At 35.6% G+C, this 72,089-nt stretch overlaps 1 protein-coding gene and 2 long non-coding RNA genes across 3 annotated transcripts; all 3 read right to left on the bottom strand.

Annotated features, from left to right (window-relative positions):
• Nucleotides 1–26,767: 26,767 nt before the first annotated feature.
• Nucleotides 26,768–27,892, bottom strand: LOC149176934 (uncharacterized). Its single transcript, XR_016258689.1, has 2 exons — nt 27,803–27,892; nt 26,768–27,541 (listed from the first exon to the last, which is right to left on the bottom strand). It is a non-coding gene; the product is annotated as an uncharacterized LOC149176934 (long non-coding RNA).
• A 2,521-nt stretch (nt 27,893–30,413) lies between these two features.
• LOC149176935 (uncharacterized) lies at nt 30,414–31,732 on the bottom strand. Its single transcript, XM_089420019.1, has 2 exons — nt 30,895–31,732; nt 30,414–30,763 (listed from the first exon to the last, which is right to left on the bottom strand). The coding sequence occupies exons 1-2, from the start codon at nt 31,031–31,033 to the stop codon at nt 30,570–30,572; spliced, it is 333 nt and encodes a 110-aa protein (XP_089276145.1). The 5' UTR covers nt 31,034–31,732; the 3' UTR covers nt 30,414–30,569.
• Nucleotides 31,733–37,116: 5,384 nt separating this feature from the next.
• On the bottom strand, nt 37,117–37,767 carry LOC149176936 (uncharacterized). Its single transcript, XR_016258081.1, has 2 exons — nt 37,598–37,767; nt 37,117–37,464 (listed from the first exon to the last, which is right to left on the bottom strand). It is a non-coding gene; the product is annotated as an uncharacterized LOC149176936 (long non-coding RNA).
• Between the last annotated feature and the right edge of the window lie 34,322 nt (nt 37,768–72,089).

Raw genomic sequence — 72,089 nt, forward strand, 5'->3', positions numbered from 1 at the left:
AAAATTTTTCTCCCTGGCATTGGAGAAAAAATGATTTCCAATGTATGGTATGTACCAATTTTTAAGAAAAATTTTCTCTCTTTAGTCACGATTCGACAAGCAGGACATCAGGTGATTATGGAAGATGGTGTAGTCAAGATTAATTCAGTCAAACAGAGCTTGAAAACTGTCATGATAGGTTATGAAGATGGAAAATTGTTACGGATGAAAGGGACGGTTATTCCAAGGCATTTTGATTTTGCAAGGGCAGTGACTACAGGTATTTCACCTATAAGTCTATGGCATGTAAGATATGGACATTTAAATTTTGAGAGTCTTTCTTAATTGCATAAACAAGGAATGGTTAAAGGACTTCCCACTTTCAAAAGGAAAAATACAAAATGTGAAGCTTGCATCTATGGCAAACAAAGTCGAGAAAGTTTTCCAACAAGTTCATGGCGTGCAAATAGGCGGCTACAACTAGTTCACAATGATGTTTTTGGACCACTACAAACTTCATTTGGTGGTTGCAAATATTTCTTACTATTCATTGATGATTTCAGTAGAATGACTTGGGTTTACTTCTTGAACAACAAGTCAAAATTATTTAAGAAGTTTAAAATTTTTCACCAACTTGTTGAAAATGAAGTCAAAGAAAAGATAGCTACTCTCAAGACAGATAATGGGGGAGAATTCACTTCAAATGAATTCAAAACTTATTGCAGTGAAAATGGCATAAGGCTACATCTTACTAATGTTTACACTCCACAGCAAAATGGAGTAGTCGAAAGAATGAATCGCACCTTGTTAGGAATGGCAAGATCCATGTTAACTTTCAATAGGTTAAGTCCAACATATTGGGCAGAAACAATACATACAGTTGTCTACTTAAGAAACAGATCTCCAACTGCTTCTTTAGACGAAATCACACCTTATGAAGCTTGGTTTGGTTTCAAACCTCGAGTTAAACATCTTCGAGTTTTTGGATCAGTATGTTATGCCTTAGTTCCGAAAGAAAAATGAACTAAGCTTGACTCAAGAAGTTTGAAATGCACAATGATTGGATATTCTGATGAGAAGAAAGGGTATCGTCTTTTGACCAATGGAAAATTCATTGTTAGCAGGGATGTCATTTTTGATGAAACAGAGAGTAAGAGTGTTGAAGAAATCGAAAGTCTTCTTATAAAGTTAGAAACTAAGGGCAGTAAAAGAAGGAAAAATGCAAAGTCAACAAACTTCACCAAATTGGTATGAACTTGATTTTCCTTCCTCTGAAGATGAGTCATCCAGTCCATCTACTTCAACAACATCATCTGGGTCTTCTGGCAATTCATCCGCATCTTCGAGCAGCAGTAGTTCTTCTGATAGTGATTCTCGAGACTCTTCACCTGAACGAAGAACATCAATTTATATTAATCCTATTTACAATGATGGAGACTTTTCAGAATCATAAACAAGTGAACACCAACTACCGAAATGGGCAATTCAACTTTTGAAAGATGTAAAGCCTAATGAGCAGAATAAAACGGGCAACAGAAGGGCACATAGAAGTGAAGACAATTTTGCCTTGTTAGCGAATGATTTTACTGAATCTTCCACATACAAAGAAGCAGTAAAACATAAAGAATGGCAACAGGATATGGTTGAAGAATATCAAGCAGTAATTGATAACAACACTTGGAAACTTGTTGATTGTCCACAAAATGTTAAACCCATAGGATGCAAATGGGTTTACAGAATTAAGTATAATCAAAAGGGAGAACTTGAAAAGTATAAAGCACGACTTGTCGCAAAAGGTTTTGCGCAACAGGAAGGCATTGATTATGAGGAAACTTTTACTCCTACAGCTAAATGGAACACCATCCAATTAACACTTGCATTGGCCGCTCAGAAAGGATGGAAAGTTCATCAAATGGATGTGAAAAGTGCTTTTCTCAACGGGGATTTACAGGGAGAAATGTATATGTCACAACCACCAGGTTTTGAAATTGAAGGGCAAAAACATAAAGTATGCAAATTGATAAAGGCTTTATATGGATTAAAACAAGCTCCCCAAGCTTGGTATGCAAAGATGGATGAATACCTTAAGAAAGTTGGTTTTCAACGAAGTGAATTTGATGATACTTTGTATGTGCGACAACAGGGAAAATATCTGGTAATTCTTGTTATGTATGTAGATGATTTGATCATTACTGACAACCATGATGATCATATTGCACAGGTGAAAAAGGAGTTACATGCAGGTTTTAAGATGACAGATTTGGGATTACTTCAGTACTATCTTGGAGTTGAAGTCTTCCAACGTCCACATCATATTTTCATTTCTCAAAGTAAGTACGCAGCAGAGGTTCTTCAACGATTTGGCATGCAGGATTGCAAGCCCATTCTTACCCCCATGGAACAAAACTTGAAACTTTCAAAATTTGAAGGGGGGGAAAGGTGGACAGTACGACTTACGGACAGTTGATTGGCAGCTTGATTTATTTGACAAATACTCGCCCTAATCTATCATATGCAGTCAATATTATTTCACGTTTTATGCAGGAACCATGAGACAACCACTGGAATGCAGCTAAAAGAGTTATTCGATATATCCAAGGGACAAAAGATTTTGGTCTTATTTACACCAAGACTAAAAACTTTGTACTTGGTGGATATTTCGATGCTGACTTTGCTAGAAGTATTGATGATCGAGCATCAACATCAGGTTATTTAACGAACATGGGGTCAGCAGCAGTATCTTGGAGCTGTAAGAAACAAGCTACAGTGGCCACTTCTTCAGTAGAAGCAGAGTACATTTCAGCACGGGAAGCAGCATGTGAAATTGTTTGGTTGCGCAGAATTTTGCAGGACTTGGGCATTTCTCAGGCCGAAGCTACATCATTATTCATTGACAGCCAGTTAGCCATCAAACTTGCCAAGAACCCAGTTTTTCATTCAAAGACAAAGCATGTGGACACCAAGTATCATCATATCAGATCTCTCATTGCCAAAGATGTCCTCAAGCCAATTTATTGTCCTTCCGAAGATCAGATCTCCGACATTTTCACGAAACCGCTTGGCAGAATAAAATTTACTAAGTTTAGGGATGAACTTGGTATCTGTTGTAATGTATCTTTGGATCATAGGGGGAATGTTAGATGATCCAAAAATAAAATAATATCATAGGTTGGAATAAAATAATTATTAATTTAAGATATTAAATTAATAATTATTATTCTAGAATATTTAATTATTTAATGGAGACATTTAGAATTAATATATTGTTATAACAAGATATGACTCTCCAAATGTGTCGTATTTTAGGCTCTATTTTAGGAGATTTGTTAGCTAGTTTTTTTGAATATAATTTATTGTAAATGGACACTTGTTATTTAATAAGTGATCCATAATTAGAGGTAATTAGGACATTGAGCTTATAAATAGCTCATTGCAAGATTGTTTGGTTGTTTGAGTGTAAACTCTTGCAAAATCAAATATGTAATTATTTTTTTCTGATTAATAAAATTAAGTGTCTGAGGACACTTCTGCCATTATTTTTGCAAGTATTTTTCTCTGTAGGATTTCCAAATTTCGACATCTAGTTGTACTCAGAATTTCTCATTGTTGCTTAATAAAAAAACCCTCAGTTGCTGCATCGGTTTCCCCAAGTTGGGTAATTTTGGGGACTTTTGTTCAAAACTAACTGTGTTGAATATTGTGTGTAGGTGCCAACATTTTCTCAGTTTCTAGCGCTTTTATTTTCCACAAAATTTAATTATGAATTTTGTACTATGATTAATTGTTGTTGTCGTAGCAATAAACTGCATGATTAATTTACAGTTAGAAGAATTAATTCCAGTTGTTGCAATAAAATTCCAGGGTTGAAATTTTCACATTTTGCTTGTTAATTGGCTCTTGTAATCATGAATGTTTTTTGTATTCTATGATATCATCTTATGTGTCAATTACTTTTTGAATTGTGGTAGTGACCTGAAAAGGTTTTTTATTGTTCCATGTGCATAACAATGTACTTTAATTTAAGTTGAAATAAATATATTTTTTTCTATGAAAAAATTATAAATATAAATGCTCATTATTAAAAACTTTGAAATGAGCTTAGTAATTTGAAATTGATTCAAATAAGTGAATGTTTGTAAAACTTGATATTGGAAAATGTAAGTTAGATAAACTATTAAAGACCATGAAAATATATAAGTAAATGAGATAAAAGAGAGGAAAACAAAAATTAAATAAAATAGAAAATAAAAAAAAGTTTTTTATGGGAAAAATTTATAAATATCAATATTCATTATTAAAAACTTTGAGATGGTCTTAGTAATTTAAAATTCATCCAAATAAGTGAATGGATGTAAGACTCCATACCCGCAAATGTTAGCTGGATAAACTATTAAATACAATGAAAATGTAAAAGTAAATGAGATAAAAAAGAGGAAAAACAAAAATAAAATAAAATAGAAAAAATAAAATAAGAGAGGATGAACCTTTGAACCCATACATACCCTTGGTGGTAGTTCACCTTTGGTTGGGATTTATGCTTAGATGTTAATGGTGGGGCTTTTCTAGGGAGAAAATATTTTATTTAGGTGGTACAACACTAAATGGCACCTTTATTTGATATACATATTTCTCATTTTTTAATCTATTGGTGACTAAATGGAGGGGAACTATGATTATATTTGATCATAAACCTTTATGAACACATAGTGAGATTATGAAATTGTTCAAATCATTAAATTAATATAATTTATCTAAATTAATTCTAATAGCTTAAGCGCCCTATTTTATTTGGAATATTTTCATTCTTGGAGGGTGTACCCATGTCCAGTCGGTTGGAGATTAGTTAATTTATTATTGTGGACTCCTTTGCACAAGTATTGATGAGTTGTAATTATCTTGGATTTTTTTTTGGTTGAGGTGGTTAAACATTATAGAAAGAGCTCATGGAGAATATTTATATTTTGAAAAAGTTGTTGGAGACTACCCATACCTTTCTCATGAAGCACTCCATATAATGGGTATCTTGAACACTCTTCATGGACCACTCATTATTTTGAGATGGTGATTATGAAGTACTCTCCTATATCAAGAGTATTTTTTTTGCATGCATCTTTGGGTTGCACTATTGAAACTATTTTACTATTTGATGAAGCACTTCACATGGTAAACTATTCATTTTAGAGAAGATGTTATCACTTAAAAAGTAATTATCTAGCCATTTTCTACTAGGCTAATCAAAATACGCCATATACTATCTTACACCTAAAAACCCACTTTCACCGTAGGAAATAATTTAGAGAACCATTTTTCTTAAATTATTTCAATTTATCCACTTGAAAATAATCCAAAAATTCATTTAATTCATTTCATATTTATCCATTTAGTGAACATAATTAAAAAAGAAATTGCTCATCCATAGAAATAATTAACTAAATAATTATTTATTATTATTCATTAACTATTTACCTTCTCTACCTTGAAATAATTATTTACTGATTATTTCTACTTTCTTGACTGTATCACCCAGGAATAATTAAATAAATCATTATTTATATATTATTCCTTAATTATTTAAATTATCTCTCCCGAGATAATTATTAAATAAATCAAAATTTAATAATTATCCCTAAATCACTTGATGCTATTTCTTAAAAGTAATTAATAACTCATTATCTATTTATTAATTACTTTAACTATTTTTTTTTATTAACTCAATAAATCATTATCTTTTAAGTTAGTCCACTAAATAAGGATTTTTTAACCATTTGAAGAATCTTTTCCTCTCTTAAATATGATAAAATATTTTTAATGGATAGATATTCAATTAGTTTAATAATTTTTTATTATTTCTCTAGATCTAGATCTATCCTAGAATTTTATTATAAATAGAGATGTTTCTCTTCACTCACTACCCATGGCCATTTTATCATCATCACTATTGTCCTAAATCATTCGAGCTCACATTATGAGTTCATCCATTCAATCTCCATTATGTCTATTGCAACCAAAGAGAGGGAGACCATGTATAGAAGCATAGGAAATAAAACAACTCATCCCACTTAGGGGGATGCTCTAGACTCAAGTCTACATTCTTCTCCAATATGTGTATCCCTCCATTCTAATAAAAATCATTTTAATTTCCATTGTTTTTTTATTGTCTTATGAGTTGTTATATATTTCTTAGTATGCGTAGATCATATTTTGGAGAGTTTCTAATAGTATTTTTATAGATTTGAAGACCATTAGCAACTTTTTCTTTTATCTTTGTTGTTGTTAGGCAGATCGTCACCAACCAAAATTCTTCTTCTTATTCAGTTGTAAAGAAAAGAAAAGGTTACTAATGGTCTTCACATCTGCAAAAATATACTAAAATCTCTACAAAATATGATCTGCAAATACTAAAAAACATATCACAGTTGATAAGACAATAAAAACCCAATGGAACTTAAAATGATTTTTATTATAATGGAGGGATACACCTATTCTCTAAAGCATCACCCTCTGTAGGATGGGTTCTTTTAGTCCCTATGCTTCTGTAGTTAGTCTCTCTCTCTCGCTGCTTACAATGGGCAAAATGAAGAGTGAATAGATGAACTCAAAGTGGGAGCTTGAAAGATTTAGGATGATAGTGACAATGATGAAATGGTACTGTGCATAGAGAGGAGAAACATCTATATTTACAATAAACTGCTAGGATAGATATAGATCTAGATAAATAATTAAAAATTATTAGACTAAATGAAGATCTAGTTGTTAGAAATATTTTACTATATTTAAGAGAGAAAACAAATCTTGAAATGGTCAACAAAAATATTTATTTAGTGGACTAGCTCAAAGAAATAATAATTTATTAAATTTTAAAAGAAAAATGGTTAAAATAATTAATAAATAAAAAATTATTTATTAATTATTTTAAGGAGACATGGTCAAAGTGATTTAGAGATCATTATAAATATATGATTTAATAATTATCTCGTGGGAGAGAATTTAAATAAATAATTAAAAAAAATAATAATAATTTATTAAATTTTCATGAGTAATACAGTCAAAAGGAGTTAGAAATAATTAGTAATAGTGGTTTAATAATTATTTCAAGGGAAAGAATCTAACACCCTCATCCCACAACTACCTAAGTAGTTCGCCAACTAGGTAAATATGTGACGAGAGGCCACTATAATGGGATTCAACCTCCTAATTCACCTTAAGGAAGTGGAATTAACGGAAACACACCACACAGACCTTCCACATCAGTAACAGAACTCCTAGGAGTCATCCCAACTACTCAGGTAGCCAATTCCTGAGACCAACTTAAGTTTTAGTGCATCAAACCCTTGGATGCTCCCTTGATATGGACAAGGGTGGGTCTAGGAGGCTCTAGAAGATCCCACAACAAGGGAAAGGGAGCTTCTGGAGAATGTTTTCCCCAATGTTGTGCATGCAACTCTAGGATTTGTGCCACTTTTCCAGGGCCAGAGCCGAGGTCACTGCTGAGAACTCAATGACACTTTCATAAATGAAATTTAACAGTGGGACAATGATATGTTTGCAAAAACATCAACAAGGATGAGACTGGACCCCTACTAGCCATGACGAACATTTCGTCAAACATGTCACAAACATGAAAGCTACAGGTATTAAGAGCATAACTTAGCATAGGGGTCTCATACTTATTTGAGAATCGCTAAGAAGCATTGATGGCAAAACACATTCGCTGCAATTTCATCTATTTAAGTTCATAAACACATTTTTCATTCATTTACAAGTAAAAACATGATAAGAGCCATAAATAGCCACTGTCATAATACATGTTCATAATAACAACAAAGAAACAACAACCATATAATCCACATATAAATCAGTGTAATACTCATGAATTAACATGGAGAAATAACCTCGTATTAATGAATGCAATGACCAACCAGGTTTGAGACTTCCACGAACCACCCAACCATAGATTGGTTGAACCGAATCTTTTTTTTAGCCAATCACCCTTGTGCCATATTCTAAGAATGAATGTGGGACTTAAAACAAAACTCAATCATGGCTTCCCGAGGCTATGCCACCTCACCCTCATCAATAGAACCATACTTTACCACAACCCATCTCGGATCACTAGGCCATAAAACAAGCATGGATGCCACCAGATTTCTCTACCTACACTGTGAGGAATTTTCTTATCTCCCATTCTCTAGGCTTTACCGCAATCCACACCGATTCACTAGGCCAAAACAAGCATGGATGCCACCGGATTTCTCCACCTACACCGTGAGGAATTTTCCTGTCTCCTAGTCTCTAGGATTTACCACAATCCATAGTCTGATCCAAGGATCACTAGGCCATAACCGAGACACCAGTCTCTAGGCTTTACCACAATCCACATCAGATCACTAGGCCCTAACCAAAACTCCACACTCTAGACTTTACTGTATATCCCATCATTCACTGATAGGGATTCCTAAGCCTAATAAATGGAAACCACTTCTAGGCTTTACCGTATATCTCACCATTAAACGGTTGAGGATTCCTAGGCCCATTGAGAAACACAATACTTGGCTTTACCACAACCCACAATCTGGTTCAGGGGTCACTAGGCCAGTGGCTTTACCACAATCCACAATCTAGTTCAGGGATCACTAGGTCATGTGTTCTTTATTTCGGAGATCCACCTCACTCAACTTTGAATCCATCTGGCAATCCAGCTCAACCAAAACATGAGAACCCCATCACACCATGGCTATTTGGAAATGGCGATGCTAGTTTGAAAAATTGTCACACCTGGCAAAACCCATGGCATGACATCAAAGAACCGCATGCAATACCGTACATGCCAAATATAGCAAGGAAATAACACATGCAAATCAATACCTATAAAGAATCTTGTTGTAGTTGTTTGATCTTTCCCTTCCTTCCTTGCTCCATCCTTCCTCTTTCCTTCTTTTCTATTCTTGATCCAATGCCAAAGTGCTCCAAGTAAACTCTAAGTGTCCAAGAGTGAGAGAGAGAGAGAGAGAGAGTAATGAGAGAGCTCCAAAACTGAATTGACAAAATGTTACACTGACCAAGCTTGCCCACTGATCCTCAGAAGCCTTTTTATCAATGAGGCCTCTATTTTCTTCATTTTCCTAATTATTTTCTCATTTTCTACCTCACATGCAACCTGTGACCTTTCACCTTCATTTTCTCTCAATTTCCATTATTTTGATAAATACATGTGCTAAAAATGTCATTTTTCCTTTCCAAAGCCTTTTCCATTGTCTTTGCCAATTTCCTTTAGCCATAATAAACCAAAGAACACTCACACTAGGATGTTTTTCCTACCATTTGGGTTGGAATATGTGTCCCATGACCTTGGTCATATATTATTTTACATGAATTTTTAACCAATACTTGTTGTAGATTAGTATATCATCAAAAAATACTAACACAAATTTTCTAAGGGTTTGAAAATGGAATTCATCAAACCTTGAAATGTAGAAGGTGCATTGGTAAGGCCAAAAGGCACGACCAAAAATTCATAATGACCATCATGAGTTCTAAATGTTGTTTTAGGAATGTCTTCAGTCTTCATTCTGATTTAATGATATCCTGAACAAAGATCCGACTTACTGAAGTAAATTGATCCATGCAATTCATCCAATAATTCATTAATGACATGAATATGAAATTTATCTTTAATAGTGAGCTTGTTGAGCTCCATATAATCCGGACACATGTGCCATGATCCATCCTTCTTGTGCACCAATACTACTGGAGCAAAGAAAGAACTTTGGCTAGGTTGAATTATACCAGCCTCTAGCATTTCTGCAACCATACGTTCAATTTCACTCTTTTGAGCATAGGGATATCTGTACGGTTTGATGTTTGGAGGAACACTTCTTGGAATCAAATGAATAGCATGATCATGATCATGAATAGGTGGGAGACTTTTGGGAGTCTCAAATACCTTGGAATGATTGTCCAAGACATTTTTGAGATCTGGAGAAATAGATGATTTCGATGTGGGAACCTCTAGTAAACATAATTGTGCAATTACACCTCGTTGTTCCTTCTTTAGAAGTTTTGTTATACTGTTAGAGTTGATTATCTTTCCTGGTTTCCCTGCAATACCCCTTAATTCAATTTCCTTTCCTTCCGCACAAAATTTCATGAAAAGTTCTTGAAAATTAAAAGCTATTATACCCAAGTATTGTAGCCATTGGACTCCTAGTACAACATCAGCACCACCCATTGGAATGGAAAGCATTGGGCTATTCAATACATATTCTCCCGTGGATAGCTTGATATTATGGCATTTTTCCGAGCAATTTATGGTTCCTCCACTTGCAACCATAACTGGACACTCTGGTGCTGGATATAGGAAGCAATTCAAGTCCTTTGCTATCTTACAATGAATAAAATTATGGGTACTTCCCAAATCAATCAACACTATTATCATTTTTTTCTTGATATGTCCTTCTATCTTGATAGTTTGAGGAGTGATAATTCCAGCCAATGCATTACAAAATATGGTCGGATTCATTTCTTCTTTATCTAGGGTTTGTTCTTAGAGTATATCCTCTTCTTTTGACATTTCTTGTTCATTTTCTTTCTCCTCTTCACAATCTATGTAGAATAAATTCTTCTCAGCACACTTATGACCTTTAGTGTATTTGCTATCACAACTGTAACAAAGCCCTTTTGCTCTTTTTTCTTCCAATTATTGTGGTGTCAACATTGTAGGTTGTGGAAGGCTAGGGGCAACAACACTTCCATCTTTATAGTTGAGTGGTAGGCTTCCTAGTTGCCATAATTTTGCTTTCCATTTTTCTTGCTAACTTGAATGCCTTCTCCAATGAATCAAATTCCCAAAGGCGAACATCATGTTTGATATTATCCTTTAAAGTTCCTATGAACACATCAATCCTATGCTCCTCTGGAATATCTTTTACCCTTATGTTCAATTTTTGGAAGTCCTCAATGTGCTCCATCATTGAACCCTTTTGTTTGAGATTTATCAATTGGCTAAAAAAGGTGTTGTTTTTTGTATCCTCATAATGTGCTATCATTTCTTCTGTAAAAATTTCCCAAGTGACAATTTGTTTACGAGAGCAAAGCCATCGATATCATACAAACTGATTTGGTTCCAAATATAAAGTTGCAATATGTACCTTTTGTGTGTTTTTCACATTATGGAGATCGAAAAATTGCTCCATCTGTAGTATCCATGTTCTAGGATCCTTGCCATCAAACTTCCTCATATCGATTTTTGGAACATGGTGGGTCTTCAATCCAACATTAGAGTCTATGAAATCATGATTAACATTTATTTTGTTCTCATCGTGAGTTTTCTTTACTACCATTTCACCATTAGTGACCATTTCTTGTAGCAACTTATTCAAAATTATCTTCAATTCTTCCATCTTATCGTCCATGCTATTCATCTTAGAGTCAATGCCATTCATCTTAGCTTCCATGCCATCCATTTTAACTTGCATGCCATTCATATTAGCTTCCACGCCATTCATCTTAGCTTCATTTACCTTTAGTGAGAGTGAATTTTTTTGTACTTGGTCTTGTAATTTTGATATATCATATTGCATTTCTTCCTCTTCTTCACGAGTCATGCTATAGCTTTCAAGTTGTTTACTAGGTGTTTCCATTTTATTTCTTCAGGGAATTAATTAATGCTAATAATTCTTCACTATTCCCTTTGAATACTTTCAACTAACTTTTCAAACCAATCTTATGCAAAATTTTAAAAAAAACTACACACCTTTTTTTTACTTTGTAAGAGCTTGATATTGAATCTGTTGTATCTTTGTAACTGTGAATCTCGAATATCTGAAATATCGTCCTGCAGTAGCCCTTTGAGTCCTCTTTCTAACCCCGCAAGTCTGATCAATATTGAATTCTCCAAGGAAGAGTTATGCCAAATCTCCCACGGTGACCTGATTATAGACTAGTTCAGTAGAGTGAACTTGTACGACGTGCCACGTGTCACTGTTTCGACCTTAGTACCTGAAACTGATACACAAAAAACTACAGGTTGTCCTATTTCTGAAACTTCTTACGAAATTTAAATCTGATGCTCAAAACAAAAGTTATGATGATTTTCCCGAGGTCACCTATTTGGAATGTAATTCGTGAGTCTGCAAAAACCCTATCATCCTCAAATCATATCTCCACAAATATAGTGAGACAAGATTTGAAATTTGGACCCGAACTTCAAAAAAATTTCGAATCAAATGGGTTTTTCTTGTAGCTTCTGAAACATCGCAGAAACAAAGTTAAAGCAAAAATTCCACGATGACCTATTTGGAGCAGCGAAACCATAGAATCCAAAGCTCTGATACCAAATGTTAGGAAATCAACTCACAAAAAGATAGAAAAGATAAATCAACACCTTATAATTCAACCTCTTCAAGGGGGAAACCTCCTTTACATTACACAAATAAACCATTCTTGGATGATACAAATGACTAAACCTCGCTTCTATATATAGGAGTCTAAGGAGTCACAATGTAATCAAGCCAACATAACAGTAATAACATAAGGGCACAAAAATAACAATAGTGGGTTTCTATGGGGCATACTAATAACAATATGGGGACAATAAGGGCACAATAATAACAATAAGGGATACAATGACAATAGTAATGGGGGAATCACTAGTATTATAGGGGCCTAACAGTTCACCCAATAAACATCTGACCCCCAGATATAAGTATAGAATTCTACCAAGACTTGCATGAATGGAAATTTTAAGGATTTATACTAGAATTTTCTTGAGACAAAGCATTTCCCAGAACACCAAATTTACCAAGAATAAAATCCATTAATGAACATGAATCCTCAAAGGGATTCTACCAAGACATTAACAAGGTAAATGGTGTTACCATACCTAGCATATATCAGATGTGGAATAAAGCTTAAGAAATGGCTTCAAAACCCGGATTTCACACGAATTTCACATGCCACACTTCCTCTCTAAAGTCCAACCTCATAACATCACATAGAAGTACATAACCATTGAATTTTCACCGTGTGATTAAACAAATATTTAGTAAATTTAATTCCCTTTCATGCGTCACATAGTATCTTATTACATTCCCCATAATAGGAGGTAGTATACAACCTTCAACAAATCATGGGATCCTGATGTTCATAACATGTCAAATAATAGAAATCACATATTGTAACATATTAACTAAGACACATCAACAACCATGCATATTCATATAAGTAACTTTGTAGATCTTGGGAATAATAATGAACATAGAAGTTCAAAAGTTTCACATACCCATGAAATCATGTAAGCAAACATTCATCATAAACATGCAGAAATATTAACATTCCTCCATCAGTAGTGTCAATCCATATACTTTCATCACATATTAGACAATGTTCATCATCCATAACACAATGGATACAAGTAACTATACTTATATGTACCACCTTGAATGGTAGGCAACTTAAGGAGGGAATTCCAAAAGCTAGCTACACTACAATTTTTCATGTAGCTAACCACCATTGAATTAGATTTATATTCTAAGGAGTTAATTGTTCAATGGAATTTCACATTGATATCAATTCAACCAGACAAGAGGGAGTGCATTGTCTAGGTGTTTTGTTAACTGATTCACGTAGTAAGCACCACATTGACTCTTGTACCTCTTTCAAATTGATCATAGGGATTCAGCCAAGGCTCAATCAAGTTCTGCTCAATTCCAAAAGAATGACCTCACTCTAATGGTGGTTTATTAGCTTGATTTTCAAGAATAGTGTTGCAGGAGTCCATATGCCACTATCTAAGTGGTTTATTAGGTTACTTGGAAATCATCTAAGTGGTTTATCAACCCTAAGGCAAGCACTTAGTGGTTTGTTAGCCCTTTTCAGTAAGCAGCTGAGTGTCGCAACCTGCTAAGTGGTTTATCAACCTTCCAAGAAGCACCACAATGGTTTAGCAGACCATTCAACAAGCTCTAAGTGGTTTATCAGCCCCAAGGCAAGCACTTAGAGGTTTATCAATTGAGACATCAAGCACTAGTGAGTCAATATCACCACTAAGTCCTCACTAGCCATTCCAACACTAATAAACAACGTTGACCACACCTAAGTTACAGGGAAATATGTCCCATTACAAGCATTGGCTCGTAGACATCTTCTCTTCTCTTATATGTGATGTTTTCCTCGTCACTCTTCTATGTGCTCTTGCACATCCCAGTCTTCCCCTCTCTTCACATAGTGGTGCTACTCGCTACATCTTTCATGAACTTCTCTCCCCTTGCATTTTGAATTTCCCAACATGTCCCATGGGGATAGGGACAACATATGCCTCGTCCTTCACTTCAAAATTTCCATACACAACTTCAATTATTGCACCAACAGACCATTAATTCGTCAGGGAGATTGATGGGGAAAATAAATGAAGTGGGTGTGGGTTTTGGGCTTAAACACAACACAAGTAAATTCCCCCTCCTCGGATCTCTAAATTTGTGTCCACTCCTCTAGTTCAACCATAATTTGCATCTTTACATGAATTTACATAAATATAAATAAATAAATAAATAAATATATATATATATATATATATATATATATATATATATATATATTGTGATTGTGATTTATACATAGGGGGGAGGCAGCAAAAAAGGGATGTTATAGACCCCACCCCCTTAAAGTAACACCATCCTCGAGGTTTTATAGAAAGAACAAAAAACACATTCCTGAGATTTATATATATACACAACCCTTTACATTCATTTACAAAGTAAAAGAAAATGGGTAAGATACCCTCATTTGAATAGCCATTTCCCAACCGGCTTCATCTCACCAAAGTGATTCCATTACACCTTGCCCTGCTCCATTTCTCAATTCCATAACATGATCTACCTCCATTCCAGAATGCATTGTGGGTTTAGCTAGAATTCTCCCTTGGATTCCACTTGTATGATAGACCAATAAAAAATTTGATTAGCATCATGTACATGCTTTTTAAGCAAAGAAATGTGGTAAACATCATGTGCTTTCATTATGTGTAGCAAATTCAATCTATATGCCATTGGCCCCAATCTTTCCAAAATATGAATTGGTTCACAAAATCTTGATGTTAGCTTAACATAAAACCTTATTCTCAGTGAACTCTTTTTAGGTCTAATGAAGAGATACACATGCTCTCCCACTTGGAATTCCTTTTGCATTCTCTGCTGATTTTCATAATTTTTTCACCTATCTTGGGTTGCTTTTAATTTCTACCTAAGAGTAATTACTTCATACTCTAATTCCTTCAGCATATAAGGCCCAAGAACCACGCTACTCACTGGATCATCCCAGATGATGGGTGTGCTTATCTACAATGACTCTTGAGCCTCAAAAGGACTCATATTCGGTGACTCTTTGATGCCCGTTTTTGTAGGGAATTTCAGCCAAGGGTAGGAACTCTTCCCACCACTTTGGTTGCTACATGACATACATTCTCAACATGTCTTCTAGAAATGATCTTCTTGATTATACCATGCAATCTAAAAATTTCTTCATGGAAACCTGAGCTATGTCAATTTCCTTTTGGGTGGACTTGAAAATCATGTTGCATGGACATTTTTGGAAGTCCTGTGATAAAATCCATAGATATGGCTTCCCACTTCCACTTGGAAATGAGGATTGGCTACAATAATCCCACTAGGTGTTTGCATTCCACTTTAACTTGCTAGCATTTGAGATGCCTAAAAATATAATCAACGACCTCCTTTTTCATTCCCGACAAATAGTACAATTTCTTCATAACTATTATCATTTTTTGATAACCTGAATATATTTTGTGAAAATTATCCATGATGAGCTTCTTCAAGTCGCCCATGCAAGGCACATACCATCAATCCTTGAATTTCAACATACCATAATTAGTCAGTGAGTAATTCTTACTCAATTATCCTTTTGGCTCTTGCCAAAGTGTTCCTTCACACCTTGATATTGCTCATCTTGATGCATTGCGGCTTTGATCATTTCTTTAATATCAAATTCACAAGTTCTTATAGTTGCCAAATGTGCCACTTGTAGACTTCTATTAAGTGCATATACTAATTTGTTCTCTTTCCCCTTGATGTATTCTATTTCAAAATCAAACTCACTAATCAAAGCTAGTCAACTTGTTTCTCTTAAATTTAACTTGGGTCAATTAAACAAATATCTCAACCCTCCATGATGTGACATTAAAACAAACTTTCTTCCAAATAGGTAATGTCTCCACATTTTCAATGCATGCACTATTGTTGCAAGCTCCAAGCCATGAGTTACATAATTTGTCTCATACTCACTTAATTTTCTTGATTCATAACAAACCACATGTGATTCTTGCATTAGGACTCTATTGATTGCCTCCTTGTTAGAATTTGGGCAAACCATGAAATATTTTTCTAGATAAGTTATTCCCAGTATTGGGACATGTGTGAGTAGGTGTTTTAATTGTTCAAAACTGGTTGCACACTCTGATGTCCATAGGAACTTAACTCCCTTCCTTTGTAAAACTATGATTAGATGCTCAACAGTTGAAATTTTTTTTATGAACCTCTAGTAATATCCAGTTAACCCCATGAAGGATCTACTTTATACAACATTTTGAGAAGAAGACCACTCCACAATGGCCTTGATCTTCTCAGGATCTGCTATCATTCCTTCCTTGGAGACAATATGTCCCAAATAATGAACTTGTGATTGGAAGAAATCTCATTTGATGAACTTGGCAAAGAGCTCGTGCTCTCTCAGCAATTGCAACACTACTTTCAAATGATCTTCATGTTATTATTTGGTTTTGGAGTAAACCATGATATTATCTACAAAGACCAACATAAACTTGTCTAGATATGCGCTGAGGACATTGCTCATTAAGCATATAAATGTGGCTAGATCATTTGTAAGCCCAAATGGAACCCCCACAAACACATAATGTCCATATATGGTTTTAAAAAACTGTCTTGTGGATATTCTTATCTTTAATCTAAACTTTGTGATACCCAGACCTCAAGTCTATTTTCGAGAATACTACGAACCCTCTCAACTAGTCGAACAAGTCATCAATCCTAGGCAGAGGATGCTTGTTCTTTACTGTGGATTTATTTATATTCATGTGGTCAACACACAACCACAGTGTCCTGTCTTTTTTCTTTACAAATAACGTTATGGGTTCCCAAGGCGACACACTGGGTCTAATATACCCCTTGTCCAATTGTTTCTTAAATGGTAATTTCAACTCCACCAACTTTGGCATGCTTAGAGGATATGGAGCTTTTGACACAGGTGTTAATCTCGACAATAATTTGATTAAGAATATGGTTTCTCTTATTAATGGAAATCATGGTTTTTCCTCAGGAAATACATCACTAAACTACCATAATATCATATGCTCTTCCATTTTGTCGCTACCATTATCTAGTTCACTAGCCTCCTGAACCGCATATAAAGAACATCATTTTCAACTACATCTTTTCATTTTTAGCGTTGATATCTTCCCAACATTCATCAACTTTCTTATCCCCTCAAATGTCACTCTTTCCTCTTCATTGCCAAGACATTTTTTCGACTCGTTGTAGCAATCAAATTTTGTGTTGTGGGTTGTTATCTTGTCCATGTCGACTAGCATATCATATGAGTCCAACAACAATGGATTCAAGTTGACCAACGTGGGCATGTCATTAATTACCACTAAGCATTATTCCACCATGTTAGCAACTCACCTTTTGGTTCCTGTTGCTCATTGAACTAACCATGATCTTTCATTGGCTTTCTTCTATGGCTCACACTTTTCCACGACCTTCAAACTAACATAGGTGAAATTAGAATCTGGATCAATCAAAATCGAAACAGGTTGGTTAACAACCATAACTTCTATCTTAATCACCGAAGCTTAATGGTCGACTTGCCTATTGTCCCACATGGCATCGATTTGTGGCATGTTTTAAGACACATCATTCACCATCTCTACTTCTTGCACATTATACATCCTTGGGTCGTATTGTTGTCGCTGAGGAAAATCTTTCCACATGTGGTTTTTTCCACAAGTCCAACACTATATGGGTCCTCTTCTAAACCCCTTGGCATACTCCCTTGTTGTCTTAGAGGACTTATCTCTACTGGCAGTAGTATTGTTTTGCTAAAACTCACCCTTGGCATGAGTTATGAACTTCACATTCGTTCCTCCTGACTATTGTCCTAAAACATTTTGACCTTTTCCTTCAACGCTCAGCCTACCTCTTGCTTTCCAATCCTCTTAGAACTCTATTTTATGCTTGGAATTTTCATTGCAGTACTTCGCCTTTTAGATGGTGTCCTCCAATGTTTTTGGCTCTTTAAACTCAATTATATCCTTGTAATCTTGTGGCAACCCATTGAGGTACATCTAAATCTTTACTTTCTCATCCTTGATCTATGGTACATGCCTCAATAGTTTGAGAATCTATTAGTGTACTCACCAATTGTAAGTTTCCCCAATCTGTGCACATGAAATACCTCTCAAACAAGTACTTCTCACATAAATATCTCTCAAATATTCTCTAGGAAATCTCTTTCTCTCTAATGTCCTTGACATTCCTCAAGTCTTCCCACCAAATGTCAACTTTGCCTTTCAAGCTAAAAATGGCCACTCTAGCCTTCATGTTCTTAGAGAAGTCATGTATTATGAAGTACTTCTTCATTCCTAATAACCATGCTTCTACCTCTTCAGCCTTCTTGACCTACCCATTAAAGGTAGGAGTTTTTTCCTTCCTAAATTCCTCTAGCATCATTTTTTTTCTCATTCCTCCTCTGCTAGTGATGTCTCTTATCGAAAAACTAGATACTTGCTCATGAAAACCTATTATTCTCTCTAGAGTAATGAGTGGACTTTCTCCTCTCACTATATATTGACTTGCCTATCTATGTATTTTCCTTGACTTACTTCTTTTGCTCCATTGGCCCCTAACTCATGCTTCCATAATCTTGATGGACATTGCTTGGATTTATGTTTTCTTATGTAGTTGGAACCTAGTTCGTGTTGCTTTTATCTTTGCATATATGATAAGCTTTGAAATATCACTACAATTACTTCTTCTTGCTTCTCCTGAGCTCTGGAAATCATTTCATTATTTTCCTAACAACTTCTCAACCCAACCCTTAAGCTTCTAAGGGTTTCCAACTAGTCAGGGAAATTTTCCTCCTTCCTTTTCCCAACTAAGTCTTCTTCCTGAAAATGTTGGGATCAATCAGTGTAGTACTGCACAATTTTGTTGCTCATTATTTTTATTTTCTTTTTGTACCTTGGTGTCTTCTTACGCTTTGTTACACACACAAGATTGTTAGTGAAATCAAAACGATTAGAGTCATTCACTCATCACTTGTAATCTTGGCATGCTTGTAACAAGCATGATGATGTAAAGCTAGATGAAACATAAAAAATAAGGTTAATAGGTACGTTTAGAAAAAAAAACCAGAATATATCATGTGAACCATCTTATCAGTCAAAGTTATGAAATCAACATATATATGCATAAAATAATCAACTATCAAAACAAACATAACTTTTTGTGATTCTTCATAAAGCTCCTAATCATTATTTTTCTAGGCCCATTCAGTCCAAGTGTTGAACTTGGGAAATTTGATACCACTCTCTATCGGAGCTCTAAATTTTATCTTCAAAGGTCTAGTGTTAAACTTTCACTTTGATACCACACTATAGTGCTCCCTCTCATCCCATTGTACATTCTCAAGCCGTGGGAGGTGTTACTAATGAATTAACCCAACCTCCAAGATTTGTTATGAAGATGGGGTTACAAAAATCCTCCTTGTACAAAGTTTGTAGAATTAATTTCAAATATCACCATCATGTTTGTGTCATCAAAAGCTTTCGAGTGGTATAAATTTTCACAATATGACTCCTAGATTAAAAGTTCTACCCATTTAAAAATTGACCAATTAAACTCTTGCCGCATCAATAAGACATTGCCACATGGAACCCATATGTGACCCACATGGCTCTACCATGTCACCCGAATAATGTCACATCACCCTTGTAACCAACATGGCAGGATTTCCACCTCATCCCATGTTGGAAAGTCCACACTAAGTCAACCCCACCATGCAATTCAACTCCTTCGAGTTATATCCAGTTCTAAGGGAAATCCGAATACACACAATATGCCATATTGGCGCACTCCTTGAACCTTGAGATCACATGAAACTCCACGTAGATCCAATCCTAACCCCCATATGGGATTTTTGTGAACGTATAATTAAACTTCTCTAGATATTCCAAACCTTCGAACTTTTGTTGCCGCTTTTGCAAAGTGCCCGACTTAGCAGACATATGGGAGTTCCACCAAGGTGCACACTACATGCAACCCCAGATTCTAAATGCCTCATATACATACTCTGCGTGTGATGTTATTTGGTCTCGCACTTATAGTTCACCTAAAGTGACCCTTCCCCCAGATAAACTAAATTACACTACCACCAAAATCCAGATTGTTTCATAATTGGTGTTGTTTGATTGTGCATAAGTGATGGCTCACCGAATGCCTGAATCTCTAGATACATCTTCCAGCCTTACAAATAGTTATCCCTCTGTATATATGGGTATAACTAATCTTATTGAAATACAAATATATCCAACAAGGATATAGGGCTCACACAAGAACTATCCGACCCCTGGATACAAGTGTAGAATTCTACCAGAACTTGCATGAAGGAAAATTCGAAGGATTTAAACCAAAATTTTCTTAAGGCAAAGCATTGCCTAGAACATCGAATTTATTAGGAACAAAATCCATATGTGAACATTAATCCTCCAAGGGATTCTACCAAGACCATGAAAAGGTAAATGGTTTTATCAGACCTATCATATATCAAATGTAGAATAAAGGTTAAGAAAAGGCTACAAAACCCATATCTCACCGGAATTTCATGCCAAACTTCCTTCATGAAGTCCAACCTCATAAAATCACATAGAAATACAAAACCACATAATTCTCACCTTGATCTTAAACAAGTATTTAGTCACCTAATTGAATCTTTCATGCATCAGGTAGTATTCGATTACCTTCCCCATCATAGAAGGTAGTATACAACCTTTAACAAACCATGGATTGTAATATTCATAACATGTCAAAGAATAGAAATCACATACCATAATAAGTTAACTAAGAGAAATCCAAAACCATGCTTATTCATGTAAATAACTATGTAGTTCACGACAATAATAGTGAACACAAAGGTTCAAATGTTTCACATAACCATGAAATCATGTAAATAAATATTCATAATAAACATGTAGATATATCAACATTCCTCCATTGGTAGTGTTGATCCATATACTTTCATATCACATATTATAAAATGTTCATCATCCATAACATAATGGATACAAGTAACTATATTTATCTATTCAACTTGAATGACTACATACTGAAGAAGGGACTTCAACTCTCCACCCAACCATAGGCCAACTACACTACAATCTTTCTTGTAGTCGACCACCCCTAAGCCAGATTCAAAGTCTAAGGAGTTATTTGCTCAAAGGAATTTCACATTGATATCAAGTCCACCAAGCAAGAGAGGGAGTGCATTGTATAGGTGGTTTATAAACTGCCTCATGCAGTAAGCATCACAGTGACTCTTTTGCCTCTCCAAAATAGATCACAGGGATTCACTAAAGTCTCAATGAAGTTCTGCTTAGTTTCAATAGAATGACCATTCTCACTCTAAGGGTGGTTTATCAACTCAATTTTCAAGGAAAGCACTGCAAAAGTCCAAATCCAACTATCCAGGTGGTTTATCAGCATACTCAACAAGCACTTAAGTGGTTTATCAACCCCAAGGAAAGCATTTAGAGGTTCATCACCCCTTTTTAGCAAGCACTTGAGTGTCTTATCCTACCAAGTGGTTTATTATCCTTCCAACAAGCACCCCAATAGTCTATCATCTTATTCAAGAAGCTATATGTGGTTTATCAGCCCCAAGGAAAGCACTTAGATGTTTTTTCACTGAGAAAAAAAACAATAGTGAGTCAATATCTCCACTGAATCTTCATTGGCCATTCCAGCATCGATAAGCAACACTGACCACACCAATATTATAGGGATCGACATGCCATTATAAGCATTCGCTTGTAGCCATATTCTCTTCTCTTCTATTCTCTTCTATGATGTGTTTTCCTCATCGCTCTTTTACATGCTCTTGCTTTCTCCCACACATCCTCGTCTTCTCCTTTCTCCACATAGAGGTGCACCTCATTGCATCTTTCATGCCTTTCTCTCCCTTTGCGTGTTGACATTCCCAACACATCCCACAGGGATAGGAACATCATGGGCCTCGTTCTTCACTTTAGACTACCCATACACAACTTCAATGCTTGCACCAATAGACCATTAATATGTCAGGAAGATAGATGGGGGAAATAAATGAAGTAGATGTGTGTTTTTGGGCTTAAACACAACATAAGTAACCTCCCCCTCCTTAGATATTTGAATCTCTGTCCACTCCTCTATTCCAACCATAATTTTCATTTTTACATAAATTCATAAACAAATATATACGTAGTGACATTTATATGGGGGTAGAAAAAATGGTTGTTACAATAATGCCTTATGTATTTTGCTTAACTTTTGGCTTTAGGTTAAGAGAAGAGTTCACTTCGTTTAAGTTTGCCTCTAGGCATTTGGTTGTTTCCTTTTCTCTCTAGTTTGGTGAACAGGTGGTTTATCCACCGACTCTAAGCTTTGTTCTTAGGTGGGATTGCTCTTCTTCCAGGTGCTTGGAATTGGTTTTTTTGTTGGGTGTCTGTTTTTACATCTTTTGGGTGTTTGTTTTTTTTTGGATTGGTGCTCTCGCTGAATTTAGGTCCTCCTTCGTTAGTAGAGTATTTATCTCTCTCTTCAAGAAGTTTTAGGGGAGTTTGGGAGTTATTTCTTTTCTTTGTCTTGTTCGAAGTCCCATCTAGTTTTTGTTTCCTCCTCAAGGCCTCTATGGATTTTTGGCAGGGTTGGAGAAGTTGTCGGCTCTCTTGGTTAGGTTGGTTTCTAATCTTTTGTGTCCTTTCTTTACCTATTTTATGGGCTCTTCTTCAAGGCATGGCTTCTACTCTTCTTGAAATGGGCTATTTTGCCTTCTATGTGGCCTCTCTATCAAAATGCGTAGCGAAGAGCTCCCTTTGGGGGGTAGGGTACCAAGAAGGATCAGCCAACTTCATAGCTATGAGGCCAAGTGGAAGTTCGACATTCCATGGCTAGATATAATGAATCTACCCTAGTGGAAATTCGCAACATCATTTTAGATATGGAAGAGGAAGTGCATTTTAAAAGAAGATTTATCCGTGATCAACATGTGGAGATTGAAACTCACAGCTAGATCACTGAAACATGAAATACCAAGTCTCACAAAACATAATACATGCAAGTAGTTGACCTTTATTGGAAAATTAAAACACTATTGGGGACATGCTCTAGTGGAGTATTTAAAGACTTAGCAAGAGCAACTATTGTGCATTAACAAGGTTCTACAAAAAGTGCAAAACTAGATGACAAAGTCTCAATCTTGGCAAAGAGGTTAGTTTACCTCAAAATCATTCTAGCAAATGCAAGCACTAATCCACCACAACGTTAACAAGGTTCTACAAAAAAATGCAAAAACTAGATGACAAAGTCTCAATCTTGGCAAAGAGGTTAGTTTACCTCAAAATAATTCTACCAAATGCAAACACTAATCCACCCCTTCCGATTTAGGTGGACTCTCCTAATTAATATAGTTTACATAATTAGCTTTTGTTATGTTGTAATCAACTGTGAGGCTGCATCTTTTAAACATGATAAATTTGACATATTATTAACATATTAGTTTGTTTTGGTCTAAATTGTGTAAGAGAAGACTCTTTTTGACTTACAACTTGAAGACTTTAAATCTCTACTATCAACCTAAAGACTTTAAATCTCTACTATTTAAATCTTTACCATTTATGATGCTATGCACCTATGTTTTATAATAATATAAACAGTTTAAGCTTATAAAAAATACATGGCTTAATACGTTATATAACAACAAAGAATTGCATAAATAGAAGAGAATTCCTGGCCAAAATGATCTGAAATATTACATGATAGAGCTGACTCTTGCCCTGATGCAGGTGGGTATTACCTTAACGCCAAAATTCCATCCTGATGATCAGGACAAACATGAATCACTATTTGTAAAAGATGAATATGGGGATGCACGGGCTGAAAAAACCAAGACACAACATAATACACAAAGATAAGAAAATCTTTCAAAATAATACACAGATGGGAAAATGCGAAAACTGAAGTTACATCAATGACACATGAGATAGGAAAATGTGAAAACTGAAGTTATAAAATTGTCATTGGTGTTAAAATTGTGAAAGATATACTGTGATACGAAGAAAAAAAAAAAAAGTAGAAAAGGAAAAGAAAGCTGAAGCCAGTGATCAACATTGATTGGGTAATGTAGATTAGCATTGTATTCAAATACCCACATTCAGATATAGTGAGATATGGAACATCTGATTTAATGAATGGTATTTCAATAAAATAACATTAATATTGTTTTTCACTATTTTCACTTTGGCGTAACTTTGAATATTAAGATTAACTATTTCTTTTCTAAAAATAACCATTTTAAATTTTGAAAGATACATATGTATAATTTAATAAAATATTGCTAACCATTTTAAATTTTGAAAGATACATATGTATAATTTAATAAAATTTTAGCAATAAAATATTTGAGTAAAGAAATCCCTGTCCAAAGATTTTACATATGAAAACTATGATTTCAACTTATAACAATTCAGTAATATACAAAGATGGATTTTAATTTTAATCAAACTCAAACCATTTCATTAATAAAAGTTTTCGCTTGAAATAAAAAAATCTTCGTTTGACCAAAGTTACTCTCGAAATATAAGTTACACAAGTGTAGATTAAATCTAGAATACTTTTTAAATCCAACAATTTCTTTGCACTTTACTGTAGCGTTTATGAATTTGTCACAATGCTCAACACTCGCCTAATTATAAAAGGTATTTTTAACAATAAATTTATACAAATATATATACAAATTTATGTCTATCATTAATTAAGTTGTGTTACATGAAGGCTATGGTTATGCAAATATACATCCAACTGTATGCATATCATTTAGTTTTTAGTTATATGATGTATTGAATGTTGAGCTTCATTGTTTGTGGCTGTTGATAAGATTTATATGCCATTTTAGTAATTACAAATCTTGATTTTTGAATTATGCTGGTGTTCGAATTTTGTATTAAGTGGATGTGGCTGTGATAGGATTTATAATCCATTTTGGCAATTAAACCGCTTATTGTTGAATTAAACAAATGAATGGGGAAAATACATTGGTAAATTCGCTTTGGAAGCCTGAGTTAGGAGGATAGAGATTGCTTTTATTTTTTTTAAACAAATAAATATTACTTCATATCAAAAGAAATGCCATCATGATCTTACTTATACTGCTAAACTGTTATATGTCCTGACATTTATTTTACCGATAATATTTTTAGAAAAACCTGAAACTTGCCAAATAATGATATTTTCATACAAATCTGTAACTAGATGATTGGCAAATTTGGAGTATTACTCTCATTGAGAAAAAACAGTGACTCTCAGTTAAACCTCTGAGCACAAAGCTTATGAATCTATGAATTCACATCACATTAAGTTTCCGTCAATAGTTCATTAGGAATTTAAAATAAAATCGCAAATAATCGCTTATTTTGACCTATAACATCCAAATAAATTATCAGTGACTTTTTAAAAATCAAATTCACACATTCACCGACCAGTACACCTTTGCATTATTCAGTGACTTTTTCAAAATCAAATTCGCACATTCACCAGCCAGTACACCTTTGCCTTATTGTTATTTGACATCTGGCGTTCCAGGAATAGAATGACCACAGTGGTTAAACTTTAGGGTTACCCATGAAAATAAAAAACATTATTCAAAAGTCTTGTCCAAAACCCTTTGCATATATTCTGCTACTCCAACCTTCAAAAACTGTTAGCTACGGTTATAGATTCAATACATACTCTTTCATGCATATAAATTAGTTCAATAGTATTTAGGCATGATGTATGCTGAAGTAGGCCTGAAAAAAATATCAAAAACAACATTGACATTACATCCTTGCATAAAATTTAAGTTGATAGGGAAGGATGATTGGCAATTCATAAGCCTGGCCACAAACAGGATTAACTACCGCCAGACACAAAACCACAATTTGTATTATGCAAAGTGGCAATTTTTGTTAGAGTATCCAATTTTATTATTTTAGTGTTTATCAACCGTGAAGCCAATGAGGGGTTCTGTTTGTTGGCCAGTGAATTCTTTGTTAAGGAGTTCGTGTGGCTATCCAAGTGACATGTTCAAATCTCGATTTACCTATGCGCCGTGTTTGGGGCTGTGCAGTGTACCAGGAAATTATAGTGGCAGCCATCAAAGATCGACCCGTGTCATGCAAATATGGGAGCTAGCCCGTTACTGATTCCTCCTCCCGTCACAATAAAAAGACACAAACAAATAAGGGTGAAGAAAATGAGATATGAAAATTATATGCTGATTTGTCTTTAGAGCTGAATTTAACAATATAATTGTGTTCTGAGTTTTTGCGTTTATAACTGGAATTGGATAATATAATTTCTAGTTAAATTGGTTTTTTTAATGCATAAAAAAATTCAGAATTCTGAAAACTTTCAAAATACAGTCAATCTATCAACATTTAAAACCTCAAATTTATTATTTTAACTCAAACTCACAAAAACATATACCCAACAAAGGGTTTAATTAAAAAAAAAAAAAAGTAAGACTACGTTGAACAGCAGTTCGTGTAAGATGTGCTTGCCTAATAATTCGTCCTGTACAATCCTTACCCTTACATTTACAGGAGGGGAATGCACTGGACTGGGGTTTGACCACCCTTATGCCCTATCTACACTGGCTCTTACAGTGCCTCAAACATGGAAGGAAGGAAAGCGGAACATCATTTGGTTCGGTAGGTACTCGTTACAACAATGATGTCTATTTCTAATGCCTCTTTGGTTGCAAAGGTCTTAGCAAGGGGGCGCTAAAATGAAGGTAAGGGTGCCAGCAAATAAATGCAGAGCCTGCCACAATTGAATCAATACCGGTGGATTGGGGGGAAATCAGATGATTTGTGATTCGTGCCTGTTGTTCTTGCCCAATTCTGAACGGAGGGGGAAGGACACAGATAATTACCTAAGTTATGTAAGAAAGAAAAGAAAATATGCAAACCCCAATCCCTGTATAAGGGGAGGGATATAGATAATTACCTAACCAGTGTAAGAAAGAAAAGAAAATTTTCAAACCCCAATTCCTGTATATCTGTAAAGGAAGAATATGGGAAGCAAAGCCACAACATAGTACACATAGATAGGAAAATCCTCTATCATTATACACCGAGATAAGGAAAATGTGAAAACCGAGGCTACAAAATCCGCCGGAATAGTACACAGAGACAGGAAAATGTGAAAACTGGAGTTTCAAAATTGTCCAAGGCTCTCAAACCCTGCGATTGACGTTCAAATTGTGAGAGAGATAGGATGATACAAGGAAAAAGAGTAGAAAAGGAAAAGCCAGCGAGCAGCATTGACTAGGTAATGCAGATCGGCTTTGTATTCAAAACTGCACACTCATATATGGAGACAGGGCATTTGATTTAACAAGCTACATTTGATAAAACAGAACGAACACAAAGATATCAGAGGCATGGGCTTCTTTAGCGAACTAAATACTTAATTCTAAATCCAAATGGGCACGAATACCTTACCTGAATAACCATGCGTCTCACGAAGAACAGAGCAGCGCAGCAGAGCAGAAGGGCAAGTCAGAAGGATACTGAGCAGCACATTTGAAGGGCGGTGTGGGTGTGGGCCGCCTCTAAAGACAGGTTAGTGGGTAATTAATGAATCACCCACTAAGCCGGTTGGAATTTGACAAAAGTATTCTCATCTTAATCACAAATTGGTTGAACAAGTCAAATCCGATAACTAAATACAATAATTTACATAAAAGATAATTTACGTATCTACTAAAAATAATTCATATAGTTTAATAAATATTATATTTTTATTTATATCATCCATTGAACTACGCCACATAGTCAATTTCTTCACCCAGTGAATTTTAATAGAAAATTATTAAGAAAATCAAATAGTAAGTAATTAGTTTACCTAAGAAATAAAAAATAAAAAATTACATATCATATAAAAATATTATAATATTAGAAAAACCAAAACATTATTTCCATAATTCCATATAAAAATATTATAATATTAGAAAAATCAAAATATTGTTTCATAATTCTCATATTTATTAGGCTTGGAATATATCCTGAAACTTTTTTATTGAGCTAAGAGCTAGTTTTCTTCCAACATAACCCAAAAAATTAACAACCAACAAAAAATTATTCTAAATAACCTTTTCCTTGAACAAAGATGAATAAATCAACCTATATTTGTAAATAACAACTACAATTAATTATCCTTATAATAATTTTTCCAGCCTTTAAAAAAAACTACCACCTCTATCAAACTCCTTCCAAATTATTTTATATATCATATAAAATATATTATAACATTAAAAAGACTACACATAATTCAATGAAATACACCATTCCCAAACTGCCACAGTGACCACAACCATTAAAGTCCTTCCATCCTTCATTTTCAAATATCCTTGCAATTCCTCCTTTTAAAAAACGCGTGCTTCATTTTTGGGTTTTTAAAATATGTTTTTATAATTTAAAGGTTAAAAAGGAGTTCTTAAAATATTAAAGTTGAAGTATAATTTAAATAATAAAAAAATATAATTTTAGTTTCTGAGAGATAATTTAATTGTGGAAATGAAGTGTTATGGGTTAGAAGTTTCAAAGTTTAAATTCCTTAAATATATTTACGGAAATATATATATATATATATATATATATATATATATATATAAACGCTTAAAATTTATAAAATTGATTTTTAAAATTATCCCATATTGATTTTTAAAATTATCCCATATTATACTAGTACAAAACCAAGTTAATTATCATTTCCTTTACATAAAAAAATAAAATAAAATAATATAATTACATAAAGAAAGAATAACATTTTAAAATTTTAATCAAAATATAAATAATAAACGTTTAAGCATTAAAAAGATAAATTTATTTCCTCTGGATGTATATGATCCTCCCAATGTCTTATCCATAACCGACTTACGAAACAGTATTTTTGTCTTTGTTCAACAACCGCTCTGTTGACGGGACTATATACGTTGCCAGCAGAAATTTTAGCATGAAATAAGAAATAAGCCGAACTTAATCATTTCGTCACTCTCGGAATTTGCATAAACTTTAAAATGATAAATTTAGTTCCTCCCAATGTCTTATCAATAACCGACCTAACAGAATATTTTTGTCTTTGTTCAACGGCCTCCGCTATTTTCACAGTACTATGTACTTTTCCAGCAAATATTGTTTCATGTGTGGCCTTAATGTTTTCATTCGACGATCAAATTGTATATTGAATTTGGGGACTTAATGTTTTCATTCGACGATTAAATTCATAATATATAATTGTTTTTTTTTTGTTGGTTTAGGGATAGTGAGTGGCCACGATATCTGGAAAATTCAGGTAGATTAATTGATCGTCTGTCAAGTAACGCTTAATTCCAAGGGTGTTAAGGAATTTCTTATAAATTAGATACTTAATAATAAACTAATTAAATTATTTCTTGGAGCTAATATATATATTTTTTTAAAACAATATTTCATTTTGATATGAATAAATAAATTTTATAAATATATTTAAGAACATTTATCATGTTACAAATACAATATACACTTAGAAAAATGTATAGTTATTTTTATATTTATAATAATATTATTTTATTGTTTACTTAAGTAGGAATTGGGAAAAATCACTCTATCTACCATCACTAAGGAATAGATTTTCACTCCTACCAAATATATCTTTGAACCTTAGACCAATAACCTACTTCCTTAAGTCCTAAAAATATAAACTCTTAACTAAATAAAAATATTTTAACATCTCCTTTTATTTAAAACTCTTTATCTTTTATTTTTTCTATCTCATAATATTATTTTTCACAATGATTCATCAATATCAATATCTATACATAACTCACATTATTTGGAAAACATAGTATCCAGATTTTCCTTTTTCTATTTCAATAGATAACACCCAAAATAAATTGCGGACACGTCAATTCTGCAAATATAATCTAAGTGGACAGTATAAAACCATTTCTATCCCTTTTTCTAATCACATAAAAGTAAATCTAACTAATCCAGCACATTCAACTTATATACATTCAAACTAATAATTTTAGGAAAGAAAAAAAAACAAGATATAAATAATTCTCACCTAAAATATTAATTGTTGTTTTTCTATTGATCACACAAAACATAATGATTACAATAATCACACACTCGGAATAGTCTCATTTAACTCAACAATCAATAGTCTTATTTTATTTTAAGATAATCATCCATCGCAGCAAACGGGACCTCCTTTATCTTAAGATAATCACCCTTCGCAGCAAAAGTAATCTCCTTTGATTTGCGGACATGGAAAACATTGTCCACAGTGATCAACTGGATGGCATTTTGCCGGTGTTTTATCCCCCACAGGAACGTTCTCGCCATTGGAAGAAGCTATATCTGCCATTCCACTCAAACTATCCACTGCAGGGATGCCCTCACTGCCGAAAGAAGCTGTATCTGCAATTCCATTCCACTCAGTGCTTCGAAATAAGCATAATAAATAGCTTGATTCACACATCTTTAAAAACCTAAAAGAAAATGTCCCAATGGATTGCAGTCACACATAAATTACCAATCTTTATTCTTACCAGTATTCTGAAGAGTAGCAACAGCAGCCCTAGATGCAACTGCGCTTTTCATCAACAGGCAGATAATGAAGACTGTATAGAAAACCCATGCCAGCTGCGTCATTTGTTGAGAACGAGCAATTTTTGAATTCATAATCATGTTCAGCCCAATTGATCAGATTTGATTGCCAAAACAGCCTTTGATTTCTGGTAAATTGAGTATAAACACTTGCAATTTCAATCACAATATGTAGTACTCCGGATGCGGCTAGGAAGTGTTGATCAAGTTACCACCCTTTTTCCTTTCCCTGGGCGGCTAAACCTATTCTTTGCGTGTTTTAATAGATATTCCCTTCATTTATTTGTTATTCAAAACGAACACTTCGAACTTATTTCAAACAAATAAATGGCTAGGGATTTGATTTTTTACCTTTATCAGGTTGCTAATGGTCCCTTTAAAAAATAAAAATTGCGAAGTATTCGTAAACTACAACATAAGGAAGATCGACAGTATCAAATCATGAACTTTGATTTAGTTGGGTTGATGTTTACTTTCCACGTTGGATTATGTGGATTGATAATTATCCAACGAAAGTTTCCTTTGTTTTACTTTTGATTTATGTAATGTGAAGTGGAGAATTAAAATGTTTTTGTTGTATGGGAACGAAGAGTACATGTAAGGCATTTAACAATATATAATGTTGTGAAATACACCTAATATATTTATTGATGAGAGAAAAATTAAGGCGCAAATTAATTATTAGGTGTTTTTTAGTTGGCCTAAGTGATAAAATATTTTATGATGGTGTTTTTTTAATGTGCTTTTAATGCATCGAGCATTTTGATTAAACAAATTACAAAACTCCAATTTATTATTCTAATTTCTTTTTAACTATAAATGAAAAATATTAATATTTAATGATTAAACTACTAAAAACAAAAATTAAAAATCAAAATTTCAAATACAAAATAATATTTTTTATATTTTTTATTGATATATTTAAGAGATGTTAAAATATTTCTAATTATTATTTAGAAGTTATGGATTTTTTTTTTTAATTAAAGTTAGAATAGAGTCCTTGCAAAGTTAGTTTTATATATATATATGTATGAAGTAGTGTTGATGAATCATAAGATAATGGTGTGGTGGGTGAATAGAAAGGTAGGAAGGGGATTTTGAAGAGAAAATGAATTAATTGATTTAGTTGATTTTTTTTAGTAAATTTTAAAATATAAATTTAAAGTTTATCACATAGTATTAAAAAAACGAGTGTTAATAGAGAAATAAACTTTTAAAATTCAAGTCTAAATTTGATAACTTATCTTAAAAAGAAGAGAAAAAAAAAAAAAAAAATTAGCATTAGTGGAAAAATAAACATATGACAGCTCTTTACAAGGTTAATGCTCTGAACAGCCCCACTTTGGATTTCTATAAGAGACTTAGAAAATTACATGGTAGAGGCCATCTTCGAAGAATAGTGAGCTCTACATGCAAGCTTAAGCATATCTTTAGGTAGATGGTTGTGAAGAGGCTCAATTATTAGTCTCAATAAGATTATGCTTCCCATAGAACAAGTTTGGTAGATGCAAATTATTAGTCTCAATAAGATTACGCCTCTCATAGAACAAGTTTGGTAGATGCAAAAGCATCTTGAGCTAGAGACACTATGAATTTAAAGTAGTGCATAAATATAGTGGTAGTGGTAGAGTTTCTATGTTACAAATATCTTAGGAAACACCAATGTGTCAAAAGATTCAATACCAAAGAGGAGCATTTTTTCTACCACATTTCAATATTTTTATATTTTTTTGGTATTTCATCTACCTTCAATGTGGCCATGGCTTCTTCATTTGTCAAACCTACATTATAAATGTTAAGTGTGGTAATATTTAAATTTAATTGAGTCTCTCACGGGTGACTCTTATTTGGAAAAGGTAGTGATATATATTTTTATTTCGTAAAGTTTGCTAAATTCATTTGATATAATACTTTCAATAAAACTTTAACAAAGAAAGAAGAAAGTGAGGATTTGATTGGGATGAGGGAAACTACTTTCTTTGTAAATAAAAAATTTATTGAAAAATTAAGGTTTCAAATGTCAAAATTAAAAGAAGGAAGTCAAAATCAATACTAATGTCAAGGTGGAGTACAAATAATAATGAATTTCTTTTGTTATTACTCGTTATGCATATGAAGTTCACATAATAATAAATTCTTTGTTGTTACTAGTTTATGCATATGATGTTGTTTTGATGACAACTAACTTGTAATAAGGGTATTATGATCATATTTTATGGTAAAAAATCAAAAGCACTAGGGTCATGAAGGTCCATTATTGTTTGTAGAATAAAGAAAGTAAAATTGAACCATGGAATTGGAAAGTGTGAACATTGTTTTTTACAACATTTTTATTAGGAATGATTTTCTATGGTTGTTATTTGGGATCTATGAATATGATTACTTGGTTGTATTTAGTGGTTGTTTTATCTTTATTCAAAATGTAATGCTTTATGACCCCTTATCTTCTTTTTGGACTGTTTATTAATATATTGAATTTTCTTAATTGTAAATAGCAATCTTAATTTTTAATATTGTTGTCTCATTTTATTTCTTTTACATTAAAAATCAATTTTTTCCCTAAAATTTTCAATGTTAAAATAAAATAATAAATAAATAAAACTCAACTTTTAATCTTACATTTATTTTTAATTTATAAAATTATATATAATCATAATTTATGGTATATATAATTATTTATTATTAATTAGTTTGCAATGAAATACATTTTAAATGAAAAATAAAATAAATGAAATCTAAATCATATATATATATTTCCTAAAATCAATTTTACCGAAAATCTTATTGCATAATGAAAATAGTTTGAAGATTTCTAAAAACATTAAATAAATTTATACATCCACAAATATAATTTGCTCAAATGCAAAATTATGATTTTGCCCATAATTATGTCTTCAACATTTAATAATAATCATAAAAAAAAAAAAGAAACATATTTAAACATGTATCATAAAATATAATTTTTAAACAAAAATTTTAAATTTTAAAATTAATCTATTTTTTTAAATACAATTTGAACAACAGTCACAATATAATAAATAAATAATAAAGGTGTTTTAAATAATAAATGTGTTTTAAACATGACAGATTCCAAAATCACTCTTCTCCTTTAAGATCCCCATATCCAATGCCATCACGAAGTAACCTATTGAACTACATGGGATATAAACTGAGAGAGAGTATTGGGATGAGTGAGATGGGATTATACATATATATATATAATATTTTTTTGTTATAATAATTTTTGAAAAATATGAAGTTTTATTTTTTAATCAAAGTTTTTCAGGTAATTTAATTGGTGATAATAGTGAAAATGAAGTATTATTCAAAAAAGTTTGAAATTCATGAATTTTTAGATTATATAAATGCTTAAAAAGTATGTATAAACATTTAAAATAGAACAAAACTTGTTAAATTAATTATCAATAAATATATTAATATAAATACTAAATATTTAACTTTTAAAAAAGCATATTTAAACATTTAAATCTTATAATAAAAATAAAATAAACTTGAAATAATATTATATAATTATCAATAAATATTACATAAATAATAGATATTTAATTTATAAACCAAAACTATTTTAATAATAAGGACAAATAAAATTTATTTTTAAAATACTTAAACACGCCTAATTAATTTATCTGAAATTAAAAAAGAAAAAAGAAAAGAAAAAAAAAAACCTATCAAATCTCGTTTCATTTCAGTAAGCAACTCGCGACAATGAACCACCCAATGGATTTAAAATTCCAGTTCCTGAGCAATTGGGCACCGTGGTCAAATTCCCGTCCGCGAGAGGCGCATTTGATGAGATATTCTGATGATAGATAATATTGTCAATGAAAAAGTAAGAGATAAACAATCATTTTAACTAGCAAATTTTAAAATAAAAGTTCTTATGCATGGTAATTAAAATGTTTTAAAGTATTATTATTTATATATATAATTATAATTACATTTTCATATATACATAACAATAAAAATTTAATATTTTAAACCTAAATCTATCCCACGCTAAATTAAGTTTGAAAAGTACAATTAAAAAAAACCTATTTATGAATATTAAGTGACCTATTAGACAAATGTTATATGGCAATTTAGTTTGTGTAGATATAAAATAAGATGATTAGCCAAATGCTACATGGCAACTTAGTTTGTGCAAATATAAAATCAAGAACCAAGGAAAGCCATAAAAGACTAAAATCCTAATTAAGAAGCCAGGAAAATCATTAAAAAAAAAAATATTAAAACTTTAATTAATTAATAATATTTCAAACGTTTCTATCACTCACAGAGCAAATAAATAGATTTAAATAATTCAAAAAATAAATAATATTTTAGATCAATAAAGAACATTATAAAATATTCACATATATGTTGAAGCTAGTGTTTACAACCCTCAATCCAATTCTATTAAGAATTGGTGGTTTGGAAAAGATTGAGATCTTAGAAACATTTCTATTAATTATAGTTTGGGATTATACTTATCTCTCAAACTTCATAGCAATGCTAATATTAAGGTAATGCAAAGTTAATAATATATCAGATTCACTACAAACAAATAAACAATATTTGGATACTAAATAAATAATTAGTGCAATTATATATAGTAAATTTTTAGTAAATGATGATAAATATCTAAACATCGATTTCATGATATATCTTATATTGCCATAAAATTAACTATTAATTTATAACTTTATTATTATTATTAAAATAATTAATATATGAGTTAAATATATATACATTTGAAAAAATATATAATGATATTTTTTATCATGGAAATTCACCTTCATTTTATCATGTAAATTCTTAACTTATATATGGGCTTTGTTAAATATCATGATCAAATATCATGGTTTACTAATACTACTATAACTCGCATATATAAAACATGTTCCTATCACATTTTTTTAATTAAACAATTCAATTTAAATGGTAAAAAAACATAACTACCGTGGATATAAATCTCAACCTTTAATTTATCACTGCTATTACAAAATATTCTAAAACATATAAATCTCAACCTTTAATATATGAGTGTTAGTATAAAATATTCTAAAATATTTATGATCTTTATCATGCGTGAGAATAGGGGTGAGACTCTTGCAAATCTATTCCAAACACCAAAACTTGTGAGAACAGGGGTGGGACTCTTGCAAATCTATTCCAAACACCAAAACTCTCTTGCAAATCTATTCCATCAAGAGGCCGAAGTTAGTGATGGGACTTGCTTTCATATTGTTTGTATCTTCCTACACTAGAGGCTTATGGGTGGGTGACACCTCCAGAGATTTAAACTCCACACATAGAAGTTGGTGATGGGACTTGCTTTTATATTTCTTGTATCTTGTTACACTACATGAGTATGGGTGGAAGTGGAAGACACCTCGAGAGATTTGAACATAGGTGAGACTCTTGCAAATCTATTCCAAACACCAAAACTCCAAATGTCCAAGTTGGTTATTGGACTTGCTTTCATATTGCTTATATCTTCCTACACTAGGGGAACACCAGTGAGACTTTAGCAAATAAATTCCAAACACCAAAACTCCATAAATTAATAAAATAATGGCTAACAATATTATTGTTACTAAAATACAAAGTAAAAAAAATCCAAGTGATAAATGTGATCTATTCGGTTCATAATTTTTCAACCCCGTTCACTCCAAACTGAGTAGAACGTGGAAAGCTCTCAGCTGGTGCAGTGTACAATTTATTGTATTTATTTTTAATCTTCGTCTTCTATAAACCCTAGGGTGAGTTATGTTATATGATTACAATTTCTATTGTGCATAATTTAATTAATATGAATGTATACTAATATAATTGTCTGTATGCGTATGGCTGGGTATTGCACTACATAAGCATGTCGATATGCATTTCATAATACACAATTTATTCTCAGCCGGTTCAGTCCATGGTAGTACTGACACATAATTAACAAGCAATGAGGCGCATTCAATGGACATGGAGGGCTAGATGTGACCTGGTGACGTCTCAAGGGCTGTGGCAGAGAGCCATGGTTTGGAAATTCGCAATACCTAGCTGTGGTGTAAGGTAGGTTAGGGGCCGGGGACGTTAGAAGGTAGTATGGGCGGATAAAAATAAGGCTGAAAGCGGTAAATGTGAGAAATGGCCTGGCCCTCCTGCAGCAAATGAAAAAAGAAATACAAACTTTGTTAGAATCTTAGCGCTCATGTTCAATATGCATATCCGTCTTGTAACAATGTACATCTGTCCAAAATAGATATAAATGGCACACAGAACAGTGTGACATTGGTTGATGAAGAGCAATTTTTGAAATCATATCCATTCCGGCGGGGCCAAGTTTAACAGATTTCACAGCCAAAGCAGCCTTTCATTTCTCGTAGAATGCGAATAAACCCTCGCAGCTGCTGCTCTCCACGTCTGCCATGATTACTCCGTAATTAGAAATCAAATTACAATTCTGTCAAATTTTCCCAAACCCTCGGAGCTTCTGTTGCGCTCACGGTCTGCCATGGTTGCTGCGTGATTATAAATCAAAGTAAAATTGTGTGAAAATTGGCCACTGCATTGAACAACAATCTACAAAATATAGATCCTATTACAATAACATAATCGATTTACATGAATTTACGTCATTCGTGAGTCAACTACCTTGCAAATACAGCCGCTGCTCTCCGCGCCTGCCATGATTGCCGTGTAATTAGAAATCAAGTTGCAATATTGTGAAATTTTCCCACTGCACTCCACAGCTATACATGTACAAAATATATAGCATTAGTATCCATTCTTTACATTTTCTCTCGATTTTCTCATAAAGAAGGAACAGCATCCATTCTTTACATTTTCTCTCGATTTTCTCATAAAGAAGGAACGGGAACGGGAACGGGAAGTACAGGGGTTAAATTTGACAGGTCACTCTACCCATCCATCAGAATTAATGACAGTTTTATTTTTAAAGTGCCTGACATTTAATATTTCTTTTTACAAGTTATTTTTTAACTTCTACCAATCATATTCATAATTGTTTTCACATTAAAATAGTGAATGTAGGCAACTAAATTAGACAATTAAATTAGTTTAACAGAAATTGAAATGCACATATCATGTTTTCCATTTAAGTAGCTTCAATGCCAATTCAATTAAAAAATAATATGTGTGACATAAGTTTCAAACAAAAAAACATAATGTGCATGAAATATGTAAATGTTTTAAAAAATACATTTAATATCATCATGTACAAAAACTAAATTTTGGAGAGCTTTACCAAACAAAGTAATTGTCAAAATAAATACATGTTAGGGCCATAAGGATCTGTAAATGTATAAAAATAAAAAAACAAAAACAAACTACATATCTAGGCCTTCTTCTAAAAGATCTTCAAATATTCAACTGTGTCACCTAGCATGTCTGTAGTGTTTGTTTGCTACATTAAGTCCAAAAGTGAAAATTTATAATTATTAATAACATGCAAATTGTAACAACTTTTACAAACAATGAGTTCACCTACAATCTAGGGATACCACATTCAGAATATTAAGCTCCAATTTTCTTATTTTTCATATTTCGTACAAACTATTCCATTACTTATGGGTGTTTTTCCGACATGCAAATATGCTAGTATAGACATGGTTTGTATATGTGAGAAAAGCCTATAAAAAAACACCAAATATTATGGCATTTATTAAAAACAAAACAAAACAAAACAAAAAAAACAAAAACCATTTTTCTCAAGCAAATAATTACACTTCTCCATCAAAGATTAAACATCCAAGAATAACCTAATGAAATTATATAAACATCCAAATATATAAATTTAAACTTTATTTCTACTATTAATTCAAAAAATCATATAACAAAATAAAAAATTGTAATTTGCTAAAAGTATTATGTAGTAGAATTCTTTTGATAATTACTGAGAAATAAAGTTCAAGCTGTAAAACGATTAGACTTCTCTTTCAAATATTAATTTATGTTGGGAAATTTTCAAAATATTATGTAGTAAAATTCCTCTGATAATTATTGTCATATATCCCGCTGCGATTTTTTTTTTTTAATTTATCCATACATATTCCACTAATTATCAACACATAAACGGGTTTTGTTGTAAACTCTACATGGTTGACAGGTCTGAAATCCTATCCTTGTATGTACGTTCCCATGATGGTTCAATTAAAACTGGCATAAACCATGTCCTGTAGGCGTACCACCACCCAACCGGGTGGATAGGATTGCAAGGGTTCTCACGCAATTCTTTAAGACTCGAATCTACCAGCGAATGCCACATTTCCCACCCGGTGATTCGTGTAATCCTCCATGGGTATGAAAATTAACGATGTTATGGTTCTTGTGTTAGTTGGTACGCATTGTTTTTGGTTGACATTAATTGAGCAGTCTCTCATCCGTCCCACCCCGGGTACGTGGCGTGGGCAGACTCCAGCTACTGCTTTGGGATCCGTCATGCATCGACGGCTGCGAAGCAGGGGAGGCAATCCAATGGCTGCCTTGATGCTTGATACCTTACACTAACTTGGCGTTGAGTTGTTGCCACATTCTTTCCATGGAAGGACCTGGAACCCGCTCCGCCTCCTACCTCGACTGAGGTTGGCAGTCTTGGCTCTAAAGCTTGGGATTGCTTGAAGTTTCAAAACCCAATCCCACTATCGGAATTCATCGACTGGGTAAATACTTACAATTTCCTTTCCTAGTTTATTGATTTACATTCATTTGGTTTGCAAGAAAATCTACCATATACAAATTTAATATGTACAAGTTTTAACCCTAGTGTTTTGGTTCACACGCAGGTGCCCCCATCCTTCTATCTGCGTTGCGAATAACATTAGGTGAAGTGGTGAGTGGATAACCATCCTAGCTTCCACCAGTATGAGGATATTCCATTTGCTTTTGTTGTAGAAGGGAATCAGGGTCCGGTCTACAGGCTACTGTGTCTGGTTCTTTTTATCTACAGCTTGATGGGTAACCCAGTTTTGAGTTCTTTGAAGTCATTTCTGAGGAGTCCATTGTTGTTTAGATAAATGAGTATGAGGCTTTGTTCCTCTTGTTGTTTTTACTGAGCCGCACTGGCTGTGCATGTGGTTCGGTTTGTTAATCTTGCATGTAGTTCTCCTTGTTAAAATTATACCAGGTCTGCCTGGGAATAACTTGTGACCCTGGGCGACTCCTCCAGTTTAATGGCCCAGTATTTCTTTATGTAATGTGTACTGTGCATTCCGTTCATTGGTCCACTAGACTTGGAAATGAACACGAAGAATTTTATTGAAATCTTGATTATACATGTATATTAAGGCTTTATTGAATGGATTTATCGCTCATATTTTTAATTCTATTTAATTGTTTAACGTTGGTTCAATTCCCTGAAATTATGGCTCTGTGTAGCAGTATATATATATACATTTGTTTTTCAGCTTCCAGCTTTACGTTTCATTCTAAAGAAGGGTTTCGGTGTTAGACTGTGTCAATCATGGTGCTTTATGCTTAACTAAACAAAGGTATTTTCCTGTCCTTTAATCAGTTGGGGAGGTTGGTCTCGCTTGAAGGTTCATGGGTTACGACCCTACCACTCACAGCCATGGTATCCTATCCTCCAGTTACCTCGTTTTCAATGCAGTCGAAAACCCGAGACCCCGTCTCATGAGTTCAACGCTCTTCAGAACCCAACGGTTTCTCATGCGGATGCATGCAATGTAATTCCATAGACCTGGAACCTCACCGGTTCCTGATAGTGGAGGTTTCCCGTTGTAGGATTATTCCACTGGAATTCTGGTTTATTAAACGTCACTTATTTAGTTGGTAACATGGTTACTACTCTTGTCCTAGTTCACAGGGAATTTATTTTCCTGTTGTTTACTCCCCATTCCCGGCTTATACTCTCAGGGTCCACAAACTTTCCCTTCCGACACAACTCACAGGGGTCCAATGCTCAAGCTATCAAGCCCTGGGAAGATCCCATAGAGGAGTCAACCTGACTTATTTCTTTTGTTTTGTTCCGAGAACCGTAGTGCTTGACACTATTCTTGTTCACGACAAAGAATTTACATCATACTATGAAACCTGTATTTCTATTATTTGTTGCACTAAATCTTGGTTCACGCGTTTGCTACAAATGTTTATCAAAGGTGCCGTAATAGTTCTTTCTCAGAGTAACTTTACTACAAAGTCCCTTCGTATTCAGGGGTAGGCTGACTAAGGCTATCAACTACAACCACCCAGTAATGGCCATAACCTTTTGCCATCTTCGTGAGGTTTCGATTATACTATTACTATGTTTTCTTTTTGAGAAAAAAAGAAACCAGCATTTAATAATCAACCGGAGAACATATCCTACGTCTATTATTGTTTTTTTTTTTTTTTATTCCACTTAACACCACCTCGGTGGGGACAACCAGTTCTTGAATTTTCTGCAGTAATCATTAATTCTATACAGCACATTACCTATCCTATTATCTTTACAGAAATACTTATAAATGTTCACTCACTTACTCGCACTGTTGTAACTTACTAATACTCTGAAGTCGGGCCTCCTCTATTACTCCCGCTTCCAATATGCCACCCTACCTTGAGATTTTTCCTCCAGGACTAGAATCTACCCCCTAGCTTACTTGCCGGACCACTGCCCTCAGCAAGTTGCTGCACTTTCGTGCGTGGCTATCTGGTCCTCAATAGAGTTAGCCTTCTGTGTTTTCTTTTGTGTGTATCTCTCCCTTTTCCTGTCCCTATAGTGCAGAGAAAAAAAAAAGCCTTTTCCTGCACCCTTTCCTCCGGGAATAACCCCCGTTAGGAAAACAGTTAGGGTATCTGGGACACACAACAACCACCTCCCTGGGAAGTTGCTAGCTTTTCAAGAACATTATTTTTTTTAAAGAACCACAGGAAATATTATAAAATCCAAACAGATAATAATAGTCAATACAGTTTATGAAGTACCACAATAAAATCAAATATTTACATTTATCTCGGGGCATCACATTGTCGCCCCCCTAAAATTAGACATCGTCCCGGTGTCTTTTGGCCATGAATAGCCATGGATAAGCCTTTTTCATCAACTCTTCATCTTCCCAAGTCACCTCCTCAGCTCCAAAGTGCTGCCACTGCACTTTAACTTGGGTAATAGCTTGCTTCCACAATATTACTTCTCTCCGGTCGAGGATGTTCAGCGGTTCGACCAAGACTTCTCCTTCCGGTTCGACCTGCGGCATGCAACATCCTAAGTTAGTTTTCTTTAAAAAGGAAAACATTTGGACTAATTAATTGGTGACCCCTTCTCACCTGTATGTCTTGCCATCTGATTATATGTTTGGGATCATAAACATATTTCTTTAATAAGGAAACATGAAAAACATTGTGGACCCGTATGTGACTTGGTAGAGTGAGCTGGTAGGCAACCAACCCAATTCTTGCTAAGACCTGAAAGGGTCCACAAAATCAGGGTGCCAACTTAGCACACCCGCTCCACTATAACATGCTCCTTTTTGCTCGAATTCGCACATATACATGATCACCGACTTGATATTCCTTAAACTTTCTTTTCCTATCTGCAAAACTTTTTTGTCTATCCTGGGCTGCCCTTAAGTTGACTCTTACTTCCTTGACCGTTTCCTCCATTTCCTTAAGCATGTTGGGTCCCAACATTAATCGGTCTTCTGGCCCACCCCAGCTTGCGGGTGTGCGACACTTCCACCCATACAATACTTCGAAAGGGCTCATCTGCAATGATGTATGATAGCTGTTATTATATGCGAACTCGACCAGGTGCAGATAGTCTTCCCACTTGGTCGGTTGCCGCATAACATATGCCCATAACATATCTTCCACCACCTGGTTCACCCGTTTTGTTTGGTCGTCAGTTTGAGGGTGATAAGCTGTACTGAAATTCAACTGAGTTCCTAATTCCCCGAATAGTGTTCTCCAAAAGGCTGAGGTAAATTTCACGTCACAGTCAGAAATTATTGTTTTAGGTAACCCGTGTAGCTTAAATATGTTCTGCATAAAGATATGGGCAATTTGCACCACTCTATAGGTCGATTGCAAGGGTATGAAATGTGTCGATTTACTTAGTTTGTCCACCACCACCATGATGGAATCGTTATTTTTCTTTGTTTTGGGCAAACCCGTTATGAAGTCCATGGAGATGGTCTCCCACTTCCATTCTGGAATGGGTAACGGTTGCAATAATCCTGCAGGGTGTTGATGTTCTACCTTAATTTGCTGGCATTCCAAACAGTGTGCCAGATATTCAACCACATCTCTCTTCATACCTGGCCAATAATACTCCTTCTGAAGAGAGGTGATCATTTTCTGATATCCTGGGTGATCAGCATAGTGACTTTTATGAAATTCATCCACCAGTAAGTTTTTAATGCTGTTTTTTGATTGGGCACATACAGCCTTTTCTTATAACACAACATTCCAATAACATTTACCAAGTAATTTGATTGATTTCCTTGGCTGGTCAACTGCTGTACCTGCTGTTTTATTTGTTGATATACTATATCCAGTTCTGTTGCTTTTTTAATCATCTCTTCAAAGGGGCTCTTCCATTCGCTACAAGAAATTTCATATAAACATTGTAATTTCCGACTTAACGCATCCGCCACCCGATTCTCTTTCCCTTTCAAATGTTTGATCTTGAAATCAAAACCGCCTAGAAAATCCACCCATTGTGCTTGCCTAGCATTTAGGGTGGGCTAGCTGAAGTAATTGGTTAGGTTGTGATGGTCCGTCAATAGTAAGAATTTCCTACCCATAAGGTAATGTCACACATTTTCAAGGCGTGAATAACAGCTGCCAAATCTAGATGATAAGCATAATATTTATGCTCATGTTCTTTCAGTTTCCTGCATTCGTAGGCGATTACCTTCCCTTCTTGCATCAACACGCCTCCCACACCCTCTTTTCTCACATCAGTGCACACCACATATTCCTTGTTGGGATCAGCTATGCTCAGAATGGGTGTGGTGGTGAGCAGATGCTTAAGCTGCTCAAAACTTTTTTGACAGTCTGGGGTCCATTTAAAAGCTCTCCCCTTTTTCTGTAAGGAAGTGATAGGGTACGCTATCCTAGAGAATCCTTCTACAAATCGTCTGTAATACCCAGCTAATCCCATGAAAGATCGGATGTCTGCCACATCCTTTGGTACAGGCCATTCCATTATGGTCTTGATCTTTTCAGGGTCCACTGCGATCCCCTCTTTCGTGATTATATGCCCCAAATACTGTATTTCCTCTTTAAAGAAGTCACACTTATTGAACTTGGCATATAATTGGTGTGCCCGAAGGGTTTGTAGCACCAGCCTAAGGTGCTCCTTGTGTTCTTCCATCGTGTGAGAATATATCAGTATATCATCAATAAATATCAGTACAAATCTGTCCAAATATTGATGAAATATGCTGTTCATTAAACAGATAAAGGTCACAGGGGCGTTAGTTAACCCAAAGGGTAGCACCACAAACTCGTAATGCCCATACCTTGTCCTAAAAAGCAACCTTAGCTATGTCTTCCTCCTTAATCCAAATTTGGTGATAGCCTGATCGTAGATCGATCTTGATAAATACTGTTGCTCCCTTCACTTGATTAAAAAGTTCGTCGATCCAAGGTAAGGAATACTTGTTCTTGATGGTCAATTTATTCAATTAACGATAATATATGCACATTCCAAGAGTACCATCCTTTTTCTTAACAAACAATACTGGAGCTCCCCACAGGGACACACTGGGGCGAACGTAATTTTTGTCAAGCAGTTCCTGTAACTGCATTTTTAATTCTGTCAACTCAGGTGTACTCATCCTGTAGGGGCCTCGGGATACCGTTGCTACCCCTGATACCAACTCGATAGTAAAATATATATCTCTCTTAGGTGGTAGTCTGGGAATCCCCTCCGGAAACACGTCAACAAATTCTTGTATCACAGAGATGTTGTCCAAAGTGGCCGTTTTATCTTTCGAATTAGCGTAGCCTACTTGGATGACATAAATCTGACACCCCTTCCTAATGCACTTAGCTAACTGAGAGGCAATTATTGGTTGCACCTGTAAAGGCCGTTTAATCCCTTGCATTTCTTGCCTTGCCCCCAACTCATCCTTGAAGTAAATAGTCCTTGTTTTGCAGTTGACTAGGGACCAATGCTTTTCCAGCCAATCCATACCAATAAGAACATCATATGAAACAAGGGGATGTACATTCAAATCTACTCTTATTGACTGTCCTGATATTGTTAAGGGGTAGTTATCGACCTTAGCCTGTATTCTCCGCTTTGCCCTGGTAGCCAACTATACTAACTATGGATTCCTAAATTTAACAGTTTGCAATTTACATTGCTCCACAATCTTAGGACTAATGTAACTTAATGTGGCTCTAGGATCAATTAAAATAGTGACAGTAAGGTCTAAAATTTTACCTTCAAATTCCACCATGGTCGGTTGGTACTCCGCTTGACGATCTTCCAGGGCATCATTAATCCTTGGCAGACTATGTCCTACATCACCGACTATTGATGCCTCATGGATCTGGGAAATCTGTTCAGCTCCTTTCCATTATGGGCAGTTTTTGATGTAATGAGGTCCACTGCAACCCCAACACTGCACGGGAGGCCTTGCTGACCCTTCTCTATCAAATTCTCCAAGTGGTTCACTGATCCTTGACTCACCAGCTGGTTTTGATCTGAGGGAGCTTTTCTGGGAATTCCTACTGGTTTGCCCTTTGGCAAGGCCCTTACTACCTCCACCTCGATTCCCTTCATTGTTCCCAGCCAATTTATTGTTCCTTTTATCAGCCCATCTCTTGCCCGGGACTTCCCCCTTCTGCTTACTCTGCTGGTAACAAATTCTGGCCTTACGTATTACTTCGTCCATTGTTTTCGGATTGTCAAATTCAATCATTTCCCTCATATTCGAGGGTAAACTACTGACAAACCTCTGCACTTTAGTCTTTTCTTCCTTGATATAAGGTACATAACGAAGTAAGGATGTAAAACGAGTGATAAATTCATCCATGATCTACTGTCCCAACCGCAAGTCATGGAATTCCCTCGCCTTTTCATCATAGAAATGCTCCGTTAGGTACCTTTCCTTGAAATATTTTTGAAATTTGTCCCAAGTAACATTCTACTCACTTACTCCTTTCACAATTTTAACTTCCTCCCACTAGAGAGTGGCCTTCCCTTGTAACTAGAAAATGGCTAACCATGCCTTGAGGTTATGATCATATTCGTACAACTGGAAATATTTGTTCATATTAATCAACCATGCTTCAGCTACTTCCTCTTGTTCTCCATCAAAGTGGTGCGGTTTGATCTTGCGGAATTCCCCTTGCAACTCTATTCATTGCCTCTTTGATGTCTGCTTCTCAGAAGCATTGTCGGATCGTTCTTCCCATTCTTCATCCCTTCCCTCTGACTCCTCTGGTTCTGTATGGTGATTTCGCTCTTTTGATTCTCGCTGTTGTTCAGCACTGAGATTTAGTGGTGGCTGATTCTGTTTGTTTGATAGGCTCTTTAAGATCCTTTCCTGCTCCATGGTTAATCTGGCATTATCTTCTTGCAATCGAGCCATTTCATTTTTCAATTCTTGTATTGTCTCTAATATTGCTAAATTTCTACTGCGGGTCTCCTCCCCAAGCTGAACCCATAATTCTGGGTTAACCCCAGGGTCTGTTGCAGATCCCTAGCCTGCTACAAATCGATGGGAGCACTGCTCTACTTTCACATATTGGCTATCTGATGTTTTTCCCCTGCTCTTAGCCTGAGAATAAAACCAAAAAGGAGAGTTAACATATTAACTGCTTTGTGTAAATATAAAAAGGGTTGCAATTGAAAAACATATAATAATTTGACTCTGTCTCTTTTTCTCTGGTGTTTTCCCTAGAGGCCACAGTTTTTGAAACTTAGCTCTAATACCACTTGTCATATATCCCGCTGTGATTTTATTTATTTATTTATCTATACATATTCCACTAATTATTAACACATAAACGGGTTTTGTTGTAAACTCTACACGGTTGACAGGTCTGAAATCCTATCCTTGTATGTACGTTCCCATGATGGTTCAATTAAAACTGGCATAAACAATGTCCTGTAGGCGTACCACCACCCAACCGGGTGGATAGGACTGCAAGGGTTCTCACGCAATTCTTTAAGACTCGAATCTACCAGTGAATGCCACGTTTCCCACTCGATGATTCGTGTAATCCTCCAGGGGTATGAAAATTAACGATGCTATGGTTCTTGTGTTAGTTGGTACGCATTGTTTTTGGTTGACATTTATTAAGCAGTCTCTCATCCGTCCCACCCCGGGTACCTGGCGTGGGAAGACTCCAGCTGCCGCCTTGGGATCCGTCATGCATCGATGGCTGCGAAGCAGGGGAGGCAATCCAACGGCTGCCTGGATGCTTGCTACCTTACACTACCTTGGCGCTGAGCTGTTGCCACATTCTTTCCGCGGAAGGACCTGGAACCCGCTCCGCCTCCTGCCTCGACTGAGGCTGGCAGTCTCGGCTCTGAAGTTTGGGATTGCAGAGAATGAGTATGTGAAGTTTCAGAACCCAATCCCACTACTGGAATTCATCGACCGGGTAAATACTTACAATTTCCTTTCCTAGTTTATTGATTTACAGTCGTTTGGTTTGCAGGCAGATCTACCATATACATATTTAATATGTACAAGTTTTAACCCCAGTGTTTTGGTTCACACGCAGGTGCCCCCATCCTTCTGTCCGGGTTGCGAAGAACATTGGGCGAAGTGGTGAGCAGATAACCATCCTGGCTTCCACCGGTATGAGGATATTCCATTTGCTTTTGTTGTAGAAGGGAATCAGGGTCTGGTCTACAGGCTACTGCGCCTGGTTCATTTTTGTCTACAGCTTGATGGGTAACCCATTTTCGGGTTTCGATGAAGTCATTTTTGAGGAGTCCTTTGTTGTTTAGATAAATGAGTATGAGGCTTCGTTCCTCTTGTTGTTTTCACTGAGCCGCACTGGCTGTGCATGTGGTTCGGTTTGTTAATCTTGCATGCAGTTCTGCTTGTTAAAATTATACCAGGTCTGCCTGGGAATAACTTGTGACCCTGGGCGACTCCTCCAGTTTCATGGCCCAGTATTTTTTTATGTAATGTGTACTGTGCATTCCGTTCATTGGTCCACTGGACTTGGAACTGAACATGGAGAATTTTATTGAAATCTTGAGTATACATGTATATTAAGGCTTTACTGAATGGATTTATCACTCAGATTTTTAATTCTATTTAATTGTTTAATGCTGGTTCAATTCCCTGAAATTATGGCTCTGTGTAGCAGTATGTATATATACATTTGTTTTTCAGCTTCCATCTTTACGTTTCATTCTAAAGAAGGGTTTCAGTGTTAGACTGTGTCAATTGTGGTGCTTTCTGCTTAACCAAACAGAGGTATTTTCCCATCCTTTAATCAGTTGGGGAGGTTGGTCTCGCTTGAAGGTTCATGGGTTACGACCCTACCACTCATATCCATGGTATCTTATCCTCCAGTTACCTCGTTTCCAATGCAGTTGAAAACCCGAGATCCTGCCTCATGAGTTCAACGCTCTTCAGAACCCAGCGGTTTCTCATGCAAATGCATGCAATGTAATTCCACAGACTTAGAACCTCATGGGTTCCTGATAGTGGAGGTTTCCTATTGTAGGATTATTCCACTGGAATTCTGGTTTATTAAACGTCACTTATTTAGTTGGTAACATGGTTACTACTCTTGTCCTAGTTTGCAGGGAATTTATTTTCCTGTTGTTTACTCCCCATTCCCAGCTTATACTCTCAGGGTGCACAAACTTTCCCTTTCGACACAACTCACAGGGGTCCAATGCTCAAGCTATCAAGCCTTGGGAAGATCCCATAGAGGAGGCAACCTAACTTATTTCTTTTGTTTTGTCTCGGGAACCGCAGTGCTTGACACTATTCTTGTTCACGACAAAGAATTTACATCATACTATGAAACTTGTATTTCTATTATTTGTTGCACTAAATCTTGCTTCACGCGTTTGCTACAAATGTTTATCAAAGGTGCCGTAATAGTTCTTTCTCAGAGTAACTTTACTACGAAGTCCCTTCGTATTTAGGGGTAGGCCGACTAAAGCTGTTAACTACAACCGCCCAGTAATGGCCATAGCCTTTTGCCATCTTCGTGAGGTTTTGATTATACTGTTACTATGTTTTTTTTTTAGAAAAAAAAAAAACCAGCATTCAATAATCAATCAGAGAACATATCCTACGTCTCTTATTGTTTTTTTTTTGTTTTTTTTTTTTTAATTCCAGTTAGCACCACCTTAGTGGCGACAGCTAGTTCTTGAATTTTCTGCAGTAATCAGTAATTCTATACAACACACTACCTATCCTATTATCTTTATAGAAATACTTATAAATGTTCACTCACTTTCCTGCACTGCTGTAACTTCCTAATACTCTGAAGTCAGGCCTCCTCTGTTACTCCCACTTCCAATATGCCACCCTACCTTGAGATTTGTCCTCCAGGACCAGAATCTCCCCCTAGCTCCCTTGTCGGACCACTACCCTCAGCAAGTTGCTGCACTTTCGTGCGTGGCTATCTGGTCCTCACCAGACTTAGCCTTCTCTATTTTCTTTTGTGTGTATCTCTCCCTTTGCTTGTCCCTACAGTGCAAAAAAAAAAAAAAAAAAAAAAAAACCCTTTTCCTTCGAGAAAAACCCTCGTTAGGAAAACAGTTAGGGTATCTGGGACACACATCAACCACCTCCCTGGGAAGTTGCCAGCTTTTCAAGAACATTTTTTTTTTTAAAGAACCACATGAAATATTATTAAATCCAAACAGATAATAATAGTCAATTCAGTTTATCAAGTACCACAGTAAAATCAAATATTTACATTTATCCTTGGGCATCACAATTATGGTCAAACAAAGTTCAAGTTGTAAAACCGTTAGACTTCTCTTCCAAATATTAATTCATGTTGGGAAATTCTCAGACAAATGCACTAAAATGTTGTGTGGGAAAATACTTTTTCAAAAAATACTATGCAATCGTGTGGGAAATACGTAAAATAACTATGTGAGAAAAACAAATAGAGAACCTGAACACGTAAATATGATGTCCACGTACCATGCTTCGTTTTTTGAAATGGCCATCATTTTGTTTTCTAACTTTGCATCCACTCTTTTTCAGTTGGCTTGCTATTTCTTCTATATTGCTCTTTCTGTAGGCACTTACTCACTTATCCACTCAATTCCACATTACTTTGATGGCTATTAGTGGATTAAGAATGCACAAATCTATTAAATGAAATGGACAAACCGGGCCTACTATCTAGAATGTAGAGCAGATCGACTAAATATGAGGCATCAACCAGCTTCGATGGGGATGGAGAGCCCAAAATCCAACCTCTAGGACCTCTAACCCACGGGGGAGCCGAGTAGTGCAGGGAACCGTGTGGCTCTTTGGTTTTGCCAAAGTTTGAATCCAAGGAAGTCCCAATGCCTTTGTTAGTGATCTGGTCTTGAAGCTAGTTGAAAAAATCTTAATAGGGATTATGTGAATGGGAAATGAGAATGAATTTATGTATTTCAAATTAGCTCTCTCTGACGCAGCCCATGCCTTGCCCTACCTTACCTGGTATAATTATAATTATGAGGAGATCCATATGCACAAAACAGAGATTTAGGAAATCTCTGAACCATTCCTGTACAACAATTAATTGTAAATGCGAGGATTGACTTGTCTCAAAGCAATTTTGTGTTTTAAATGAGTATAGTGTGCAAGTCGCAAATAACTATAAGATCCAAAAACACGAAGTATATTCATCACTTTCATTACTCTAGTTCATCTTTCCTAGGTCCCACCAACCTGGACATCGTTGAAGTCATCTTGTCCTTGTCTTCTTTGTGACGAAATTCAATCTGCCCTCATTCCCATGCATTAAGACCCTTTACGATAATGAAGAGCCACCGTTTCCAACAAAATCTATATGCAAATTCAATGTAGGGGAAAGATAAGTCTTTGACATATAAAATAGATATATAATAGATATGTAAAAATTTAAAACTGGTAAATTTTTTATACACCCGTTTTTGACGGCTAAAAAAAGGTAAAACGTCCATACGGGCGTCAATTTTAAAGCCTGACGGGAACGGAAAGGAAACACTGATAATCTCTTGGTAACATTCTTCCGTTATCTCTCCGGGAAGCACGAAAAGGCAAGTTCTCTCTTGGAAAAAAGTTGCGACATAAAGCAAGTTCGATGGAATCGAGAAACCTTTAATCATTTCGGTGGACACTCTTTCGTTACGATTCCTTTCTTGATTTAAGAGAAAGAAAACGGAAAATTTGGGTGCAACTTGTTTAACAATACAATACTTTTACTTTAAAAAGGAAAAGAGAAAATCAAATAATAATTTAAAAAAGTAGAATCAATAGACTAAAAAAGAAGAGAATCAAATAAAGACCTTGAATGAGGTGTTAACCAAGCAAACATAATATTATTTATGTAGCCTGAGTTTACGTGAAAAAAAAAGAGAGAATATATACAATTTGTTTAATGATAATTTTTTTAGTTTTTTCTTGAAAATTTACTTTAATTTTAAATTTATTAAATATAGAGATTGATAAACTTAAAAAAAATAGTGAATTTAATTTTAAAAATAAGTTTTAAATTTATTAAATATGGAGATTGATGATATATTAGATATTTTTTAGTGAATTTAATTTTAAATTTATAATGTATAGAAATAGATTAAATTTTTTTTAGTATAAATCTATTTTTAGAGCATAAAGATAAAGAAATAAATTTAAGGATTTTTTTAAAGTATTTTCATATATAAAAAATTAAATTGGATTTAGACTGATATATATATATGTGTTCCAAATTTGATGAGCAAGTTACAAAGTTCGTAAAATTAATCATATTCTTTTTTTTTCAAGTTATATTATATTATCGAAACCAATAATGTAGGAAATTGCTAGAATAATTATGGAAAATTTAATGTTCTATTGTCCCTTCTCAAGTGCATAGTAGTCATGAGCATTGCAAACTCTATGTTTATGGGAATTTATATGTCATGGTTTGTTGAATGAATGATATATTACAAGTCACACATGTATGTTTGATGTACAAGAATCAAAGAGTAAAGTAAGTTTAAATGTGTAAAGAGATCATAGTCTTAGATACTCGTGCAAATTCATTGTCAAAAGAGACCTAGTGTCGAATACTAAAAAGTTGATCACACAAGAATTTATGGTTGGGACACTGTTGTTTTAGAGCAAAATCCAATTCATGATGTGATTATGCCTTTTTATGGTTGGTTGGTTATGATTCTTTTAATGTTGTTGGTTAATTGGTTTAGAAATCATTAATGTTTTTTTATGCGCTAGGATTTGTTAAATTTTGAATTATTATAGTAACCTAAAAAGGATTTTCTTTGTTAATTGGTTTAGAAATCATTAATGTTTTTTTATGTGCTAGGATCGGTTAATTTTTTAACTATTATAGTAATCTAAAAAGGTTTTGTATTGCACCATGCATCTAAAGAATGTATTTTAATTTAAGTTAAAATAAAATGTATTTGTTTCAATGGAAAAAAATAAATATAAATACCTATCATTATAAAAACTTTGAAATGAGCTTAGTAAGTTGAAAATGGATCCAAATAACTGAGTGGTGTGAGGTCAAATGTAATTTAGTAATTAAATAATGCTAAATAAACTTTTAAAGATGATGAAAATGTAAAAGTAAACAAAATAAAAGAGAGGAAAAACAAGAATTAAATAATATTTAAAAATGAAAATAGAGAGAATAGGCCCTATACACTATGCACCTTAGGTTGGAATTTATTTTTTTATATTATCATGGTAGGGTCTTGCTAGCGAGAAAATATTTTATTTAGATGGTACAACACTTTATTAAAGTGTGCTCCTATTTGGCACCTTTATTCATGGATATTTAATTTGTTCATGACTAATTGGAGGGGGGCAATGGTTATATTTGAGGATTAACTTTTATCCATACATGTTGAGGTTGATTAAATAGTTTAATGGTTAAATTAATCTGATTTGTGTAAATTATGTTTAATATCTTAAGTGCCCTACATCATTTGCAATATATACTCATGTTCATGTGTAGTGGGTTGGAGATTAGCTAATTTATTCTCATTGATTGTTGATTCTTTCCTTGCACAATTATTAAGAAGTTGTAACTGTATTGGAGATTATTTATTTATTTGTTGATGTAGTTGCACATTGGAGAAATATCCCATGAAGAATCTTTATATTTTGAGAAAGTTGTTCGAGGACAATGTATACCTTTCTTAGGAAGAACTCCATCTAGTTGGAATCTTACACACTTGATCATGCATCTTGTGAAACACCTATTATTTGGAATGATGATTATGAGACACTCTTCCATCTCAAGAATATTTTATTGTATTTTCCTGTATGTATTTTTGGAGCTTCTTTATTGAAGCATAATTTTACCATTTGATGATGCACTTGACATGGTCAACCACTCACTTTAGAGGAAGAACCTCACCTTCTTATATTATTTTTAGAGGATGTTGTTTAACTACTACATTATTTTATTATATTTTGACTTGCCATGAAGATGTTTTGCAAATATTGTATTTTTTGCAAAATAAATGAATTTATCTTCATACAAAGAGGTGATTCTATCCATTTCAAGAGGGATTTGCAATTTGGAGATTTAGCAATTAAAGAAATGATGAAATATCAAGCTTAGAAATTAAAGCTTGATGGAGCTTCTTTTTAATAATATTATTGAATATTAATGGAATATTGAGGTATTGATCCACTTTGATGTTTGTGAATTCTTTTTTATTGTCATTTTTTTATAAAGGCTTAGCCATGACTTTATTCATCTAGGAATAAAGCAATTTGAGGAGGTTTTCCTTTTTAATTTATTTGTTGTTTTATTTCTACACTTGTTCTCTTTTATTCTATCGAGTAAGTATTCAATATGAAAGCACATTACAACCATAAAATAACAGCTTTATAATTTGATTGAAAAGTGTTAGTCTTTTCCCTTAATGTTTTTCAACACATTCCAAAAAATACGAAAGGTTTGAATGCATTAAATTAGGACCTTTCTACCTTAAGGATATACCATAAAGATGATTGTATCAAATAGTTTCTTCAATTACTAATTGGTTCAACATAGTAACCAAGCCTCTTCTATCATATGCTCTACCTCAAAGTAGTTGTGTGTGACACAATAGCTATCTCATTTATTTAGTTCCTTTTGAATGCACTAGCCCATTATTGGGAGTGTAGAAACTTAATGTGTAGATTCAAAACTGCTCATGAAATTTACTAGATCGTAAGACTTGAAGCTACTCTACTCATCTGCAGAAAGAAAATCACGCTCGAGAACACAAATCGTTAACATGCATCGAGACTCAACACAGATACATAGAGATTTATCTAGGGGAAAGAAACTGATCAAAACCCCTTACTATCTGTATTGCATTAATCAAAGAATAGAGAAGAAATACAATGCTTTCTCGAGCTTGAGCAACCCTTGCACTAGTATAATCTATCTCACTTCCTTACAGACTAACTCAAGCCAATATTTAGCCAATTTCTCAGCCTACCAAGCTCCTATTTCCTTTCGTTTTTTGATGAGAAATTAGCCCCTATTAATTACAAAAATTACTCATTGAGAATTGTGCAATTCCTTTAGGCCCTTCTTTGATTGCATGCACCACGTGTACAACTTGGAAAATACTACAACTGATAATACACTTCCCTTAAACTCCAATATCAACTAGGTAACTCGAATTATCTACATGCATGAGTTAATTTAGGTTAGTTGATGAGTTTAACTAGATGATCACTTAGTGCGAAAAAAATTACACACCCTTGATTGAACCTCCACTAGTTCTACTAACAATGAGAACTAGTTACACCGATGATAACTCAAATTAATTGAAATAGATTGCTACAAATTAGCAATAAATCATGTAGAATTGAACTCAAGTGTCTCCAACTAAAATTTACATGATAAACTGAGTGACAAGAGCTATGCCACCTCAGTTAACTACTTCCAAGTATTATGCTAAAATTGAAATTCGAATTTCTCCTAATTTAATCAAGGAAAAAATAAATTAGGAATTTCTTGCTAAATTTTCCACACTCCCTCTCAAAAAGAAAGGGATTATCAAATACCCCAATCCTGCTTTTATGGAACTCAAATTAGCCTCTTGAAAAAGCCTTTGTCAAAATATCTGCCTATTGTTCCTGTGTCAGAATAACTGCAACAACATAATCCACCTCTACACAAAACCTCGTAGATGGTGATACCAGATGTCGATACTCTTTGATCGATCATGAAATACTAAATTCTCATAGAGTTTGGTACAACTCTTATTGTCATAATAAATCACTGTAGAATATTTTTTAACCCAACAAGAATCTTTCTCATCCAGATAGCCTCACACGCTGCTTGACTTGCATCCATGTACTCTGCTTCCACTGAGTTGAGTGTCATAGAAATATTCTTGTTGTACCAAGAATCTAGTGCTGACCCAACAATGAAAATTCCTCCTGAAGTGCTCTTCTTGTCTAATAAAATATGTGCCCAATATGCATCTATCAAGCCTTGCATCTTCACTTCCTATGTCTGTTTGTACCAAATACCAAACTGAGTAGTGCCTCTGAGGTATCTCAACACATGCTTCGCTACTTTCCAATACATTTTGGTTGGTTTAACCATGGCTTGACTAAGTTGGTAAACTGCATAACACATGTTTGATCATGTGCTCACCAAATACATGAGTGAACCCACAAGATGCCTATAAATGGTAGCCTCCACTTCCTCACTTGAAGTGGCATCCTCTTTACTCTAATTACCTGTTAGAGGAGTGTCCATGGGTTTTCTACTCTCCATGCAAAAACTATTTAGTATCTCATTGTCATACATTCTCCGAGAGACAAATAGTTTCCCATCTCCTTTCCATACTTCCAAATCGAGGAAATAATATATGAGTCTCATGTCCTTTATCTCGAACTCTCCTGCAAGGTCCTCCTTGCAAGATCTGATTAGCTGATCATCACCAATAAGGATCAAATTATCGACATATAACAATAATCAATAATTTAACTTCTACCATAATGTGATAAAGGTTTGCATCTGCTTCAATTTTGGTAAATTCCAAACTGATAAGATAATTATCAAACCTGGTATACCAAGCACAGGGTGCTTGCTTGAGTCCATACAACGCTTGCTTGAGTATACACACATGTGACTCTCTATCAAAGGTCTCAAACCCCTCTGGCTGGTTAATAGACACCTCTTCCTCAATAAATCCATTGAGGTATGATGTCTTCACATCCATCTGGTGGATCTTCCACCCCACCTACATTGATAATGCTACAATGGGCCTAATGGATGATTACCTTGCTACTAGAGAAAATCTCTCCTCATAGCCAATTCCCTCCACTTGAGAGAACCCCTTGGCCACAAATATGGCATTGTGTTTTTCTATGCTCCCATATGTTGCATGCTTTACCTTATAAATCCATCTTGAAACAACCATTGATTTGTCTGTTGGTCTTGGAACCACTTCCCAAACACTATATCTGACAATGGAATCATATTCCTCTACCATAACATCAACCCATACTGGTTGTTGTAATACTTCCTTGAATGAGATGGTTTTGTCTCAACTAGCTCACTCATGAGAGCCATGTGCCTAGTTACCGATACGATGAGCATCTATGCTTGCGCTACAATGTGGGCACTCCCACATTCTCTCTAGTATCCTATAATAATCTGTTAGCTTCCCTACTTTGCTTCCTTCCTTCTATAGATGTCTTTTCTTGAGTAGATGTCTCCACTCTCTCCTCCTTTGCTTGTGTCTGCTCCACAACTTCCTGAGGTTCAAGCCAAAAGCTTCTGATTAGCCTGCAACTGAAGCTCCCTCTCAAGAGAACACCTCATTGCCTTCTCTCGTCAAACTTTACATCTTATTTATCCATTTTCATCCTAAGGGATGGCAAGTACACCCAATAGTTGTGAGGTGTATTAGTGTACCCCACAAAGATGCCCAACATTGTTGTCAGTTCTAGCTTTTTTCTTTCTTCCTTGGAAAAATGACAGTAAATTGATGATCCAATGATCCTGAAGTGTGACAATCTAGTTTCTTCCCTGAGAAATGTTCCTTTGGAGTACTCATGCCAAGAATCCTATGAGGACTCTTGTCCTGCAAATAGACCATTGTGTTGCATGCTTCAGCCCACAAGTGTAGAGGTAGGCTTTGGTCATGCAACATCTCCCATAATACTTATGTTCTTCCTCTCAGCCACCCCATTTTGTTGTGGGTTATGAGGTATTGCCAACTCCCGCCGAGTGCCTTCCTTTGCACAAAAAATTTTAAACTCATAACAAATACACGCCATTGTTATCTCTCCTGAGAGCCTTTACTTTCCTACCAGTCTTTTTCTCAACGAGTACTTTAAACTTAATAAATTTGGAGAATGTATGGTCTTTCTTTTGCATGAAGTAGATCCAACATTTCTGTGAGAAATCATTCACAAATATAACATAATACCAATGCTTGGCAGTGGAGGTTGTCGATAAAGGTTCACATACATCAGAGTGGATCCTTTCAAGGATTGTATGCTCCCCGCTATCCATATAATTGAAGGTGGCTTTTGTGTACTTCCCCAATGTACACCCTTTACATGTATCCGCTACTCTAGTGATCCATTAGGGAGGCCTTTAGAAATTTTTTGCATGATCTTCAAAGTGCCATGATGCAAATGACCAACTATTATATGCCTTAATTCACTGACATCTCGACTCTACACCCTATCTTCTTTTGTGCTTAATGTTGCACAGTCTTACACATCTAATTCATATAGGTTCTTCACTGGAACCTCGATTTGCTACGCTTTTCCCGTGGTGATATGTCTCAAGAAAGCCTTTCCTTTTCCAAATGTCACATCGTAGTCACAATCTCCTAACACCATGACGAAAACTAGATTCTTATTTAGACCTGGTACATACATCACATCCTTGGGCCTGAGAGAGGAGCCAAACTCCCTTTGAAAATTAATTGTACCAATGTTAGTCACGCTATGCCTTCCATCATCTCCCATCTCTATGTGTATTTGGAGATACTTCTCCTCCAAGTCACTGAAAATTCTTTTTTGCTTGTCATCTGGAATGAGGCACCGCTATTGAGATACCACACGCTACCCATCATTGTGCTTGGCATGCATGAAATGAGGGTAAAATAAAGTTTGAACTGTGAATCCAAGGCTTCACCCGCTACTCCCCATGCGGTATTCTTTCCTACTTTCTTATGTGGACATTTCATGGAATAATGTCCCAGTTCATGATGGTGAAAGCACTTGATTTTGGACAAGTCTTTCTTCTTGCCCCCTCAATCCGATTCTGCTTTGGATTGGGATTTCTTCCCTTTCCCTTTCTTTTCCTTTCTAGAAACAACATAGTTCTCCTCATCATCACCCTTGGATGAGGTTTTGTCTATGGTGTTCTGACTTATCTCCTTCTATACCGAATTAGACCAATGGAGTTCCTTATTTGGTATATTCTCTCTCTCATTTAGTGAATCATGTTAGTTGTTCTAGATATTAGGAAGGACTAGAAGTGCTAGGCTTACCAAATCATCCTCTGCTAGAGTAACACCAACTTGACCAAGTTCATCATGACATTGTGTGAACCTATTAAGGTACTATGGAATTGTGTCACCCTTTTGCATCTGGATATTCTGAAGCTTCTCCTTTAGTGCCAGCTTCCTTTGGTCACTACTGTTATGGAACAATTTTTTCAAGGCCTACCTCATTTCATATGGAGTCTCTTTACCATGGAGATTTGAGACAATATGGTCTCAAACCACCTCCAATGTGATCCTCTGCATCTTTTCTACACACCTCTTCCATTTTGCTAGACCTTGAGCATCAGATGTTGGAGGCTTCAAGATATCATTGTCTATGAATTCCTTGCAGGTTTTAATCCCGTACAGAAATTACCTACACACGAATTCTAAAACACATAAAATAAACAATGCGAGAGCATAACACATAAAACAAATATACACAGAGATTTTCCCCTATATCCCAAAACCGGGACTACCAAGTTGATTTTTCATTGTATTCCTTTCAATGTTACAATACATATTTATACATGCCGAAGCATCCAATACCATGGACTGAAAACCATCGCGTCAAAAACCATGGACCGAAAATCATAGGTAGGTTCACCCAACCTAATATAGGGTCCAATTTTTTTTTCCCGGGGCGCTGCCCTAAACCCCGTAGAGGGGGGCTACCCGCCCCCTTCAAACCCCCTGTGACCCCCTCCCTACACAACGAAGAGCTCTAACCCCCCGGTTCACTACATAGGTTAGTCATGGAAAGAATATAACACAACCCAACATTCTCCGACTTGTTGTTTTCTTTCCACAAGGGGCCACATGAGAGTTTAGTCATTTTTCCAGCCCTAAAACACCCATTGTTTCTCTACACCAGGAAAACTTCTCAAAGATCACAGATTTTGTCAATGCATCTGCAGTATTCTTCAAAGTGTCCACCTTTACCAATAATACCTTTTTGTCTTCTATCATATCCCTCACAAAGTGATACTGAACATCAATGTGCTTTGTCTTTGAATGATGAGTAGGGTTCTTTGCCAAGAAAATTGCACTTTGGTATCACAGTCTATCCTTATAGCTCCCTGTACTAACCCCATACTTGAACACAATCTCTACAACCAAACTGCTTCCTTGCTTGCATGAGTGGCTGCCGTGTATTCTGCCTCTGTAGTTGATAGTGCCACTATAGATTGTTTCTTACTCATCCAACTGACTGCACCTCCAAATAGGTTAAACACATACCCACTAGTAGATCTTCTCTGATCCAAATCTCCAGCCCAGTCTGCATCAACAAAGGCACGAATATCCATAACTTTGTCCAATCCTGGTCTTCCTTAGTAGCACAAACCATAATCACTAGTGCCACGCAAATATCTGCAAACACACTTCACTGTTGTCCAATGCTCCTTCCTGGTTTTGACATAAACCTACTCAATACTCCCACTGCATGTGCAATGTCTAGTCTAGTACAGACCATTGCATACATCAGGCTACCGACTACACTTGCATATGGAACACAGGACATATCCTCTTCCTTTTCTTGTGTCTTGGGACACTGTTCAACAAATAACTTTACACCTACAGGAATAGGAACCTTCACTGGTTTACTATCCTGCATATTAAACCTCTGTAGTATTGTCTCAACATACTTCCTCTGGTTTAACCAGAGCTTCCTCTTTGCCTGATCTCTTTTAATTTCCATGCCCAAAATATAGTTTGCAACACCAATATCTTTCATGTCGAATTTGGAGGAAAATTGGGTCTTCAAATCCTGGATAATTTCTTTGTCATTTCCAACCAGCAACATATCATCCACATACAAGACCAGATAAATAACACGGTCACCAATTTATTTAAAATACACACAGTGATCTGCTTTGATTCTGGTGAAGCCAAGTCCCTATATAAATGTATCAAATTTTGATACCACATCCTTGGTGACTATTTTAACCCATATAGAGACTTCTTTAACTTGCATACCAGTTCTTTCTTACCCTTCACCGCAAAACCTTCAGGTTGCTTCATGTAGATCTCCTCTTTCAGATCCCTGTGAAGAAATGTTCTCTTCACATCCATCTATTCTACCTCAAAATCAAAAGCAGCAACAACAGATAAAAGTAACCTAATAGAAGTTACCTTGGCAACAGGAGAAAAAATATCACCAAAATAAATTCCTGGCACTTGGGAATAACCTTTTGCTACCAACCGAGCTTTGTATTTCTCCACCTTTCCTTCTGCATTTGTCTTCTTCTTGAACACCCATTTGATGCCAATGGGTTTCCTTCCAGCCGACAATTCCACCAGATCCCAAGCCTCATTTTTGTGTAAAGATGCCATTTCATCAACCATGGCCTCTTTCCATAGTTTTCCATCCTCTGAATCTACTTCTTCCTTCACAGTTCTAGGATCATCATCAGTAATAGATAAAGCAAAATTTGAACAAAAAGCAGATGGACTATACCTTTATGGCTGCCTTCTTTCTCGAACTGATCTTCTTACACCCAGAGTTTGTGGCTCTTCATCTTCTGATTCCTCCTCTGCTATAAAGTCTGATTCTTCCTCCTTTAGCTCAAACTCTATCTTCTCAGGTTCCTTTGGTTGGACTTCATGTTTAATAACATCTTTCACCTCTCTGAACACCACATCTCGGTTGTACACAAACTTCCTTGTTGTTGGGTTCCAAAGCTTATAACCCTTTAAACCATCCTTATACCTAATAGAGATGCACTTTTCAGATTTACTATCCAACTTGGTTCATTTCTCCTTTGGAACATGTACATATGCATCACATCCAAATACCCTCAGATGTGAAAGAGAGGGTTTCTTACCAGTCCATACCTCTTGTGGAGTTTTATCCTCCAACACTGATGAAGGTGATCTATTGACGAGGTAACATGTTGTCTCCAACGCCTCTGCCCAAAATTCTTGTCCTAACCCGACACCACTGAGCATGCTTCTTGCACTTTCCATCAACGTCTTGTTCATTCTTTCTGCAACTCCATTTTGCTAAGGTGTATATGGAGTAGTCTTCTGCCGTGCTATACCACACTTCTTACAAAATTCTTCAAATTCCTTACTCCATAACTCTCCACCGTTATCTGTCCTCATCACCTTTATCTTGTTCTCTATTTGGATTTCCACCAGAGCCTTAAATTATTTAAACATGTCAAAGACTTCAGATTTCTTCTTAAGGAAATATATCCATGTATTCCTTGAGAATTCATCTATAAATGATACATAGTACACATACTTACCCAGTGATGGAACCTTCACAGGTCCAAACACATCACTGTGCACAAGCTCTAATATCTGTTTCACCCTCTTACCACTAGAAGGGAAGCTCACCCGATTCTGCTTCCCATATACACAATTTTCACAGAAATCAAAATCTAGAGAGCTATTACTCATACCTTCTACCATAACTTTACCATGAAGTATTCGAAGACCCTTCTATCCAATATTTCCAAGCCTTTGATGCCACAACATGGTATTCTCTCCAGAGACCACTAGATTTTTAGCTCCACTTTTAGGAACCACAGAATTGTTGCACCATCAACAACAACAGTGCTACCTTGCAGCTTGTACAGAGTTCCAATCTGAACTCCCCGCATCAATACCAGTGCGCCCCGAACCATCTTGCAGGTATCTTTCTTGAACACTATCTTTACACCTGCATCCTCCAGCTTACTTACAGAAATCAGATTTCTAGCCAATGCAGGAATATATAGAACACCCGCAAGTGTTCTAACCCTTCCACCTTGCAACTTCAACTTTACTTTTCCGCGACCAACGATTCTAGCCTTCCTATCATCCCCTAAGAAGACACCACCACCATCATAGTTCTCATACTCGCAGAACCACAATCTATGGGGAGTGAAGTGAAAGGATGCATCTGATTCAATCAACCATGCCTCATGACCTACATGTGTACTTGAAGAAGCCAAGTACACATCTCCACCTTCATCTGAGGTGGATTTCGCCTCTAGAAAAGGAGCATCATCATATCCCTTTCCTTTATCAGGAGCTTTAGATTTACAGTCCCTTTTTAAGTGCCCTTCCTTTTCGCATTTCTAGCACACCTCCTTTACAGGATTTCCTAGAGATTTAGATCTCCCACTCGATGACTTATTTCTGTTTCTATTCTGGGATCGTCCTCGTACAGAGAAGGCATCACCATTTTGGCTCTCCATATTTTTCCATCTCATCTCCTCTATCAGCAAGGCTAAGACTATTTCATCAAACTGCAAGGTAGTTGCATTGCTACCTATTGCAATAACCAGACTATCCCATGAATCTGGTAGAGAACACAACAAACTGATGCACTTATCTTCATCTGAAATTTTATTATCAAAAGATGCTAACTGACTTACCATAGTATTAAATGCATTCATATGCTTTGTCATCGAGTCTCCATCTTTCATGCTCAAGTTATACAACTTTTTCCGCAAGAACAGTTTATTCACCAGAGACTTAGATTGGTATAGAGTCCCTAACTTGTCCCACAAAGCCTTCGTTGTAGCTTCCCCTGATACATTCAATAATACTGAATTTGAGACACACAATCGTATTGTGATTTTTTCCTTCCGATCCAACTTCTTCCATTCTTCATTAGACACTCCCGTTGGTTTAGTACCCGGATCTACCGCGATCCACTGATCTTTATCAACCAACAGATCCTCCATCTTGAGTTTCCACAACTCAAAACTCTGACCATTAAATTTCTCAATCTCTATCTTTTCACTCTCGCCATCTTCTTTTACCACCATAATTGATCTCGCAAACCTCCCAGTGAACAGGGTCTACCATAGTCCTGGGCGAAACCCTCAGCAACAAAGGCGTCCCCTTGAAGCCAAAACAACTCTGATACCAAATGTAGGTTTTAACCCCATACATAAATTACCTGCATACGAATTCTAAAACACATAAAATAAAAAATGCGAGAGCATAACACGTAAAACACATATACACAGAGATTTTCCCCTGGATCAGAAAGCCAGGACAACCAGCTTGATTTTTCATTATATTCCTTTCAATGTTACAATACATATTTATACATGCCAAAGCATCTAATAACATGGACGGAAAACCATTGCGTCCAAAACCATGGACCGAAAACCATAGGTAGGTTCGCCTAACCTAATATAGGGTTCAAATTTTTTTCCCTGGGCACTGCCTCGGACCCCGTAGAGGGGGGCTACCCACCCCCCTCAAACCCCCTTGGTAAGGGGGGTTGTTGCCCCTCCTGTGACCCCTTTGCTGTGCAATCGGTGCAATGAAGGGGGGGCCCCACCCCACCTCTAACTCCCTGGTTCACTACGTAGGTTAGTCATGGAAAGAATATAACACAACCCAACATTCCTTCAGCCCATTATCTTCCAACACAACCTCCATCCTTTCCTTCCAAGCAACATAATTTGAGATGCCCTCAAGGGCATACTCAAGTCTCATTCCATAGAAATCCATCCTGCTAGCTCTAAAGAATTGATCCTGCAAATTTAATTCACCTGCAAAGACAGCTTCAAATTCTCTTCTCTATTGTGATTCCTGCTTTGATACCATGTAGAAATTTAATGTTTAGATTCAAAATTGCTCATAAAATTTACTAGATCATAAGACTTGAAGTTGCTTTGCAGAAATAAAATCACGATCGAGAACACAAATCACTAACATGCATCGAGATTCAACACACATACACAAGATTTATCTAGGCGAAAGAAACTAGTCAAACCCCATTTCTATATGTATTTCATTAATCAAAGAATAGAGAAGAAATACAATGCTTGCTCAAGCTTGAGAAACCCCTGCACTAGTATAATCTATCTCACTGCCTCACAGATTGACTCAAGCCAATACTTAGCTAATTTATGAGCCTACCAAGCTCATATTTCCTTGCATTTTTTAATGAGGAATTAGCCCCTATTAATTAGGGAAATTAATCATTGAGAATTGCGTAATTCCTTTAGGCATTTCTTTGGCTGCATACACCACCAGTATAACTTGGAAAATTCTACAGTTGATAGTACACTACCCTTGAACTCCAATCTCAACTGGGTAACTTGAATTCTCTGCATGCATGAGATGATTTAGGTTGATTGACCAGTTTAACTGGATGATCACTTAGAGTGAAAAAATTTACACACCCTTGACTGAACCTCCACTAGTTCTACTAATAGTGAGAACTAGTTACACTGACAATAACTCAAATTAACTAGAATTGATTGCTACAAAATAGAAATCAATCATGTATAACTGAAGTCAGGTGTCTCCAAAACGAATTTACTCAGTTAATTGAATGCAAAGAGCTATGCCACCTCAGTTAACTACCTTCAAGTATTCTGCTGAAATTGAAATTCGAATTTCTCTCAATTTAATCAAGGAAAAAATAAATTAGGAATTTCTCGCTGCATTTTCAACATATAGGAACTAATTTCCTTTCATATCTTTTCATCATTTATTTGTCCTTCATTTTTCTATCTTTTCCTCATCCTGTTTCCATTTCTATCTCATTTTAAATACTATAACAACCATACATTTTGTTAGGTATTACTCTTCTTATATCACCTAAGACCCCTAGTCCATAACCATAACAATTTTATTTATGGATATCCACATTGGGTTGGAAAAATAAAATTGAAAAGGAGAGGAACAACTACAATGGTAGTGGGTATCCTTTATAAATTTCACAAGACTATCTCCTTGATGCTTGGGACTTTACATCTTTTGGGGGTACTAATTTTTGTTATAATTGGCTTGATTACTATTAAGTTTTTAATTGTTTTCTTGTATGCATGTTACAACACCAGAGAACACTCCATATCACTAACCTTGATTAGTTTTGTAGAGTTAGTTTCACTCATAAATTCATTGAGAGTATATACCTTATGCCCATTTAGTAGACAAATATCACTTTCATATGCAAGAATAGAGATAAAAATTCACTTCAATGGAGTATGAATGTTGGTAAAGTGAGTAGGCTATAAAACCCTCATTTATAAACCATAACGTACAATAATATTTGAGTCATTGACCATGAAATATCAATGAGAATTTCGAAGAGAACATAAACCGATCACGGGTAAAGCAAAAAGAGAAAGCTTGAAATACCTATAGGCAAACAATGTGTAGCTTCAAGAAGATAAAAAGAACTTGAAAGAGAATATATAGATGTTTGATAAGAGGATGGCATAAGCAGAAGAAACTTGAAAACCCCACTTGATTGATAACATTGGTAAAGAAATCATTTGAAAAATGCAAAGACCCCCTCACTAAAGTTATGGAAGATTGGAAGAATAGTAGAGTGCATATTATGCGATTGGGAGAGAAAGTCATCTAGATGGATAATTAGTAAAAGGACATGTTCATTCATGTGATGGATTAGCTGTAGTGATAATTGGTAGAGAAGGAAGAGGCATTGAAAAGGATACATGCAGTTATCTAAGAGACCAAAAAAGAAAAGCTACCTTCCATTTCCACCACTAAGGCCAAAACTATGACCAAGACTGTTGGGTTGTGTTATATTCTTTCCACGTAGTTAATAGGGGGTTTGAAGGGCACCCGTAACCCCACTTTATGGGGTCCGGGGCAGCGCCCCGGAAAATTTTGGTTTTGGACCATATGTTAGGTTGGGCGGACCCACCTATGGTTTTGTGCATGATTTTCACACATGTTTTTTGGACGCGATGGTTTTCGGTCCATGGTATTGGACGTGATATTTTTCGGTCCATGGTATTGGATGCTTCGGCATGTATAAATATGTATTGTAACATTGAAAGGAACATAATGAAAAATCAAGCTGGTAGTCCCAGTTTTGGGATCCAGGAAAAAAAAATCTCTGTGCATATGTGTTTTATGGGTTATGCTCTCGCATTGTTTATTTTCTTTGTTTAAGAATTCGTATGCAGGTAATTTTTGTACAGGGTTAAAACCTACATTTGGTATCAGAGTTGTTTTGGCTTCAAGGGGACGCCTTTGTTGCTGAGGGGTTTCGCTCGGGCCTGTGGTAGACCCTGTTCAGTGGGAGATCTGCGAGATTGATTCTGGTGGTGAAAGAAGATGGCGAGCAGTGGAAAGATAGAGATTGAGAAGTTCAATGGTCAGAATTTTGAGTTGTGGAAACTCAAGATGGAGGATCTGTTGGTGGATAAAGATCAGTGGATCGCGGTAGATCCAGGTACTAAACCATCAGGAGTGACCGATGAAGAATGGAAGAAGTTGGATCAGAAGGCAAAGAGCACAATACGATTGTGTGTCTTGGATTCAGTATTGCTGAATGTATCAGGGGAAGCTACGGCAAAGGCTTTGTGGGTCAAGTTAGGGACATTGTACCAATCTAAGTCTCTGGTGAATAAACTGTTCCTGCGGAAAAAACTGTATAACCTGAGGATGAAAGATGGAGACTCGGTGACAGAGCATCTGAATGCGTTTAATACTGTGGTAAGTCAGTTATTATCTGTTGATATTAAAATTTCAAATGAAGATAAGTGCATCAGTCTGTTGTGTTCTCTACCAGATTCGTGGGATAGTCTGGTTATTGCAATAGGTAGCAATGCAACTGCTTTGCAGTTTGATGAAATAGTCTCAGCCTTGCTGACGGAGGAGATGAGACGGAAAAATATGGACAACCAGAATGGTGATGCCTTGTCTGTACGAGGACGGTCCCAGAACAGAAACAAAAATAAGTCATCGAGTGGGAGATCTAAATCTAGAGGGAGATCTAAATCTCCAGGAAAACCTACAAAGGTGGTGTGCTGGAAATGCGGAAAGGAAGGGCACTTCAGAAGGGATTGTAAATCTAAAGCTCCTGATAAAGGAAAGGGATCTGATGATGCTCCTTCTGCAGAGGCGAAAACCACCTCAGATGAAGGTGGGGATGTGTACCTGGCTTCTTCAAGTACACATGTAGATCATGAGGCATGGTTGATTGACTCAGGTGCATCCTTTCACTTCACTCCCCATAGAGAGTGGTTCTGTGAGTATGAGAAATACGATGGTGGTGATGTCTTCTTAGGAGATGATAGGAAGGCTAGAATCATTGGTCGGGGAAAAGTAAAGTTGAAGTTGCAAGGTGGAAGGGTTAGAACACTTCCGGGTGTTCTACATATTCCTGCATTGGCCAGAAATCTGATTTCTGTAAGCAAGTTGGATGATGCAGGTGTAAAGACGGTGTTCGAGAAAGATACCTGCAAGATGGTTCGAGGAGCACTAATATTAATGCGGGGAGTTCGGATTGGAACTCTGTACAAGCTGCAAGGTAGCACTGTTGTTGATGGGTGCAATAGTTCTATGGTTCCTGAAAATGGAGTAGAGAATCTAGTGGTCTCTGGAGAGAAGACCATGTTGTGGCATCAAAGGCTTGGACATATTGGAGAGAAGGGCCTTCGAATACTTCATGGTAAAGGTATGGTAAAGGTATGAATAATAGCTCTCTGGATTTTGATTTCTGTGAAAATTGTGTATATGGGAAGCAGAATCGGGTGAGTTTCCCCTCTGGTGGTAAGAGGACGAAACAGATATTAGAGCTTGTGCATAGTGATGTGTTTGGACCTGTGAAGGTTCCATCACTGGGTAAGTCTGTGTACTATGTATCATTCATAGATGACTTCTCAAGGAATACATGGATATATTTTCTTAAGAAGAAATCTGAAGTCTTTGACAGGTTTAAAGAATTTAAGGCTCTGGTGGAAAATCAGACAGAGAAGAAGATAAAGGTGCTGAGGACAGATAATGGTGGAGAATTTTGCAGCAAGGAATTTGAAGAATTTTGTAAGAAGTGTGGTATAGCACGGCAGAAGACTACTCCATATACACCTCAGCAAAATGGAGTCGCGGAAAGAATGAACAAGACGTTGATGGAAAGGGCAAGAAGCATGCTCAGTGGTGCCGGGTTAGGACAGGAATTCTGGGCAGAGGCGGTGGATACTGCATGTTACCTGATCAACAGATCACCTTCATCAGCGTTGGAGGATAAGAGTCCACAAGAAGTATGGACTGGTAAGAAACCCTCTCTTTCACATCTAAGGGTATTTGGATGTGATGCATATGTACATGTTCCAAAGGAGAAATGAACCAAGTTGGATAGTAAATCTGAAAAGTGCATCTTTATTGGGTATAAGGATGGTTTAAAGGGTTATAAGCTTTGGAACCCAGTCACACGGAAGGTTGTGTACAGCCGAGATGTGTTGTTTAGAGAGGTAAAAGATGTTATTCAACATGAAGTCCAACCAAAGGAACCTGAGAAGATAGAGTTTGAGCCAAAGGAGGAAGAATCAGACTCTGCAGCAGAGGAGGAATCAGAAGATGAAGAGCCACAAACTCCGGCTGTGAGAAGATCAGTTCGAGAAAGAAGGCAACCAGAAAGGTATAGTCCATCTGCTTTCAGTTCAAATTTTGCTTTGTCTGTTACTGATAATGATCCCAGAACTGTGAAGGAAGCAGTGGATTCAGAGGATGGAAAACTCTGGAAAGAGGCCATGGTCGATGAAATGGCATCTTTGCACAAAAATGAGGCTTGGGATCTGGTGGAGTTGCCGGCTGGAAGGAAACCCATTGGCAGCAAATGGGTGTTCAAGAAGAAGACAAATGCAGAAGGAAAGGTGGAGAAATACAAAGCTCGGTTGGTAGCAAAAGGTTATTCCCAGGTGCCGGGAATTGATTTTGGTGATATTTTTTCTCCTGTTGCCAAGGTAACTTCTATTAGATTACTTTTATCTGTTGCTGCTGCTTTTGATTTTGAGGTAGAACAGATGGATGTGAAGACAACATTTCTTCACGGGGATTTGGAAGAGGAAATCTACATGAAGCAACCTGAAGGCTTTGCGGTGAAGGGTAAGAAAGAACTGGTATGCAAGTTAAAGAAGTCTCTGTATGGGTTAAAACAGTCACCAAGGATGTGGTATCAGAAATTTGATACATTTATACGGGGACTTGGCTTCACAAGAAGCAAAGCAGATCATTGTGTGTATTTTAAATTAATTGGTGACCGTATTATTTATCTGGTCTTGTATGTGGATGATATGTTGCTGGTTGGAAATGACAAAGAAATTATCCAGGATTTGAAGACCCAATTGTCCTCCAAATTCGACATGAAAGATCTTGGTGCTGCAAACTATATTTTGGGCATGGAAATTAAAAGAGATCGGTCAAAGAGGAAGCTCTGGTTAAACCAGAGGAAGTATGTCGAGACAATACTCCAGAGGTTTAATATGCAGGATAGTAAACCGGTGAAGGTTCCTATTCCTGTAGGTGTGAGGTTATCTGCTGAACAGTGTCCCAAGACACAAGAAGAGGAAGAGGACATGTCCCGTGTTCCATATGCAAGTGCAGTGGGTAGCCTGATGTATGCAATGGTCTGTACTAGACCAGACATTGCACATGCAGTGGGAGTATTGAGCAGGTTTATGTCAAAACCTAGGAAGGAGCACTGGACAGCAGTGAAGCGGGTTTTCAGGTATTTGTGTGGCACTAGTGATTATGGTTTGTGCTACCAAGGAAGACCAGGATTGGACAGAGTGTTGGATATTCATGGCTTTGTTGATGCAGACTGGGCTGGAGATCTGGATCAGAGAAGATCTACAAGTGGGTATGTGTTTAACCTATTTGGAGGTGCAGTCAGTTGGATGAGTAAGAAACAATCTGTAGTGGCACTATCAACTACATAGGCAGAATACATGGCAGCCACTCATGCAAGCAAGGAAGCAGTTTGGTTGCAGAGATTGTGTTCAAGTATGGGGTTAGTACAGGAGCTATAAGAATAGACTGTGACAGCCAAAGTGCAATTTTCTTGGCAAAGAACCCTGCTTATCATTCAAAGACAAAGCACATTGATGTTCAGTATCACTTTGTGAGGGATATGATAGAAGACAGAAAGGTGTTGCTGGTAAAGGTGGACACTTTGAAGAATACTGCAGATGCATTGACAAAATCTGTGAGCTCTGAGAAGTTCTCTTGGTGTAGAGAAGCAATGGGAATCTCAGGGCTGAAAAATGACTAAGCTCTCCTGTGGCCCCCTGTGGAAAGAAAACAACAAGTGGGAGATTGTTGGGTTGTGTTATATTCTTTCCACGTAGTTAATAGGGGGTTTGAAGGGCACCCGTAACCCCACTTTATGGGGTCCGGGGCAGCGCCCCTTAAAATTTTGGTTTTGGACCATATGTTAGGTTGGGCGGACCCACCTATGGTTTTGTGCATGATTTTCGCACATGTTTTTTGGACGCGATGGTTTTCGGTCCATGGTATTGGACGCGATGTTTTTCGGTCCATGGTATTGGATGCTTTGGCATGTATAAATATGTATTGTAACATTGAAAGGAACATAATGAAAAATCAAGCTTGTAGTCTCGGTTTTGGGATCCAGGAAAAAAAAATCTCTGTGCATATGTGTTTTATGGGTTATGCTCTCGCATTGTTTATTTTCTTTGTTTAAGAATTCGTATGCAGGTAATTTCTGTACAGGGTTAAAACCTACAAAGACAAATTTGGTAAGCCCAACTTCCTCAAACTTTTCTCAAGATAATTTTGGTGAATTTGAAAAGCATACCAAGGGGATTGGCTAAAAAATGTTAATAAATATGGGTTATAATTGACAAGGGATAGGTACGAGAAGACTAGGCATCCTAAGCCCCATAATTTGACATCCCCAAGATGTTCTTATTTTATGTAAATCAATATCTGGTTATTAGGTTAGTGAGTTGGATCGTGCAAGGTTTGCATGCCTAGGTATATTTAATTGTTTAGTTAGCTTAGGGCCTACATTCCTATGATTATTTTCTTTAACTCCATGAGCCTATTTCCATAAAATGTATTCACATATATGATAATATAAATACATCACAACTACAAGAACCCCCCCCCCCCTCTTGACTATGGGGGAGAGAACTTCACAAGCGGTAAAGGTGAGAAGCTAGAACCATACATGGATCCTAAGGTTAGTAAATAATAAAACCTTCATAAAGCCACTTTATGAATGAAATTGATAGTCATGAGAGGATATTATATCCTAATTCTAAACTTAGGAGAGTGAGTCCCTTATGTGCCACTTGGAAGAAAAAGCACATGCACATATAATTTAGGTTTTCCCACTTTATTGGACATGCACCATTCATCTAAGCACTATGGAATAGAGATGTAGGTATTGATATTCTTTGGGGGATATTTTTGGGTACCCAATTGTTTAAATATTCGTTACCATACCATTAGGGAAAAGCAATTTGAATTGTACGAGATTGTGTTCTTTGTATTTGTCCTTGATAGTCGTTGACCTTCATATTCCTTGTGGTAGACTGATGTTTAGAACTAGTAACTGGGGAAACTCATTAGTATTGATCCATGTGACCTAAGTTACTCTTAATTTTTTATTTGAGTCATCCATTGAAGTAAACTTTGGGATAGCCATTTAACTAGTGACAGAAAACTATTGGGAATTTTGTAAAGGAAGTCGATAACCAATTCTTCTTACTTTTCTCAGGGAAGAATGGAGTTTGGATGGGGAATGAATTGTCCAAAATGCCCTTGATT

Source organism: Pinus tabuliformis, chromosome 4_1, assembly GCF_031772625.1.
Source record: "Pinus tabuliformis cultivar Carrire ecotype Pingquan chromosome 4_1, CPIR1, whole genome shotgun sequence".
In the NCBI taxonomy this organism is placed as follows: Eukaryota; Viridiplantae; Streptophyta; class Pinopsida; order Pinales; family Pinaceae; genus Pinus; species Pinus tabuliformis.

What these genes read in the sequence shown, in the direction of transcription:
- LOC149176935 (XM_089420019.1), bottom strand. Translation starts at nt 31,033, where the DNA reads ATGATTATGAATTCAAAAATTGCTCGTTCTCAACAAATGACGCAGCTG. An exon ending in TGCTACTCTTCAGAATACTG is followed by an intron (nt 30,764 to 30,894) that starts GTAAGAATAAAG and finishes ATGGAATTGCAG; the next exon opens with ATACAGCTTCTTTCGGCAGT.